The following is a 53,739-nucleotide window of genomic DNA, read 5'->3' as shown; positions in this document are numbered from 1 at the left end:
GCTTTTTTCTGTGTATGCGGAACCAAAGAATAGAACCCTGGTCTTCATGCATGCTAGGTAAGCACTCTACCACTAGGCCATGCTTCTGGCTCAAACCCCTTTAATCGAAGAAGTATTTGCTAGGAATGGGCTAGTTGTGCTGCATGAAGCATGGCCAATATTCAAGAAGAGGAGTCCAAAACCTGTGAGGTCTTTGAAATTTCCAGTCCCAGAGAGACTAGAATAGGTTATATCAAGGCCATTATGAACTTCAGTGGCTCCCTGAACAGAGTACAAGTATAAGCAAATATGGGTCAGAACAATAGAGCTAATTCTACATAGAGTGAAGACCTGAAGATAATGGACATTGGAAGATAGCTGTGTTTCTTGGTGCCATTTCCAAAAGGGCAGTTGGAAATCTGATGGAAACTCTGGTGACCACAGTTACATGGTGGAAGCCTGGAAAGATGACCTGTAAAACCGTATACCTATCCAGCTAGATCAGGTCCACCCTTCCCCCAACCCAACTGGACATGGCTATTGGGGGGGGAGACTGAAGGAGCCCCTTTCATTCTGATTCCACTGACTCTGATTATATCATAAGATTCTGGCCACACCCTCTAGTTTTCATGTTTCTTTCTGACCAATGGGATTCAAGATTTGAGGCCACACCCACACTCCATGCTGCCTAGTAGCACTGGCTTACATCAGCAGTGGAGGGAGGTAGAGGTTCTGAGTGGTGAGTGAGCAAACAGAGATGTAGTAGGAAGTAGACATAGTTGGTGGTGATTATGAGAATAGAAGTGATTTCAGAGAGCCCTCCAATCTTGCCCGTCCCAGCACTGGGATGTGTGAGCAAACAAGACCAGAAAAAAAGCTGCAGGAAAGACTGCAAGAAAGACTGCAAGAATGCCAGCAGAGGAATTGTCCTGATGGATCCACAGAATTCAAGAAAAAGAAGAAAACTGATAAGAGAGGTAATCACAAAACAAACACCGCTGGGGACTGGAGTTCAACTGAGAATGCAGACAAAGATCACACTGACGCTGAGCCTCCCCCATTTTGGGGCACCGTCAGAGACGCCAGGGTCAAAAGTGTCACAGGTCCCTTGACACCAAGGACCCCTGAAAGGCATTACCTACACCTAGTGTTTGCCCTGGCCTCCAGCAGAATACAAAACCAGCAACTGCAGAGTGAGATTGAACAAATGCAGCAGGAAAAGCAAGACCTGCAGGATCAACAGGGAAAAGAGAATAAGAAGATGGCCTGTATGCATGAAGCACTGAAAACAGAACTGGAACCCCACGAGCTTTCAATACAGGTGTTGGTGCCAGAAAAACTCAATTTACAACCTGCCCTGCCCTGGCCCACAGGCAGCAGGTAGCCAATAAAAGAGAACTGGAGGGTGAAGGTCTTATCAGATGACTGAAAGCTTCACAGCAGCATACCACAAATCTAGAGATGACACTGCATTCTCCACTACATAGAATGAGACAGGCAATCTAGAGCACTTTAAGGACCTGAACAATGCGAAGGTGCAGCTCCAGGAAAAGACCAGAAGCTAGATGACCTGGAGGAAGAGAACAACGAGTTGCAGGAGAGGCTGGAAGTGCTCTTGACACACAAGGCCAACACAAAGATCAAAATTCATGAGTTACAACAAACACTAGAAGAGTGAGCAGAGTTGGAAAGACAACTAGACAGCATGAAAGAGTTGATAACAACATTCACGTTGGAGAGGACCTGAGGTGGAGAGGTCCATGGAAGGAGAAGGTCCAGCAGCTCTCAGAGAAGATGAGCCAACTAAGAGTGCAGAAAAAGCAAGGAATGAGGCAGTTGTTGGAGCTGGAGCTCCACCAGCCTGGTGGAACTGAGGAAGTAGCTGGCAGAGCTGCAGCCCCTGCAGTGTCTTGCAGAGTCATCTCAGGCCCTTCAGATGCAGATGAAGCTCAAGAACCTGAAACAATTACTTCATATCCAACTATGGGAATACCAGAGTTTTGGCTTCCAGGATCTAAAAAAGCAGCAGCAGCTGTGGATACTGAAGAGGGCAGAGAAATGGGCTCAGCACACCGAGGGTTGGCATAAGATCCTCCAGACAAACATAGGCTCAATGGTTTTCCCATTTGTCATAATCAGTAGAGACCTTGTGCTCTCCTAGCAGAGATTTACAATAGAACAAAACCTAGATACATAAGGCCATATAGGATGACACTAAATGAAAGGACCTCCAGGATAAGGAAACAAAAGCCATATAATGAGTGATTGTTGTCCTTAATGTACTATGTTATCTCTCATCTCTTTTGCTGTCCCTTGGCTATCTCATATTATTACAGTATTTCACCTTGTTATCTGATATATTGTACATATGCATATTTAGTTATTTGAAATTGGGTAGGGAAGGGGGGAAACAAGATGGGGGGGGTGAGGGGAGGGAAATGGGGACCAAGACATGAGAAAGGATATCAATGTATGTGATGTAATGCACCTTCTATCTGGTGAATGTAACCCTTCTATTAATTACAATAAAAATATATGGAAACAAAAGAAACAAAGCCCCCCCCCCAAAAGATCCTCCAGACAATGGAAAAGGAACACGAGACCATGAGATACACATTGTACATACCCGAGAACTGAAAGGAGCAGCAGGTAAAGAAACATCTGCAGAAGCTGGTGCAACAAGAGGAGAAGCTAGAAGAATGGAACGAGGTGGCTGAGATAAAGAGCCAAGCACCTCAGAATCTACAGGAGCTGCATGCATGACTAGTACTTGGCCCACCTACAGGAGATCAGAGCCACCTGTGACCAATACAGTCTCCAAACAGCAGCTGAATTCAGAGAAGGAGGCCTTGCAGCAGCACCTGCTGAGACACACCCGGGTGCTGGAGGAGCAGGGCCAGACCAAGTTGTGTGTGGGGGGGGCACACTGTGCCTCAAAAGTTAGGCATGGTGGCTCACACCTGCAATCCTAGCTACTCAGGAGTCTGAGATCTGACGATCAAGGTTCAAAGCCAGCCAGGGCACAAAAGGACCTGAGACTTTTATCTCCAATTAACCTCTAAAAAACAGGAAGTGGGGGCTTAGCTCACCCATCCTGCTGATGAGGCCACTTGTTAGGTCCCATGAAGATGGAGGTTATGGAGGACCAGCAAGGTTTTGAGGTGGTGCAACTTGAAGACAGCATGGAGCCTGACAAAGAGAGGCTGGGTGCCTTGCCTGCTGGAGAACCCCACCACAGAACAGATTGTGCCACTGCCCACCACCAAGACATTACAGTCTTGGGCGATCAGCACTCCTTCCCTTTCTTCCATGGACTGACGCAAATGATGAGTTGGAGATATTTACTATCTAAAGACCTGGCGGCCACTGCCTAGAGAAGTGGGGCATGGCAGCCAGGTGGCATTCTCTCCAGCATTGTTCAAATGGGGAATAGAAAGTGGGTAACTGTAGGCCAGAAAGGGCAGAGTCCCCTGGGAAAGTGGCCCAAACACTAGGGACACCTAATAGTTCATAGTTCATTCAGGGAAAGGGCCCACGTGATGTTATTACAAAATACACATTTTACAAAGGAAGATGACATGGTTTTCCTATTAGCACATTGTATTTGTGATATTTTATAGATTAATTCCATATTAGCATACTTATTATTTTCTGACATTTTTATACTGATTTATGGAATTTTTTCTTTTCTTTGTTTTTTTTGACTAGTCCTGGGATTGAGCTCAGGGCCTGAGCACTGTCCTTGGGCTTTCTCAAGGCTAGAGCTCTACCACTTGAGCCTCAGAACCACTTCTGGCTTTTTTTTCCTATGTATGTGGTACCGAGGAATCGAACCCTGGTCTTCATGCATGCTAAGCAAGCACTCTACCATTAGGCAAAACTCCCGGCATTCTTTATATTTTTAAAGACAAATTTGTACATTCTCAAATGGGTTATTTCATTATTGAAGATTATATGTTGGTACATTTGTGCATTTTTAAAAATTGTATTCTGTACCAGCAACACTGAATTTTCTCGCTTGTATTTCAGTATACTATGATGGTAGTACATTGTGGTGAAAAAACAATACAAACCATGAAAAAGAAGAAAAGGTTATTAGGCTGGAGAGTTTGGAGAAAAGAAACAATATTATTAGCAAAATGGAGATGCCCTGTAGTGGAAAAATGTACACCAAAGAAGTGCAGCAATACAAAATAATACAATACAAAATTATAGAACATCAATAATGAAAATGTCAAACATCTCAATTTTTCACTTATGAATTGTTCAAGTGGTAAATGTGACATATTGTCATTAAATCAAATAAAATATTAACCATTAAAAAAAATCCCACAGATCTGAGCTCATCACTTCTTCACTTTCTATTGCCTACAGAATAAACTCAGGACTTCAAAATATGACCACAATCTATATTGCCAACATTCTTCCCTTTTCTATTCCTCACAATGCTCTGAAATCGCAAACCAGTTGTTTCTCACACGCCCATGCTTGCTTGCTCTCTGGTTTTGGTTGTTTTGGATTTTGTGCATGTTCTAAGGCTTGTACTTGGAACCTGGTTCTCTTGCTTGGCTTTTTTGTTCAAGTGGTACTCTAGTGCTTGAGTTACACCTCCACTGTCTGAGCTTTTGGGTGGCTAATTGGAGGTAAGAGTCTCATGGCCTTTCTTTCCTACGCTGGTTTTGAACCCTGATCCTCAGATTTCAGGTAGGATTACAGGTGTGAGCAACGGGCTCATTGCTTCAACTTTTTTTTTTTTAGTTGAGTAACTAGGTAGTCTTCCCTGGTAGATGACATGATTTTTGAGTGAATCTAGGTGTTCCATGTGTTCTGTTCAGTTAAGGCATTTGCATCATTTTCCACACGTAGACACTTCAGAAAGACCAGCTGGGAGAAATGGAGAGGTACGTTCTGAGATGCCTTTCTGGTTTTTTTCTCACGAATAGTGAGGTAATTAAGAGTTTGTTGTAGTGCAAGCCTAATATGCTAACTCAGCAAAGATATTAGGACCCAGATAAGAAAGAGTTTAGACAAGAACCTCTCAAGTGACGATGCATTTAGGGTTTTCTCCATTCTTCAAAATGTACAGAACTACTACTTTTTCCCTCTTGGATCTTTCCTCGGCTTTCCTCATTCTGCTCTTTGCTTGTGCTTGGGTCTCTCTGTTTATACACTCTTCTGTATTAGTTGGGTTTGTTATCAGCCTGGACCAAGCTTAACCACCGTGGGCAGGATCAGCAGGGGCACTCCAGGCTTAGATCCCAATTGTTAGAGATTGATAGAGACGGACTTTGGACCAGCAAAGGCAAAATAAGAAAAGCCACATCGGTTTGTGCTCAATGTAGGAAAGGGTTCCAGTGTTTGCTGCTGCCTAGCCAAGCCAAAAGGGGGCTGGCTCCTCAGAAGAGGTCAAGGCAAGATGGAGACTCCTTTTTAAACGATTTCTCACATCGCAATCCGGGCAAACGGTGGAGAAACCCTACAGACAGGGCGAGGGGGAGGTGGGTTCTAGGCAGAATCATCTCTCCCGAACCTCCACACCCTCTTCCATCACCCCCATTTCTCATACTCACCCAACCCCCACATTTCCTTCCCTTCTCAACTCAGCCCTTCCCTCTTTCTCTTTTTATACTAAATGAACGTTCTTTAGGAGTTTAACAGGATCAGGGCTGGCCGCGAGGTCAGGACCTTGCAAAGACCCCGGGTGAGCAGCGACGGTGGAGAGGCCTCCGGGCCTGAACCCTCGGTGGCAGCGGAGACCCTGGGGGCGGCCGGGCCCACGAGACCGACAGGCGCACAGCCACGCAGGCAGGCGGAGGCTGTGCCGACCGACGCAGCCTCGGGAGGCGCCGGACCCCGGGCCTGCAGCACTGGGATACGGAGGGTGGGACCGAGAAGGCGGGGACTCTCCGACGGCAGAGCTGAGGGACAGCCAATTTGCCCAATCGCACGCTTTACAGGGGGCCGGATTGGCCAATGAGAGGGCGTCTGGGGCCGGGTGGGGCCGGGCCGAGGTTGGGCCCGGGCGAACCGCTGGCTCACAGCCACCGGGGCCTCCAGCGGGGAGCGGTGTTCTGGGGGAGCCGCCGCGCGGGCTGTCGAGACCTGCGAGCCGAGCGCGGTACCGCGGACCCGGGCCCGGCGGCGCGGTGCCGGTGCAGCGAGAGGACGATGGCATCGTCCGCCGGAGTCGGGGAGCTGATGGCAAGCTGGGACCGCAGGCGCTGGCTGTGGTCGGTGCTGGCGGCGGCGCTCGGGCTGTGTGAGTGATGCCGGGGCCGGGGCGGGGGCTCCCGGTGTCTCGCACGCGTCCGTCGCGCGGGGTCCCCCGGCGGGGAGGGGGCGCGGCCTGCGCCGAGCGGTGCGGGGCGGAGAAGCCCGGCTCGGGGGAGCGGGGCGCCCGGCGGGCCGGCGGGAGGGCGGTGGGCGCAGAGCCGCGCTCTCCTGCCGGGGTGCGGGGCGGGGGTCCCGGCCCGGCCGGCCCTCGGGGCGCGTGCGGGGCGCGGGCCCGCGGCGAGGCCGCGGCCGCTCGGCGCGGACGGCGCCGGGAGGTCGGGGATTCCGGCGCTCTCCACCTTTGGGAGGTGGCGGAAGGTTGCAGGATTTTCTTTTGTGAAGCCCTTTGTTGCTGTTTCCTCGTTTCTAGCCCGGGCTGTGTTTTATAAACCTTGTAAGCTCTATTTCAGATGCGCTCACATCCTATTATTATTATTGTTATTATTGTTAACGTATCCCCGATGTGAGAGTTTTGGAATCCTATTTGTCTCAATCTCGGGTCTTCATAAAAGCACCAAGTAGTCGTTCAGGTTCCTGCCGGATTAGAAAGTGAAGAGCTAGAAATACCAGGGAGATGACTTGGCTTACAATAATTTAGGTAAATCCATATAATTCCGACATGATCACCATAATTTGGCAAGATGTAGAACACTTCAAAAGCATAATTTCAATTAAAAAAAAAAAGCTCTCCCTTCCCCCTTTACTTATATCCTCACTGGGTAAATCTTGACTGGAATGGACTCGGTTTATGTGAATACGGTGAATGTTTTCTGGAAGCCTGAAGTTACTACGTCTGCCCCAGGACTTTGTGCATGTATGTTGTTCTAGGTGAAGTACTTGTTGCTGTCTTAGAAGAGGGTTAAGAGTGGTAATAGAGAAGGCCAACTCATAAGAAACCACGGGGATTTTTTTTTTCTTTCAATTGTATTGTTTGGCCAACTGTCGGTTGCATCACAGGATTGGAATATGGCTTTACTCAGTAATTTCCTTCATGGAAAAGTCCTTGGTGTAGTCTTTGGAACCAGGAAAATAGGTGAAGTTTTGTTGGATTACCAACTATTCCATTTAACCAGTGAATCCAAGTCTCAATAAAGTCTCAATGTGAATACCCTCCCACCCCCACCAGAGGACGACAGAGGTATATATTAGACCAGATCTATCCTGTGTTACTATTTCTTTTGGAAAGGTTACTAGTATGCTGTTTTTTTAATTATTTTGTTTTGGTAGAGGAGGTGATGGTTGTTATTTGTGTTAAACAAGTACAAAATAGCTTAAAGTTAAGGTTTATCATAAATATTATGTATTTCAAGCAGAATTATATGTGTGTAAAGTCAGATATGGCTGTGGAGACAGCAGGGTGATTTCATTTTCTCCTGGGGTAGTAAAAGGAGCAGAAGTGGAGAAAGCTGACTTCATTTTATGGAATGAAACGTCTAATTCTGGGATAAATAAAGTAAAACCACTTAAGATCCTTTCTTGGGGCTGGAGTCATAGCTCAGTGATAGGGAGCTAACTTTTTTGAAGCCCTGGATTCCATCCCGAGCACTCCTCCCCTCCCCCCAAAAAGCCAAGCACTTGTAATCCTAGCTACTTAGGACTGTGAGATCTGAGGATCTCAGTTCAAAGCCAGCCTGTACAGGAAAGTCTGTAAGACTCATATCTCCATTAAACTACCAAAAAAGCTAGAAGTGAAGCTTTAGTCATAAAATATTAGCTTTGAGCAAAAGAAGCTTAGGGACAGCACCCAGGCCCAGAGTTCAAGCCCTGAGACTGGCAAAAAAAAAAAAAAAGAAAAAAAGAAAAAGAAAAAACAGGAAGAATAAAAGAGTTTGCTTCTTCACCACTGCCACCACCACCAACAAAAAAGCAGAACTGAAAAGTGTTATTGAAAAGATAATCAAAATAATATCCAGGTACATACTGTACATACCTCTTCAGTTATACCCCTTCAGGTGCTTAGAAGTCAGCAGCTTATGTTGTTGGTTAATTTTAGAAAATGATTAAATGTTTTTTCTTGGCAAATTGATTTTTCCTGACTGTGATACTGTACATGAGACTATGTCTTTACATGGACTGGAGTTGTGGTTCAAGAAGTAGAGCATCTACGGGGACAAAAACATGAGAAGGGGTATCAGTGTGTGAGACGTAATGCACCTACTGATGAATATAACTGTAACCCTTCTATACATTATCACGACAATAAAAAAAAAAGTGGAGCATCTGCCTAGCAAATACTACCAAGAAAGTAAAAGTTCATGTTTACAGAAAAGCTTGATCACCATTTTTTTTAGATGGATTCTCACTGTGTTACCCATGCTAATTGTGAACTCTTAGGCTCAAGCAGTCTTCCTGCCTCAGCTTCCCAGGTAGCTGGGACTTGACTACAGGACACCAGCCATACCCTCCTGCCGAAAGGTATTAAATTCAATCCAGAGAGTTATTCAGCAACTATCTGTCAAACACCCTTAAAAAAAAAGTGTGTGCTGTGTTAAACTCAGGATCTTCTACTCACCTTTGAATTTCTTATTTAATGAGTCACCTCCAGTCTGTCACTTTGCTGGTTGATTAGAGATGAATCTCTCAAACTTCTCTTTTTGGACTGACTTAGATCCGCCAGGTCTCAGCCTGTTGAGAATCTAGGCTTAAAGGCGGGTGCCATCTGAGCCAGACTTTTAAGTGTTCTGCACGTAGCTATTCAAGGAAGTATAGCTTTAGTTCTCAGGTAACTTCAAGTTCAATTAGAGAAACACTATGTGATAAGTCCTGTATTAGTGGTAGAGCTACACCCCAAGCCCAAGACATCTTTTACTACAGGTGCAGCATGAAGAAAGTCACAAACTCAGTTGAAAGTTCCAGCTACCCTGATGAAAGGATGTTTAAATTGAGTAGGCACTGGGGGATGGAACAATATAGTTCTGTGTAGTATAAGAGAGATATGATGGAACATGAGGCAGGAGTTCCAGCTTGAGGTGCCAGCTTGCCAAGGGCCTTATCAACCACTCAGTGAGGGATGGTTACAGTGATATGAAGCTGAGGCCAGAGAAAACAGAGGGTAATCATAAAAACTCACGGGAATGATGATGATGATGATGATGATGATGAGTAGGAGGAGGAGGAAGAAGAGGAGGACTTGCATGAAAGCAGCAGAGAAGGGATATTCGTGAGCTAGTGAGAAAGAAATTTGATAGGGCTTAGAAACTGACTTGACCTTTGGTTGAGGGGGGATGCTGCTGGTACCTCACACCTGCAGTGCTCACTTCTCAGAAGCTGAGGTTGAGATCTAAAGATCATGGTTCCAAGCCAGCCCTAGCAGGAATATCCCTGAGACTCTTATCTCCGGTTAACAACCACCAAAATGCTAAAAGTGGAGAGCTGTGGTCTCAAATGGTAGAGCTCTAACCTTGAGTGAAAAAAGCTAAGGGACAGCACCAGGCCCTGAGTTTAAGCCCCATTACTGGTGAGCGTGCAAACACACACACACACACACACACACACACACACACACGTAGTGGCTAAGATGACCCGTGAGTTTGGGGTGTAGAAAGCTGCATGGTTTTGGAAGGTGGGCTTCTTACAGATAAAGACTGTGGGAGGAGAATAAGAATGTTGGGAGAAGAAGATGGTAGAAGTTCATTGGGATACCTAAGATGCTGGTGATACTTCCAAATAGAGATTTGGAAGACCGTTGAGCAAATGCTTCTAGAAGTGAGGAGGAAGTTCTGATTGGAAATATAACTTATGTGATCAATAGTTAAAGCTTGAAATGCTTGGGTGAAGTCAAGGGAAACAACTGATGAAGAGGTTCTGAGAAAAGAGAAACCAGAAGACTAGGTTCCTTTTTTTTTTTTTTTGGCCAGTCCTGGGCTTGGGCTCAGGGCCTGAGCTTTGTCCTTGGGTTTTCTCAAGTCTACCATTTGAGCCACAGCACCACTTCTGGCATTTTTTCTGTGTATGTGGTACCGAGGAATCGTACCTGGGTCTTTGTGCATGCTAGGCAAGCACTCTACCCAGCTTCCTTGTTTTTTGTTTTTGATCAGCTAGTGCTCTACTACTTGAGCCGATTTCTAGTCCTGTTTTTTTGTTGTTTATTTTGGAGATAGATTTCCTGGGCTGGCTTTAAACCACAATCCTCTAAATCTTAGCTTCCTGAGTACCTAGGATTATAGGCATTAACCACCAGCATCCAGCTTAGGATTTCTGTAATTTTTAGTTGCTTGTTGACCAGATTTGAGCTTGAGATACTTGTCGAGTTTTTCTATCTCATTTGTTGGTTGACTGTGATAGTCTAATAAACGTTTTAAAGGGCTGAGGGATAGCTTAATGGCAGAACAAAAGCTTGAGGCTGGGGCTGTAGTGCAGTGGTAGAGCCCTTGTCTTAGTTACCAGCACTATAAAAACAAAACTTAAGAAATAAAAGAAAAATATTAAATATTTAGGTTATATGTGTCTGTGTGAGATTTTCTACTACTTTTATTTCGGCTTTGATACTGCCACACACAAAAAAAGACAGTTATTAAATCAAAGATATTTTGTGAAAGTTAAATTGTTTGTTAAATTGTTTTCACAGACTCTTTGTTTAACTAAATGAACACATACTGGGTACCAGACGCTGTTTTATGTACAGATACAGCAGGGAGTTTTGATTTTAGTGGGAGGTTTCAGACAGGACGCACTTACTCAAATAAATAATGAATACAAAGGACAGATTGAATTCCTGGCAGTCACCACTTTTTAACAGATTATTTGGGGCCAGGAGTTTGGCCTAGTGGTTGAGTGCTTGCCTGGCATGCACGAAGACCCAGGTTCAATTCCTTGGTACCACATACACAGAAAAAGCCAGACGTGAAGTGGTGCTGTGGCTTAAGTGGTAGAGTGCTAGCCTTGAGGACTGTCTTAAGGACAGTGCTCAGGCCCTGGGTCCAAGCCCCAGGACTGGCAAAAAAAAAAAGATTATTTCATCTAATATGAAGTTTGCAGTAATTTTTTAAAATGAAGATTCATTTGCCATTACAAATGTTTTTTATTTACAAAGAATGCAGTGCAGGGTTCACTAAAGATGGATCTTTCCTATTGGATTTTTAAAATATGAGATATTGCTAGCTCTCTTCGATCTAGTAAATGCTTGTCTGCCTGCTCAATATTTCTTTCCATTCTCACTGAGGCTAATTTAGTTCAGCCACAATCACAGTCTTGAGTGATTAGAACTTCTAACTTGAGTCAAGAGTTCTGGTTTAGTTATTTTTTTGCCCAAGAGTTTGAATTCTCCGTGTAGGACAATACATCTTACAAGGACCTCAACCTTGAACGCATTTCAGTCTTGCTCTATAAAACTACTGTTGTCAAGAGGAAAATAAAATTATTTGCTTTGAAACAGATTTCATACCAAACCTGTTATATATACCCCCTTCCTCATAGAGAATTTAATTCTTAGAAGACCTAGAAGCATCTCCTTGAGAGCTCAGGTGTCATGTGGCTCAGATTCTAGGTCCCTAAGGCTGGCAAGATGAGAAAATCTTCATATATCTTGAGTGATGTGATATTCCTTTCTTCCTTTTCTCTTCTTACCTTTCCAAGTGCTTGACATTTACAGGGCCCTGGAGTCCAGGCGAAAGCCCTTGGAATTTTGACTGCAATAACGAGGCAGGGGTCAGTTGGTTTTGAGATCATTCATTGTGCCTAGGTTGAGAAATTATTATGTTCTCTGGGATTTCTGTGGTTTTACCCTTTCAACCCCTTTACTTATTTCATGGCTATTTTTATTTTATTTTACTTCCAATTTTCCCATGAGATTTTTATCCAAGATGATTTCATTGATAGATTCTCCTTCAGTAAATTTCAAATTTTAACTTACATTTATTCTCCTTTTGAAACTCAGTTTCAGTGATAACTCTGATATATTGTCTAGGCTTGTGGCTTGAGTCTTTTTCTAGCAGTGGTGACGCATTGTGTCCATTCCTTTGATTTTTAGGTTGAGGTATGTTTGTACGCCGTTTGTGTTTGTGTGTGAAATTGCCCTTATGGAATGGAATCCACAGCTTTTTGGCCCTGAGTTCAAGCCTCAGTAACAGCACAAACAAACCCCCTAAAACAAGCACATAGCTGCCATATGGTGGAGTTGGGACTCCAAAGTACATATTTGCATCTATTCAGTTCTGCTTTAATCATTATCCTTCAGAGTTTAACCATTGTTTAGAAAGTTTCTGAAAGGTTTTAAGTGTTTAGAAAGAGGCTCTTTAGATGTCCCGAGACCTTCTCTTTGAGGCCATTTTGTTTGGCCATGATCCCTGATGGATGGTGAAGAGATGGTTATTACCATGCTGGACTCATCATTACACATGGTGCAGAATCTGCCACCCAGTGTTTTGACAGCTTTTTAGCTGTTTTTGACAGGTTTTTTTTTTTTTTTTAGCTTCTTTTCACTCTGACTTCCCCCTCCACCTAGGACACGACATAAATTCATTTGACTGTCAGACATGGCAACCAGTTCTGAATAGTTTTTTTCCTTTCTTCATCTGGAAGAATTACATGTGGACCAAATCATGAATCTGGACTTTTTGTCTCTCAAGATGAGTTCTTCTCAGCAGGCTGTTCAGCTCTTCCTGTAGTTAGGTTCCTGGCATGTTTTGTACTACAGGATGTTCAAACAGGCTTAGTAAATCCAAACCAGAAACTCTCTCATTCATTTTCTTGGTGACTCCACAGCATCGGCAGAGAGACCTGTGAATGAGTGGGAAATTGGAGTCCTGATTATTTCCAGCTATAAGGAATTTAATTTTTTGTGTTTTCAGTAGCTGCAAGTTTTGATGAACCTTGATAAGGCTTGCTTAACTTCTATACTAGAGGAGTTAGTGGCTGTATTAATCAGCAGAGGTGATGCTAGTTTGCAATCAGGTTCCATGATGTGAAGTTCAAGCCAGAAAGTGTTTAGGAGGTAATTTTCTCATTTTCATTTCACACTAAATGTTCCATAATCCCTCATCTGCATAATCTGTAATCTCAAAAGCTCTGAAAATGAAGATTTTGTTGGCTGCCCTGGAGTTTGACCTCTGGGCTTTGTACTTGCAAGTTAGTTGTGCTCCCACTTGTACCATGCCTCTGGCCCTTTTTGTTAGAAGCCTTTAGCCCAGGGGACTTAAAAGGACATTCCAGATCCATGTTGTAGCACTTCTCTCAATGCTGTCTGATTTCTGCCTCCTATTTGACACTTTGTTAGAGGTGCACTGATTGTGCCAAACCAACTAACTAGTTTCAGGCCTTGTCTTTCTGGCCTGTTTTCCTTGACACTGTTGATTCCTTTATTACTCTTGTCTTTGTGACTTTGCTCCTAAGTTTTCTCTCTGATCATCTTCTATCTTCCCTCTGAACGTTTCTCTGCCTGTACTCAAAAACATTGATTTTCCTCAGGCAGATTCTGCCCTCATTCTGCTAGTTTCACCACGCATTCATCTTTGGCAATCCCATCCAGTTTTGTTTCACTACAGTGTACCTCACACAAATGCAAACATTTAGTTAAGTATTCGTTGGATGAAGGATGACTTGCTGATGTATTCCCAGTGATCTGAAAACTGCAAACTGACCATTGCTCACCACAGGTCCTATAGTCATTTGAATGTCCAGAAGCGATTCAAAGTCTTATTTTCAAAACCATTTTCATGTACTTCTCCTTTTTGAACTGTGCCTCTACCTCCAGTCTACCACATGTTTTCTTGTTTTCTGCTGTCCGGTTTGTGTTTTTCAGTCACTTAAACCCAAAAGTTGGTTGTCATCCTAGAATCCTTTCTTTCTTCCTTTCAATTTAATCAGCTGCCAGTACTGTCTGCTTTCTGTTTTTGAATTCACTCCCTCCTTTCCATTGTGCTAGAACAAATACCAAACATCGTGACAACAGATCACTTCAGAAGCCTCCTAAATGGTTTCCTAATGCTACTTGTGTTCCCTTCAGATCTGTCCTACCAGCTGTTTCTAGATTGATCTCTAATGGACTGGCATAGTTGGGTCATGCTTCTGCTGAGATCTTCCATCCTCCCTATTATCTTTAGAATAATATGTTAACCTTTAATCGCTGTGACAGAGATCTGAAAGAAGTAATTTAAAAGGAGGAAAGATTTATTTATTGGTTCATGGTTTCAGAGGTTCTAGTTCATGGTTGTCTTCCTCCATAGCTTTGGACTGAGGTGAGGAGAGGGAGGCCTCTTGGTAGAGAGCATGTAATGGGCTAGAGCTGCTTATCTCTTGGTGGCTAGAAAGCAAAAAGGAAGAAAAAGGAGAAAAGAGAAAAGACCAAAGGTGGGAGTGGGGTGGGGACCTAGTCAGGGACCAGAGACCTTTCAGAGGTATGCCACTCCCCCATAATGCCATCAGATGATGAATCTGTAAAGGATAAAGCCATTGACGAAGTCACAGCTTTCATGAGCCGATCACCTTCCAGAAGCCTCAAGTCTATACATTGCTGCATTGGGAACCCTCTTTTGGGGGATGGGAGGCCACTTAATATCAAAATCATAATAGCTGAACTCAGGTTCTTGGCTTGACTTACGTTCTGCTGTCATCTGCCATTCTCTTTCTAACACACCACTGATTTTGTAGTTTCTCCGCATGATAGGTTGCTTTAGGTCTCCTTTCATGTGCATATCTCTTCTGATTTCTATTCTACTTTTTACCTGGCTAACTGCTGTTAAGCTTTTCCATCTCAGGTAGAATCTTCTCTCAATGCTATCCCTAGGCAAGACTAATACCCTACTGCTGCATTTTATCTAAAGTTAACGTGTTTATATATGATTATCTCCCAAATGCTGGGGAGACATATCTTGTCTCTATTGAGTCTCTCTAATAAGATAACATCAAAGACATAGCATTTTTTTTTTAGACATAGCATTTTGTTGACTCGAATCCCACATTGGAGCAGAATGAATGAAATAGGAAAGCAGTACTCCATGGCCTAGGAATATCAAGCTTCAGAGAGCAGTGGGGTCGTCAGCATTGTGGTTTACACACTGGATTTGCCAGTGCTACTTCTCAGGGAAGAAACCTTCCAACCAGGCTGTCCAGGTTGTTGAGAGTATGATATCCAGTAAGATCATTGCATAGGCTCATTAAATGACAGTGAACTTTACCAATGTAGCAGGCATATCAGTGTGCTTATTATATTAGTTTTTTAAATGTATTTTCTCCCTATGCCGAGACAGATTATCATCACAAGAGTGCCCAGGGAATATCTAATTGATTTGATGAGTGTTTATTGGCAGGGGTCATCAAGCTATGATAGCCCCAAACACTTATCTTTCCTCAGTAGGAACGTATCTGATAGATTCATTGCATTGGCTTAAGTCACTGACCTACAGGACAGTACTTCAGTGTGTTGACGTTAACATTTTAGGTATGAAGATCCAGCTTTGAAACTATAAGTTTTACTGGATTTGAACATTTTCCAGGACAGACAGACAGAGAGTAACAGAGTTAATGACCAGTATGCTGAGTTCAGGTTTCTTATTCCAAAATTCACTATCCCCTTTGTCTTTCTTCTTTCTTTTATCCCTTCCTCATGCTTCTTTTACTTCAGTGAAATAACCCAGTTTACATTAGATTTCAAGGTCTCTAGTATACTAATATTAAATGCTATGAAGATTGGACTTAGGATTCAAAGTACACAAAAATGAACGCACATGAGCACAATCAGCACTTAGACCTGCTAAGCACAGGAGCATGAAGTAGAATGTCACACACCAACCCTGGCACTGCTCACCTCCACTGCTCTAGTTTGTATTCTTTCTATTTATAGCTGAAAGTATATTATTTATTCATACATTTATTTTTTTATGGCGGAAAGCCACTAGAATATAAATCTCCCCTGCAGCCCAGCAGCAGGTAGGAATTCAGTGGGTGTTTGTTGGATGCATTTATTGGTGGTAGTAGAGTTGCCAAAGCTTTATTGAAGCTTCTTACTTGAAAATTTTAAGTAGAGAAACTTGTGAATTTCTGAAATAATAATGAAAGCCTTCTGTAATGGTAGTTTACCTTCTGTAAATGTAGAAATTGAGCTTGAATCCTCCCTGCAGGTATTATCTTCTTATAAACATTAAACATTGCCCGATACCCCCAAGAGACCTTAGGTAGTCAGATAAACAACCAGAGAACACCCAGCATCCTCATGCCTTCCATCGTCATCGCCCTGTTGACCCAATCACCTGCACTATGACAGTGGCTATTTTTTTCTTATTATATACTACATAAAAAGAAAAAAATAATTATCTACTACATAATGTATTTTTTGTTTGTTTGTTGCAGTACTAGGGTTCATTTACTAGGCAGACATACTTTATTCATTCATTCATTTATTTGATGCTGCTCCTGGGACTGGAACTCAGGGCCTTGTGCTGTCCCTGAGCTCTTCTGCTCAAGGCTATCACTCTCTTATTTGAATTACAGTGCCACTTCGACTTTTGCTGTTGTTGGTGGTGGTTGTGGGGCTTCAACTCAGAGTCTGGGCTCTTTCGATCAGTGCTTACACTCTACCACTTTGAGCTACAGTGCCATTTAAGATTTTCTAGTGGTTAATTGAGCCTTGGCTCCAGGGGAAATTGTGACCTCCTACATCCTAGGGGGTGGGACTTGGGCTCGCTTTCTTTCTTTCTTTCTTTCTTTCTTTCTTTCTTTCTTTCTTTCTTTCTTTCTTTCTTTTTTTGCCAGTTGTAGGGCTTGAACTCAGGGCCTGAGCATTCTCCTTGTACTTTTTCTTGAGGCTAGAGTTCTACCACTTGAGCCAGAGCACCACTTCCAGCTTTTTTTCTATATATGTGGTAGCAAGGAATTAAACCTGGGTCTTTGTGCATACTAGACAAGCACTCTACCACTAGACCAAACTCCCAGCCCCATCCTCTATTTTTCATCTCTTGGTTTTCCTTGTCCTGTGACTATACCCTTCCCTGGGGTAAGCAATCAGATCTCCCATCACTCTTTGCCTTTTTGGAGGGTGAGGTGGGGAGGTGGAGAGCAGTCACCTGGGCCAGGCTTGAGTTTGGGAAGGACCAGAATCAGGTGTGTGTCCAGGAATCCTGAGGTTGAATGAGATGATTATTCCTGTGAGTCTGGTGACACCATAACAGGTTGGTAGACAACTTGGCAAAGGTCTCTCATAGTCCCCATCCAGGTACCAAGCACTCCCAGCCTGAGCTCTGATAGGCTACATAACTGTATGGCTATTCAGAAATTCTAGACAAAATTCTTATGGCTCATGCTATGTGGTCTTGAGCTGGGGATGTGATCAGTCTTTTATATTTTATTCTAGAGCAAGAGCTTCTGTTGCTTTTGTGGGATAGCCTTCTGACTGCCTTCTGCTTGTGGATGAGGCTATAAAAACGTGTGAGGGAGGTCTGACTTGATACTTCCATGTTTACAACAGACCGTAAAAACCGCTCTGTGTTAGATCTGTCAAGAATTGAGATCTGCCAGTTTGAGTATTTTGTTTTTGGGTTTTGCCTTTTAAAAATTTAAATGCAGTGCTCCTGCCAAAGCCTCCTTATGCTGCAGCTCTAGGCATGGGCTGCCACACCCATCCATGGATTTACCTTTGATAGTCAACACAGATTGCATTAGCAGAAGGCATTACTGCAACACGTTGAAAAACAGTTTTTCTGAGCTTTGTTAAAGGAAGAAACATTTATAAGGATTGTTGAAGGGATCCGCAGTATAATTCTTTCTGTAGCTGCTTTTCATTTTATCCTTGATTTGGCTTTGCCTTCTTACACAATTGACTTCTGTGATGTTTGCTGCAGTATCATGTCAGCTTTTGGGGGGTACACATACTTTCTCTTGGCTTTTTTTGCTCATGGCTGACACTGCCAGGTAAGCCACACCTCTGGTTCTGCTTTTAAAAGAAAAAACAGGGCCAGGAGTTTGGCCTAGTGGTTAAAGTGCTTGCCTAGCATGCATGAAGACCCGGGTTCGATTCCTTGGTACCACATACATAGAAAAAAGCCGGAAGTGGTGCTGAGGCTCAAGTGGTAGAGCTCTGGCCTTGAGAAAGTCCAAGGACAGTGCTCAGGCCCTGAGCTCAAGCCCACGACTGGCAAAAAAAAAATAAATAAATAAAAAATAAAAGAAAAAACAAAACTGGTTATTTGGAGATAAGGATCATTCAGTATGTGTGCCTGGAATGGTTTGGAGCCAAGATTCTCAGATCTCAGCCTCTTGAATAGCTAAGTTCAAGAATGAGCCACCTGTGCTTGACTCAACATTAGCATTTTTTTGGAGAGATATGAGGAGAAGCTACTTTAAAACTCACTATTGCACTATTTAGGATGTTCTTTGGACATATATCTTAACTACTCTGGGTACCCTGTATAGAATAACAGGAGAAATATCTCCTAGACATGCAGGCAGGAAAGGCTTTGTTACTGTCAGTGTATTTCCTGCATATCTAGGTTCTATTTCTCTGCTTCTAACTTAATTATTGATCTTTTGCTTTAATTTATATTATCCCTGATTTTAGGCAAAGTATAAAAATCAAGATGGCTCTTGCTTCTGGTAGTCACAGTATATCTCATTCTATTTTTCCATTGCTGTAGACCTGGTTAACTTACCTTCTCCTGTGCCTCTTTGTGAACAGTTGTTGCATATTGCATTAGAAACACATCATCAATTTCTAGGAAAGTAGAGCTCACGGGGTGGACAAGGAAGCTTTTCTGTCCTCTGCTTGTGGCACTGTTGATTCCACAGTCTTCAGCATGTCTGAGCACAGCTGAGCAGCTTAACACTGCAGTGTACTATGGGGGCGTACAGGAGAAAGCTAAGAGCAGAGCTAGGTCCTTTAAATACTACAAGTCCATTTGAAGAGATAACTAATGTATGTGAGGTAAATGGAACCAAAAATTTTAGACTCATTTTAATGCAGTACATATTCTGAAGAAGGAAAAGCTAATGTCTATCTTGATCAATACTTTTCTTTGTCTGGAAGTACTATATCATACCAAAATACCTAACTGTTCTTATAGCTGCTTATTTATCCATGTATATAGAGCCTATGGTAGACCAGGTTGTTATTCTAACCCTTTTCAATATTAGCTCATTTCAGCCTTATACTAATTTTATGAGGTTCCCTGGGTAGAAATGCCTTAATCTAAAATCATATATTTTGGGACCAGAAATCATATTTTTGGGACTTTGTAATGCTTGCATATGAATAATGAGCTATCTTGGGTAGCACTCAAGTCTAAACACTGTTCATTTTTGTTTCATATACAACTGTGAAAGTAATTATGTAACAATTTTAGTGTGCCTGTATTTTGACTATGATCAACCACATGAGGTCAGGTATGAAATTTACCATTTGTAGTATCATGTTGCTACTGGAAAAGTTTTAGACTTTTTGGCCTTTTGGATTACAGATGCTCTCCTTGGCTTATAATAAACTTGCAGTAGATGAAAGTGAGGCAACTTCTTTGTTGTCTTAGGTAGTCCTGTGTCTTCCAGTGTTGCAAACCAGAAAGCCACACTGGTACTTTTGTTGTTGGTGGTCATGGGACATGAACTCAGTGCCTGGGCACTGTCGTTGAAGTGCTCAAGGCAAGCACTCTATCACTTTGAGCCACAGCCACTTCTGGTTTTCTGGAGATGAGTCTCACCAACTGGGCTGGGAGTTTGGCCTAGTGGTAGAGTGCTTGCCTAGCATGCACAAAGACCGGGGTTCGATTCTTTGGCACCACATACATAGACAAAAGCTGGAAATGGTGCTGTTGCTCAAGTGGTAGAGCGCTAGCCTTAAGGAAAGCTCAAGGACAGTGCTCAGGGCCTGAGTTCAAGCCCAGGACTAGCAAAAAAAAAAAAAAAAAAAGTCAGAATCTCATGGGTTTTCCTGCTGAGGCTGGCTTTGAACTGCTGTCCTCAGATCTCAGCCTCCTGAGTAAGTAGGATTACTGGGTGTGAGTCACTGGCACCCAGCTCATGCTGGTACTCTTATAGGAAAGGATTTCTAGATATCTTGTAAAAAAACTTGTCTTACAAAAGGGACAACTTTTGATTTGTGAGTCAAACATTGGAAAGCCTATCAAAATGAAGTCTAAAAACCTCCAAACAGATAGGTTACCCACAGAGTTCATATATAGACCTCAATAAAACCTTACTGGAGGTCCTGAATTTAAACCCATGTGTTCCCACCCTGCCTCTACAGAGTTGTTATCACTCATGTAGCCATGAGCAAGTATTTGTATCCAGTTATTATGCTGTATTTACTTTTATTATTTTGACACTAAAATTGAAACACAATAATATTTGTCGCCATAGGTTTCAGAATAAACATTGTGTTTTCTCTACAGCATTTGGAAGTGGAATAGATGCTCTCCTTCACTTCCCTACTATATAACAGATCTGGTTCGGATGGAGGAACTAATTGCAGGAAAGGAGAAATTTGTTGCTCACATATTGAGGTTTTTCTCAAGAGAGGAACAAAACATGGCACGAAGGAAAAGGAACAGATCAGGTGAGGGAGGGACTTGCCCTTTTAGGCCAAGTCTTGGTTTGAACTTTCCAGTGTTTTAGGAACTGCTAGGCTGCTTTCCAAAAAGCTTCCTCAACATCAGTTTATTTGGTTTTGGTCTCAACTGGGCTGGGGTAGGGCCATACCCTGTTTCCCAGACTGGTCTTGCTCTTCCTCTTTCCTGCCTCAGCCTCCAAGTGCCATGGTTACAGGTAAGGGCAGCGTACCTGGCTTGCTAGCCTGGATTTGATGATAACTGTCTTAGTGGGTCAGAAGCCACTATCATTGTGATTTCCATATGTATTCTCCTAGTAATTAGAGATGTTGCAGCATTTTTTTCAAGCACTGATTGGCTAGTTTGTGTATCTTCTTTGGAGAAATATCTATTCAAGTCTTCCCATTTTTAAGTTGGAGTACATGATTTGCAAATGTTTTTTTCCTACTTATGGATTCTCTTGATTTCTTGTTAGTTTAAAGAACAAAAGTTAAAAACTTTTGATCAGGTCCACTTTACTTTTTTTTCATGTTTGTTGCTTTTGTTTTTGGTATCCAAGAAAACATTGCCTAATACAAGGCCACAAAGATTGACTCTCTTATTTTCATCTAAGAATTTTGTAGTTTTAGCTCACTTTTGTAAGTCCAGTCCTTTTGAGTTAAATTTTGTATAAGGTATGTCTATATTTTGTTATTTTTCACTTAAAAATCTATCATCTTGGAACTCATTTCAGACCAGCATTAAAGAACTTCCTTATTCTTATGATGTTATTAAACTACAGGTCCCATTGAAAATTTGGAAATTTGCACAAACGTGTAAGTTTGAAAACTATTTCAAAATGTTAGTGTGGCTAGGTGCTACCCACACTGATGTCTATAATCTTAGCTACTCAGGAGGTTGAGATGTGAGCATCACAGTTCAAAGCCAGCTCGGGCAGTAAAGTCTGTGAGATTCTTCCTGTTTGGTAGTCACCAAAAAAAGCCAGAAATGGAGCTTTGGCTTAAGTGGTAGAGGGATAGCCTTGAGCAAATAAAAAACTCAGAGGAACAGTGGTCTTAAAAAGAAATTCTGGGATTGTTGAATCAGGAATGTACTTTGAAGGTGTAACCAATAAAGGAAAAAGCTACTGTTTTTTTTTTTAAAAACAAAACAGAAAAGCTCAGAGGTAATGTCCAGGCCCAGAATTAACCCCCCAAACAGTAAATAATAAAAGAAAATGTCAGTGAACCTTGCCAGGCACAGTTTCAACATTTGACAGAATTGACTCTTCAAGATAGTTCTTGCCATCCAGAGAGCTTTGGTAAATGCTGATAATCTGCGGAGAATAACCCTGAGGAATTCTAGAGATTTCATTTCATTAAGGACTAAAAATGCAGCTAGACCCCAGTGGCTCATGCATGTTATCCTAGCTGCACAGGAGGATGAGATTTCAGGATCAAGGTTTAAAGTCAGCCTGGGCAGGAAAGTTGGTAAGACACTTCTCTCCAGTTAATTACCAAAAAAATCAGGAAGTAAAGCTGTGATTAAGTGATAAAGCCTCAGCCTTGAGCAAACAGGCTAAGGAATAGTGCCCAGGCCTTGAGTTCAAGCCCCAGTATGGGCACAGTAAACAAACAAACATAAATAGAGCACACTGAAAATAAGTTGAAAGCAGAAGATTCAGTTAGGTGAAATATCTAGACAAATATTTTTGGAGGAATGAGATGCTCTAAAGTGTTGTACAGCTCAGTCTCCCTGACTTAGTGCATGTATACTTTTTATAGCTTGTTGTATTGTCATCTCCCTGCATATGTGTGTGTGTGTGTGTGTGTGTGTGTCACAGTAAATAATAATGTAAACTTGAACCATACAGCTGGCCTCTGTGAAAGATGTTAAATAAAGGAGAAGTTAAAGGGGGAAACTTTGAAACAGCTGCACCTGAATAATCTGCAGAGTTTTATCTATCTGGTCACTTGAAAGAAAAAAAAAAAGGCTAACCAGAAGCTACTATAAATATGACAGAATCTGTTCATTCAGGTTCTTAAAACTTAATATAACAGTTCATCACCTGGAGACTGTTCACATTTCATACAAGCATGACGAATAGAATATGAAAGAACTTTGGAATGTTTAAATCCTTTTCTGTTCTTAGGATCTGGATACCTTTCAATAAGTTACTTTCCCTTCTGGGTCTAGTGGTTTTTCATGTGTGAAATAAACGAGTCAGATAGTTTCCAAACCTGCAATCAGAACACTTACTGAGGAGTTGGTGAAGGAGCTGCTAGAGGCAAGCTACAGTCATCACTGCAGCTGACTGATCTGAATAGAGCCTGCAATTGGAAAGTAAAAACTTTTACAGCCGGGTGTGGTGGTATGTGCCTGTAAATTTAGCACTCTGAGGCTGAGGCAAGAGGATTGACAGTTCAGAGTCAACTACTTAAAGGGGTTTAGGTCTGCCTGCCTAAGATATATAAAGAATACCCTGTCTCAAAAATACCCCCAAATTACAAAAACCTAAACGTCACATTTCTGGGACATATAGTGGCCACAGAGGCATTACTTACTAAATTGTATTATGCTCCTATCAGTAGCCACATCAGTCTTAAGTAGCCAAGGAGAGGTTAAATAAAGCTTATTATTGTCTTCCAGTTTTGTTTTGGCATAGCTTCAAACAGAAAAGTTGCAAAAGAATGGCAGAGAATGCCTTCATTCACCCTTCACACTTCCCAAACATTAACATTTTATTAGCTATCTATTCCTTAGTCTCTGCCTCCCACTTCCTCTCTCTGCTTACTAGTAGAAATGCTGCTGCTTTCCCCCAAATACTTGTATTTCCTACACACTTAGGACTTTGTTTTATGCAGCCACAGAGTAATTATCAGAGTCAAGAAGTGACTATTGAAATAATTCTGTTACCTAATACATACTTCATTCACTTGTTGCCCATATCCTAATGTTTCTTTCATAACTGAAGATCCAAAGCATGTGTCATTCAGTTGTCACATTGCTTTAATCACTTGTAATGTGTAGTCTGTAACACTACCTTTTTTTTTCTTAAACTTTATTTTTTATATTAAGTCAGTCATTGTATACAAGCTTATAATCCCAGTGCTCCAGAGGTGGTGACAAGAGGATTGCAAATTCAAGGGTAGTTAGTCCAGGCTATATGACAAGTCCCTGTCTTTAAATGCTCACCCTCAAATTATATTGCTATCTTTGCATGCAAATGGATAGGCCAGTTATGTAGTAGGTTGTCTGGTGATTTGAGTCACCAACATTGAGCAGGAGTGGGTGTTTATCACAGCTTCAACGTTCAGTTCTCCCTGCAGGACAGGGTATAGGAGGTGGGTGCCACTGATTGTGCTTTTTTTTCACTATAGTAATTAGTAACTATGCTAGGGAGTGTTATGAAATTATGTAAATGTCTTCTGACTTTCACTGACTGTATCATGGTTTAATGCAGACAAAAGAAAATAATGCATTTTAATTTTAGCAAGGGTCTCCTGAAAATGCTTTTGGTGTTCAGAAATAAAACATGGGCGGAACATTCAGTGGTCATTTGATAAATAATGTGTAGAATTCCTTATTACTCTTTCAAAGGAACTAGACATACTCAGCACTTATTTTCTTTTTCTTTCTTTTTTTTTTTTTTTTTTTTTGCCAGTCCTGGGCTTGAGCTCAGGGCCTGAGCACTGTCCTTGGACTTTCTCAAGGCTAGAGCTCTACCACTTGAGCCTCAGCACCACTTCCGGCTTTTTTCTATGTATGTGGTACCAAGGAATCGAACCCGGGTCTTCGTGCATGCTAGGCAAGCACTTTAACCACTAGGCCAAACTCCCGGCCCTCAGCACTTATTTTCTAAGAACATCCGTCACATAGGTAAAGACAATTTGCAGGTTTATATAAAAATATATAAAAATTATATAAAATAAGTTAATTTATTAGTAACAGAACTTTTCTATTTATCCAGGATTGAAAGTAGAATGAAACAAACAACAATACTAACAATACTTTGAGAAATAATTCCTATTTTTTAAATAGTAGGCTTTAGGTTTCAGAGAAATTGTAGGTTTATAGTGAAACTGAGAGTAAGGCAGAGATTTCCCTACACCACTTGTACACACACATGCACATACTGCCCCGCCCCCGTCAACATTTTCTATTAGAGTGATACATTTGATACAGCTGATGGATGTGTAATAACACTTCCTTGTCACTCAAAGACCACAGTGTTTACATTAGGGTTCACTCTTGCTGTTGTACATTTTATGAATTTGGACAGCTAGAGGATGATGTGTTTACTATTATAGAATTTCATACTACCACTTGAACCACAGATCTGTTTCTAGCTTTTTTGGTTGATTTGTTGTTTAAAAATAAGAGTCTTCACAGAGTTTCTTGCCTAGGCTGGCTTCAAACTGCCATCCTCAGATCTCAGCCTCCACAGTAGCTAGGATTACAGGTATGACCCACCAGTGCCTGCTATGAAAAGAAGTCTTAGTATGCCATTTTAGCATATTCCCATTTTAGCATGGAAAGATAAAGTCTGAGAATGTGTTGTCTATAGCTTTCAGCCTGCCATTTACAGTAAGTCTTTTATTAGTCTATTGATGATGTGTCAGAAATCAAATCATCAGGTTTCTTACCAAAAGTTAATTATATCTACTTTCTAGGAAGTAAGAAAATGTTTGGGTCCCTGATGCAGGTGCTGCAGTTCAAGTAGTAGCAGCTATGGCATTTGTATCGAGCCCTTAGTCTTTAGTGGAAGCCCTTCTTGTGTAACAACCATATTAGCACCCTTTGCATCAACACATCCAAGAGCTGGGGATGTTGCCTCTGTGCAGTGCTGTGGATGCTTGTGTGTCTCCACTATAACAGAGACTGAGTTCTAGCATGGGCTTGAGAGAATGAATGGCTGATTGGAAAAAATGAAATCAGTCACAGGAGAAATGAACAGTACATACATAGAGGAAGAGAAAGAAGAAATAGCAGAGCTTTACAAAGTCAAGTGATTGGTTCAGTGACTGGCCTGATTCAGAGTTGTTGGGACATTTCTCATTTCAAAAACAGAAAGGTCTTTGTTGGTACAAAAAAGGTTAAGGACAGAGTTGTGGCCAGCTGGACATCGATCTTGTGTGGAATTGACTTAGGATATTTGGTAATCCTGTATGGTAGTAAAAATGCATGGGGGCTGGGCTCCCTGGTGGCTCAGGCCTATAATCCTAGCTACTCAGGAAGCTGAGATCTGGAGATTGTAGTTTGAAGCCAGATTGGACAGGAACAACCTTGAGAGACTCATCTCCAGTTAACCACTAGAAAGACAGAAGTAGAGCTATGGCTCAAAGTGGTAGAGCGCTGGCCTTGAGTGAAAAAGCTCAGGGACAGTGCCCAGGCCCCAAGTTCAGGCCTCATCACCTACCAAAAAAAAACCAAAAGAAGTACATGGGAATTGTTTTTGTTTTTGACTGGGATTTCAAAAGATAAATTTCTCTTCTCTGTCCCTCCTCTTAACTAGTTTCAGCACACAAATTTGTCTCTGAACAACCTCTGCAGATACCTTTTATGAAGGTAGTAAAAAATGCTGAAACCATTTGGTGTGACACCAGTATGATGCTTAAATCAGAGCTTATCTGCATTTGGCTTTATATTCCTTGTTCTTTTTTCATTCATCTATTCATTCATTCCTCCCCTACACACACAATATTTAAGCAAATATTTGTTGGCCATATGGAAAAGGGTCCAGACCCCTGTCAGGTAATGGGGTGATGTTTGTCACCGAGGTAATGGTGTACCAAATAGACATAGTCCTCTGTTCTGGCTATTATAATTATTCCAGAAAGTGTGAGGAGAGCATGGATGAGGAAAGGACAGGATTCTGGGGAACACAGGATGGGGAGTTTGGAACAGATGCTGGAGAGGGGGAAGTCACTTTGAGACTTAAGGCCTAAAGCATATCTTCAGACAAAGAGTGCAGCAAAGTATGTGCCAGCAAAGTATGTGAATTTATAATGGGGTATATTTTTGTAGGCACTCCCCCTACACACACACACACACACACACACACACGCACGCACGCACGCACGCACGCACTTTAATGTCATTCAGTAGAAGTCCAGAATAGCAGCCTGACTCATGGAAGAAAGGAATCTATGTCAGCTGCAGCATGGCCCCATTTAGAGGAGGAATTTGAGCACGGTGGCCAAGCAGCTCTGTACCTGCGTGGTCCAGTCCACTCACATGCGTCATTAAGCTGGTACTATTTTATCCAGGAGCCCTGGAAGCACAGTGGATGTCATGGTGTGCTTGGACAGAATGCTCTGGAATTTAGAGACAACTCATCACTTTGTCGTGACTTCTTCCTCTGTTTGTTAAAAACAAATTTTTTGTTTTGAAGGCCTGGAGTTTGGCCTAGTGGTAGAGTGCTTGCCTAGCATACACGAAGACCCAGGTTTGATTCCTTGGTACCACATACATAGAAAACGCTAGAAGTGGTGCTGTGGCCCAGGTGGTAATGCTCTAGCCTTGAGAAAGCCCAAGGACAGTGTTCAAGCCCTGAGTTCAAGCCCCAGGACTGGCAAAAAATAAGGAAAAAAATTTATTTTGAAAACTAAAACCTAATACCAAGCATAAGAGAAAGAAGAGATAATATACAAAGTAAATATTAAAATGAGTACCCAGACACTAACTTCTCTTTCCAGTGTTAATTACTCTGTGTGTGTGTGTGAGTTATGTGTGTGTGTACTAATACTAGAGATTGAACTCAGTATCTGTGTACTGTCCCTGAGCTTTTTCTCTTAAGGCTCGAGCTCTACCACTAGAGTCATAGCACCATTCTTTGCCTTTTGGTGGTTAGTTGGAGATAAAGAGTATCAAGGATGGCTTTAAACTATGATTCTCACATTGCAGCCTCTTAAGTAGCTAGGATTACAGGCATGAGCCACAGGCGCCTAGCTTGGCTATTACTTTAATAATTGAAAATAAGTCATTACATAAAATTGCACTTGGCACTTTTTTTTGTCAGTTGTAGCTTTTTTCACTCAAGGCTAGAGCTATACCACTTAAGCTGCAGTTCCACTTCTGGCATTTTGATGGTTAATTGAAAATAAAATTTTTGTTCCTGCCTGTTCTGACTTCCAAGAGCAATCTACACATGTCAGTCTCTGGAGTATCTAGGATTATATGCATGAGCCACTACACCTGGCTGGCAAACCATTCTTGAATTTGCTTTTTTCTTTGTTGTGATGGATCCTGTTTTGTGTTCTGTGTTTTGAAAAAAACGTTCTTGTTTTCTAAAACATTCTGGTTGTCTATCTAACATGTAAAGAATATCAACCTCTGGGAGATGAAATAGATGGGGGGGACAATAATCAAGATGTACATATAAATGTACATGTTAAGTTGAAGACTTGTACAACTGCTTGAAGGTAGTGATGAAGAGAAGGAAAGGACAACTTCTGGGTATCATTTTTTTTTATAGAAATGACTTCTAGTCAGATGATTCCACAGACTTTGATTCCTTGTCAGATGATTTTGTGGGTGTCTTTTTGATTTTGATCAAGCTATTGGCATTCAGAAGTGCCAATTGCTTCACAGCTGAGAGATATCCTTGGATAATGATGCACATTTTAGAAACCATATCCCCCAGAGCACCCTAAAGCAGAGAGGTTGTTTTGGTTTTGTTGGCTTTCTTTATCCTTAAACTCTAGCATTGTTAGAGATTCTACTTCTTGTGGAACCTTGCCCAGGTAGAAGGAATATACAGCTTTATTTCCATATTGAAGTTTTCATGTAAGTTCATATATAACTCAGAATCCAAAAATGTCAGAATTTTGGAAACATTTGCTTATCCATCGTTTTACTTCATTTCTAGGTTAATTTCCAAGATGATTGGTTACCCTCTCAAAAATCAGCAGGACATCTATGAATTTTGGTGCCAAAGCTATAAGACATTTTACAACTGTACCAAAATTGTAAATCCTAGGCCTGAAAAGAATGTATTTAATAACTTACTGAGATTGGGATTCCATTCTTTAGTGACATGGAATGTCGATTGGAACAATACTTTCTGTTCTTTTCATTTGCATTTTTAGCCATACTAACCAGCCCCTGAAAACTCCCTTGTATGACTGAAGAGGAGCTGTCTGAATCCACAATAATTTTACTATGTATTTCATAATGCTTCTAGTCATTTAAAAAGGTAGGGAAGAGGAGAAGGCAGGACAAAGCAAACCATTCCCAGTTGTTTAAGAAGCCAGTGAACTCACTCTTTGTTTGAGCTGCCTGGAATGTAGTGAGAGGGAAACCTGTGTTTTAGTTTCTCTCTTTACACATTGGAGAATGTTTCTTAGAAGATGCCATTCATGCTTGTTTTGGTTGGTTAGAAACTTGGGAGTGGGTTTGGTAGAAGCACATCATATTCTAGGTGCTGCTAAATACATGGGAATGATGTGCAGTTCTGAGCAGGAGTTTCCCTAGATGAGGTAAACATAGCAGTCAACACATTGGCCATTCTTGCCTTGTCTCTCATGACACCATGATTTCCTGGGACACTTCCGGTTTCATTGCGTGCAGCATTCATTATTCTTAGCTACACTCATCACTTCAGTAGAGGCGCAAGGTAGCCAAATGGGCTCCTCTGTATATTTGGAGGGAGGTTAGGATATGAGGTCTATAAAACAGCCAAAGCTTGCTCAAAGCATCTTGGCTGATGTGGGAGTTCTAACATGGTTTGTTGTGGTTTTATTTTTGTTTTTGTTTGTTGCCAGTACTGGGTCTTTAAATCAGGGCCTCGTGTTCTCACTTAGCATTTTTCAGCATTAAGGCTGACATGCCACTACTTCTGGCTATTTGCAGGTTCATTGGAGGTTAGAGTCGCTTGGATTTTTCTGCCCCAGCTGGCTTCAAACCACAATCCTCAGATTTCACCTCCTGGGTAACTTGGATTGCTGGTGTGATCCACAGGTTGAGAATATGTTAAGAACCTTTCTGACCTTGCTATAAACGACTTGAAGTTAACATATGCAAGGCTGGGAAGTAAAGAGTTTAGAAACCATCTAAGTAATCCAAGTGAAAGGTAGCAGTGGCTTGGACCAGAGAGTCAGGAAGACAATCAATCTCTAGATGTTTCTAAGTAAAGACAGATGTTTTATTGACACCTTTGGAGGTACAGAGCCAGCCAAGCAGCCTGGCAAAGAGGCTATGGTGAGGATGCAGATTCTGATGGTAGAGTCTTTGGGCAGGGTACTCACCCAAGAGTGGTTTCCTCCTGAGATTACAGTTATGAGCAGTTAGTGGCTCTAAGAGCTACACATTCAATTAGCCAGAGATGAATGGAATGTTTGAAATAAAAACCACTTATAGCCAGCTGTGGCATACAGATTGCATAAAAGCCATAGCCTTTTCCTCCTATTCTTAACTTTAAACTTGGACATTTGGCTTAATTCCATCTTTAAATAGCATTCCTGTACCCAAGCCTTGAGGCAAGCATCTGGTTTAAGAAAAATCCTTGAGAAACTTTGTGGGCTTCCAAAGCTGGCTTTGCTTGCTGTTGTCAGCACATGGAGAAAACTAGTCAAAAATCACTCAGACAGACAGAGTCAGACTTGCAGACCAGTGCTGCTTCCTGGAAGAAGCTGGTTAACTGGTCTGCCCAGTGCTTTGTCCTTCACTCTGAACTCCAGTGCCCGGGGCTGCTTTTCTGCCTACCCACAATAGCAAGGAACACCTTTTGTTTGCTTCCAGCCTCAAAGAAGGTCTTGTTTTGAGGTTTGGACCACAAATAATAATCCATTGTTCCCTATAATAATAATCCTCCCTCTTTTAGCAGAAAAAAAATCTGCTTGATGCAGTGTGGCTATCAGTTTATTTAAAAGAATAGCCAAAGTGCTCACTGTGTTCTGAGAATAAACATTTGTAAGGTGGTGGGGAGGAGTGGGGGAGGGCTCTTGTTCCCTTTGGTCCTCATAGTTAAGCCCTCAAGAAGAAAAGTTTCTGAAAATGACCTTCCATCTCAAGTGATAATACATTCTTGTTCTGCCTATCTGTTATATTCTAAGACTATCTGGAACACTACAACTATTTGTTCCAGACTATTTCTTTTTCTTTTTCTTTTTTGTCAGTCCTGGGCTTGAGCTCAGTGCCTGAGCACTGTCCTTGGACCTTCTCAAGGCTAGAGCTCTACCACTTGAGCCTCAGCACCACTCCTGGCTTTTTTTTGATGTATGTGGTACCAAGGAATCAAACCCAGGTCTTCGTGCATGGTAGGCAAACACTCTGCCACTAGGCCAAACTCCCCACCCCAGACTACTTCTTTAACAATAATCTGGTTTGGGGTTGGAGGTGTGCACTTGGTAGTGGAGCGCTTGTGTAGAGGATACATGTCCCCCAATTCAAACCGTAGTACTATCACAGTATCGCTTACATTCTTTATAGGAAAAGGGTCAATTAAATAATAGACATGGCCTTTATATAAATATAAAAGGTGAGGTAAAGTTTAACGTGATAACAATTGAAGTATAGCAGGTGACTCCTATTGAAAGAAGTACACATAGCTGAGCTTGTGGCTCATACCTGTAATCAATCTTAGCTACCCAGGAGGCTGAGACCTGAATAGTTCAAAGCAGAAAAGTCCATTCAACTTTATCTCCACCCAATCAGCAAAAAGCAGGGCTGGAGTTAGGGCTCAAGTGGTAGAGGCTACGTGCTATTAAGATTCTGTCATGTTCTGGGAATACTACAAGTTGTAGTGATAGTAAAGATTTGTCAGTGGTTGCACTCGGCATGATGGTACCATGATTCCAGCTACTCAGCAGGCGTAGATAAGGTAGAGGTTTAAGGTTAGGTGTGTAAATGTTAGTGAAACTCATTGCTGTGGTACAGCTGGCCTGGGCAAAAGTGGGAGACTGAAAAGCAAACCAAAAGTAAAAGGACTGGGACATGGCTCAAGAGGTGAAGCCTTGATTTCAACTCCCAGTCCAACCAAGGGGGGTGGGGAGGGAATTAAACAAAACAAGGTCAGTGGTTGCCAGGAGTTTTGGGGGAGGAACCTGTGGCACAGAAGGACTTCTTGGTTTGTTTGTTTTGCTTTTGTTTTTAGATAGTGAAGTATTTTGTATGGTATATTGTGAGGGTGATTATCTCCTCTTATACCCACATCCAAAGGAGGTATAAGACAAACCTTGATTAACAATAATGTAACAGTGTTATTTAGCTCATCAATTGATGCAAATGTGGCATGCATTACAAATAATGGAACTGGATGGGAGGGGGGAGGAATTCATAGGAACTCTTCACTTTCCACTTGTTTCTGCATACCTAAAACTGCTTTTATAAATGTCTATTCATTAAAAGAAGCTATTAGGTATAGCTCCAAATAAAAACCCCAAACCACCAAGTTAAAGAAGCCCTTCAGCATACAATATCCTGTGAGAAGTGGAGTGTAATACAGCAGATTGCTTTTACCTTTTTCTTTGATAAATAACGTGCAAACCCCACGTTTAAACTGCCCTTCTTTCTGCAGTGACAGCCAGAGGGTCAGCCTTGGAAGTGTATACACCAAAAGAACTCTATGTGGCAAATGGGACACAAGGGAAGCTCCCATGCAAGTTCAAGTCCACCAACAAGACTGGCCGGTTGACCTCGGTCTCCTGGAGCTTCCAGCCAGAGGGGACTGACACCACTGTATCGGTAGGAATGTTTGAGTGTTATTATTTCTCACAGGCTTCTTTACTGCTCTCTTGTATCTTGTGATTGATGACCTGTGCGCATCCCGTCCCCAAATGAGCAAAATCTATTAATTTACAAGATCTTTTTTTGACTGAAATTCTTCAAGAAAAAAAGCTAAGCATCTCTTAGATGAAGCTTGTTTTCTTGGTCTTTCTGATTTTTTTGGATATGTATTTGTCTATACATCCTTCTGATTTGATTGTACTTTTCTTGATTGAGCCTGTGTGTAACTCAGTAGTGTTTATTGGGAACTCACAATGTATAGGCTTTTGGAGGGAAGAGGGAATTTCAAACACCCGAGGCTTTAACCTGGGGGTGTAGAAAAGTGAGACTGGTGCATAGGTGATTCGAGTAAAAGTAGGGGCCTCACAGAGGTCAATTAGTAATTTACTGGGAGCTGGCTAAACAATTTTAAGGGAAAAGCTTGGTGCTCCAGGACTCCCAACAGGTCTAGGCTTGTCCACCAATTAAAGAAAATCATTTAGGCCCAGTATCATCAGCTCACATCTGTAATCTTGGCTAATCTGGAGGCTGAAATTTGAGGATTGAAGTCACCCTGAGTAGGAAAGTCCATGAGACGCTTCTCCCCAACTAACCACCAAAATGCCAAAGGGGAGTTGAATCTCAGATGATATAGCCTTAAGGAAAAAAACAAAAAGCCCAAGGTGCCTGGATACTGGTGACTTATGCCTGTAATCCTAGCTGCTCACAGGCTGAGCTCTGAGGATTGCAGTTCAAAGCCATCCTGGGCAGGAAAGTCTGTGGGACTTTTATTTACACTAGCCTACTGAAAAAACTAGAAGTTGAACTGTGGCTCAAGTAGTAAGAATGCTAGCCTGAGCAAAGAAAAAAAAATGCTCAGGGACAGCAGCACTCAGGTTCAAGCGCCATTATGGGTGCGCGCGCACACGCGCGCACGCGCGCACACACACACACACACGCACACACACACACACACACACACACACACACACACACACACACACACACACACACACCCATAAAGTAGAAAAACACCGAGGTGGGGGGGTGGGGGTGAAGTGCAGAGGAAATTCAATACTGTCCAGCCTGGGAAGAGACAAGTAGAAGCTTTTCAAGCCCATCTTCCAGGTTCTGACTTGAGCTGCAGATTTCAGTAAAGGACAGTGGGCCAGATAGAAGTGAAATTTCTTAGCCAAAGGTATGGTTTGGCTGATCATTATCTGAGAATTGGTCTGAGTAAGAATGTCATTGTTCCCTGGGGAGTAGATAGTACTTTTGACATCAGGTCCTCAGTCCTGTTTGTTATGGAATACTTTGTAAGGATAAGGAGAGAATGGCTCAGAGCTGAACAGACATGAAAGACTTGAGAGACAGGTACACTGAGTTTTTTCCAGCTTTTCATTACCTGTGGGCTCAAGTGAGGAGTCAGTACTTTTAAGCAAAAGCAGTTTTTAAGTACCTACTATATGATGTAGTGGGTGCTTATTAACCATGACCATCAGGTCTGTCCTGAGTTTCAGTCCTGGGCTTGGGCTCAGGGCCTGAGCACTGTCCTTGGACTTTCTCAAGGCTTAGCACTCTACCACTTGAGCCTCAGCACCACTTCCAGCTTTTTTCTATGTATGTGGTACCGAGGAATCGAACCCAGGTCCTCGTGCATGCTAGGCAAGCACTCTACCACTAGGCCAAACTTCCGGCCCCCTGTCCTGATTTTTTGTCTGTGAAGTGGAGATAGTAAACCTTCCTCCTAGGAGGAAAGGAAGACTGTACAAGTTTTGTGCCAGGGTGGTGGTGAGATCTTGCAGTGCTATAATAGTTTATTGTGCTACTTTGGCCTTGTTAGCGCATTGTGAGTCTTTTGAGTACTGACTCCTACTTTAGCAGTGTTGTACATGTTAGATGGTCAATGTTGTCATCAGTCTTTAGAACACCCCTTCATAGTGAGTGCTGCGATGTGAATGTGCTCTTCAAATGATTTGGTGTTGGAAACTTAATTATCAAATTTAACTGTTTTGAAATGGTATTAAGAAGGAGAGTGGCTTCAGATGCAGTCAAGACCAGCTTAAGTGAAGTCAGTTGCAAGTAGGGTCCTGTGATAGCACGGGTGACTGAGAGCAAGGAGAGAAATCTGAGCTCACTTACTTGATCCAGCTTCCCCTCCCCCATATTAGAGTTCACAGTAGTGCCAAGCAAGGGCAGCATACCATGCTCTGAGACTTCCTGGCCTTTAGACCATGAGTCAAAAAGCTTCTATTTTTTAAAAAATAAAGTACTCAGCCAGACTTTTGTTCTCCTAACAGCAGACTAGGATGGCAAATTGTATTTGTCAGTTCATGGGTGGAAACTATTTTTCTGTCAGAGTCCAAGGTTTATTAATAGGAAGGAGCTCTATGTCATGTCTAGTGAAGACAGAAGTGGGAGGCACCATCAGGAACTTCAAATTTGTGTTAAGTTCCTTACAGTCCAGTTGGGTATTATTTGAGGTAAGACACAGTGCAGAACACAAAGTTTAGAACTTTCTTGAAGTTCTGTCCTGGAATAGCCATACAAGTGAGAAAAGGAACATACACTTGTTTGGAGGAAAGAGATACAAAAGCATTCTGCCTCACAAATCGAGTGTCAGTGTGGAACATATACCAGCATTCTCAATGAACAAAATTAAGTGTGCAAGTTGGCTCAAGAGAGTCCAAAACACTAAAGTTGGGAGGGTCTCCTTATGAAGTCTTCTGCAAGAGCAGATGTGAAGAACACCGTTCAGCCTATGGAAAATAAAGCTATCACCAGCGGGACATTCAGAGTTAATAACTCTTTTGAAGAGCAGTTAGGCCGGGAGTTTGGCCTAGTGGTTAAAGTGCTTGCCTAGCATGCATGAAGACCCGGGTTCGATTCCTCGGTACCACATATAGAAAAAAGCCGGAAGTGGTGCTGAGGCTCAAGTGGTAGAGCTCTAGCCTTGAGAAAGTCCAAAGACAGTGCTCAGGCCCTGAGCTCAAGCCCAGGACTGGCAAAAAAAAAAAAAAAAAAAAAAAAAAAAAGAGCAGTTAGCTCTACTTATGCACAAATATTCATATGTGAATTGAGGAAGGTTTAGTAATCCAAGGTTACATTCCCTCCCCTTTTTTTTGGTGCCAGTTCTGGGCCTTTAACTTAGTCTGGGTGCTATTTATCCCTTAGGGTTTTTTTTTTTTTTTTTTTTTTTTTTTTTTTTTGTGCAAGGTTGTCAGGCTACCACTTGAGGCACAGCTCCATTTCTGGCTCTGCTGATGAAATAGAGGTATGAATTTCATAGACTTTTTTGCCTGGGTTTGCTTTACATCATAACTAGGATTACAGGCATGAATATGTGCCTGACACAGGCTGCATTTCTGATTAGAGTTGTTAATTAATACCTACACACTAGTCTGACTGCGGTTAACTCTAGAATATAGGCTCTTTTCTCTTTGAAGTCTTAGAACAGAATTGGAAAGAAAAGTGTGCTCAAAGCTAGCATACCATAAATGTTTGTGTTGTTTAGGGACCAATTTGGTGAAGAGGCTTTTCTTGTGCTTCTCCTTTCCCTCTCTGAACCACTTTCCTTCTGCCATCTGCAGCAAACTTTTAAGAATCTTTGCTGATTTATTTTTTGCTTATAGCGTATAGATTTTGTCATTCTTCCTGCTGTATCTCTGCTGTTTCTTAAACAATGTTGATTTTGTGCCTAGATTGGTTCAGTAACACTTGGCTTGTTTTACTTGTTTGGGTTTAACCATCACATGCCTCTAGTTATACCAGTCTTACAGTAGTTCTTTTTTGCTTTGGTACTGCCTTTGTTAGAAACCTCTTGGTTTCACATTTGTAACAATTATACTTGTTGAAAAGTCAAAGCTTATTAGAGTTTGTCCTAGCCTACCATTTCAACTTTGCTTCTATTCTTATGAGGTTATTTCCAGTCTAGTAAAAACGCTTTGTGTTCTGCCTCTTTCTTCTGAATTCTTGCCATATTTACCTCCTAATCCTTCCAGAACACTCTACTCTCAAGTTCTTAGAACTTAAAACTCACTATACACTCTATAATACATATCCTCTGATAGGACAGTTTTTCTCTTCGTCCTGATTATTGTTGTTTTGAAAGGAGGCACTTACCTTCTTTAGTATCCCTGTGATAGTTTCAGCACACTGCCATATACTTCATAAGTACTGGCTGGTAATGAGATCCAGTAAAGTTTGTGAGCTTTGGGTACATTACTGTTTCCTCTCACTGGTTTGATAAATACATGTAGTTCTTGCTAAGTGTTGAGGAAGTAAATGTAGTTCATCACTTTCCTTCAGAAAGTACCCAGTCTGTGTAAGCAGACTCCCGGGGGAATGGTGTGCACTTAAGTTGGAAGAGGAAGTAGGTATTGTAGCTGCTTCAGAAATGCAAGGAAGAAGACTTTTAAGGATGTGGCTTAAAGAGAAGGCAGAGACTAAATGATGAAAGGACCTGTTTGTTACATTAAGAGTTTCTTCTATTTCTGGTAGAAAGGAGAGTGAAATTCTTTTTTTTTTTTTTTTTTTTGTGAGTCCTGGGCCTTGAACTCAGGGTCTGAGCACTGTCCTTGGGGCTTTTCCCTCAAGGCTAGCATTCTACCACTTGAGCCACATCACCTCTTCTGGCTTTTTTCTATGTATGTGGTACTGAGGAATCAAACCCTGGTCTTTGTGCATGCTAGGCAAGCACTCTACCACTAGGCCAAACTCCCATCCCACGAGAGTAAAATTCTTTGAGCAGGTAGGATATGAGCAGACATAAGACATATGAAATGATGGGGAAAAATTAGCACCAGCCTTGAGAGGAAAGATGGAGTTGAATTCTTTCTAAAAGACCTGTGTTGGGCAGGGAGTTTGGCCTAGTGGTAGAGTGCTTGCCTAGCATACACAAAGACCCAGGAACTGTGGCTCAAGTGGTAGAGCACAAGCCTTGAGGAAAAAGCCCAAGAACAATGCTCAGGCCCTGAGATCAAGGCCTAGGACTGGCAAAAACAAAACAAAACAAAAAAAACCTGTGTCCTTAGGCAGATCACTGAAGTTTTCTGAGACTTCCCACTGGACCTTACCTTATTGAAGATTTACTTTGAGAAATAAGTTTGTTTAAAGTAGGTTTGAGCCAGGTACGGTGGCTCATGTCTATAATCCTAACTACCCAGGAGACTGAGCTCTGAGGATCGAGTTCAAAGCCAGCCTGGGCAGACTTATCTCCAATGAATCACTAGAAAAGGGGAAATGGGGCTGTGGCTCAAGGGGTAGGGCGGTAGCCTTGAGCTGGAGAGATCAGGGACAGCGCCCAGGCCCAGAGTTCAAGCCGCATGGCCCACCAAAAAAAAAGTAGGCCTAAGAAGGAAGAGTACACAGAGACAGGCTAATACTTCCTTCAGAGGCCCGGAAGAACATTTTGTATACTCCAGGTTTGTTCCTTTTACATGCTAATAACTTTTCCATCAAAGTTTGCAGATTCATAGATACATGCCATTTAGGCTTCTTTTCTGTGTCTTTATGTATCTTTATGATTTTAGTATCTTAGATGAGTTTCTGAAGCCTTTGAATTTACTGGGCTCAATGTAGTCTTGTAGGAAGGCATTAGCTTTTTAAGAATAAGATGGGCCTGATTTTAACTCTGGGCCCACCACTTTTTATTAATTAAGACCTGGAGAAATGACTTCATTTGAGTTCTATTTCATTATTTAAAAAATGAATAGTAATAATTATCTTAATGGGATGTTGAGAGGATTCTAGATGATATAAATATATAGAGATATAGATATATATTTTTTAGCTGAAACTTGGCAAAGTTGAACCTCATTATCCTCAAAACTCTGCCTGGCTTATATTCTATAGCTTGAGACTTGTAATATGATTTGCATTTCTTTTATGTGAAGTATTTTCTAAAGGAAGCTTTACCAGCATTTCTTCTTAGTCTTTAGAATTCAATCTTTGAGAGTAGCTCATATGTTCTCATTTTCTAATTGCAGTTTTTCCACTACTCCCAAGGGCAAGTATACCTTGGGAATTATCCACCATTTAAGGACAGAATCAGCTGGGCTGGAGACCTCGACAAGAAGGATGCATCAATCAACATAGAAAATATGCAGTTTATACACAATGGCACCTACATCTGTGATGTCAAAAACCCTCCTGACATTGTTGTCCAGCCTGGACACATTAGACTCTATGTCGTGGAAAAAGGTACTTCCTTCAAGACTTCTGCAGAAATGACAGTCCTCTTTCTCTCATTTAGTTGCAGAACAAGAGCTAATACGACAAGATGTTTGAAGTGAGGATTTTTTCTTTTTCATTTTTTGCCATAGACTTGTTCTCTCTGTCTCTGAGAACCAGACGTAACCTAGGAATTGGAGAACTAAGCCTACAGATTGGCTGATTTCTTCTAGTATGTATTTTCTGTCTGGAGCCTATGGATCTGTTTTCAGATATAGTAAATTGTTTTAGTATTAATTGCAAATAAGAGGAAATTCATAATGAAGTGGGCCATGGGAAAGAAGGAAATTGATACCATGTTGATATTCTCCAACTGAAAGTTGTTGTGTTTTTGTTTTTGTTTTGCCAGTGTTGGGGCTTGAGGTCAGGGCCTAGGCACTGTTCTTGGACTTTCTCAAGGCTAGTGCTCTACCACTTGAGCCACAGTACCACTTCTAGCTTTTTCTGTGTATGTGGTACCAAGGAATTGAATCCAGGGCTTTGTGCATGCTAGGCAAGCACTCTACCACTAAGCCACATTACCAGCCTACAATTATTTCTTCCCCTTTTCAAGAATAAGCAGAACATGTCAGTTATAGTGTCTCCATTCTGGGACAAAGTCTGTTCTGTTGGAGAGGAGACTGTTATAAATTCAGATCTCCAATTTTGACTTTAGCACATGGAGAGGGATAGTGGGTACAGAAATGTTTTATTTTGTTTAGTTCATTCTTTTTCAGCTAGTACATCACCAATATGTTGCTGTTTATCATTACTTAGGTACTTCTGCTTATGATTTGGATAATAGAAGAGGTTAAATAGTAACCACAAGGAGTAGACTTTTGCTTATTAAATTAATGAGTTACCCGTCCTTCTCTCTGTAGCAATGTATCTTATCCCTGTCTTGTTCTTTCCCTCTAGAGAGTTTGCCAATTTGGGTGGTGGTGGGTATAGTTACTGCTGTGGTCCTAGGGCTCACTCTGCTCATCAGCATGATTCTGGCCGTCCTCTATAGAAGGAAAAACTCGAAACCGGAATACACTGGGTAAGAAACATTATCTTTCGGGGGGGGGGGAAGCAAGAAGAAACTGAGGTTTATAAAAACTTGCATATGTTTTCATGGAAATGTCATTGTATAGAATGAACTACCGTTTGCGTTCCTGTTGGAATCGAGCAATCGTCTTAGGACATATTTTCTGACATGGGCACGCAGAAACCAGTGCCTGCTGTTTCACTGATACTAATCCCTGTTCTCTAGCTTCCTTCTGAGGTCTGTAGACATGAACTGCCCAGCAGCCCGTGCTCTGGGTTTCAGTATCATCCACTCTGCAATTAGTGTTCTTAAGCCACAGTCATCACTTAACATTTCAGTTTTAATTTATTGGCAATAATTTAGTAAGAGTCTTCTTTTTAGTTAAGTATTAAACTTTCATCAGGAACTTGTAGAAATAAACTGCCTTCCAGTGTCAAGATCGGAGGGGGTTTTCCTTTTGGAACTTCCTATTTCAGCTTTAGCAGCTTTGTTACTTTGGTTATACGTTGCCTTGGGTTGACAACAAAAAATACTAGCAATAAAGAAAAGTTGACCTTTCTTCTCAAAAGGGACATCTTTGAGTGTAGGATATGTCTAATTGAAGGACCTCCTCTTTTCCTCACTCCACCTGGAAAGTTAAACTATAATAATATATGTAGAGCTGAACACCGTGGCTCACATCTATAATCCTAGCCACTCAGGAGACTGAGATCTGAGGATCATGGTTCAAAGCCAGACTGGCCACACAAAGTCCATGAGACTTTTTTTTTTTTTTGCCAGTCCTAGGGCTTGAATTCAGGGACTGAGTTCCTGGGCTTTCTCAAGGCTAGATAGAGCTATACCACTTGAGCCACAGCACCACTTCTGGCTTTTTCTTTGTATGTGGTACTGAGGAGTCAAACCAAGGTCATCATGCATACTCTCTACCACTAGGCAAGCATTCTACCACTCTATCACTAGGCCAAACTCCTGGACCATTTTTTTTTTTTTGCCAGTTCTGGGCCTTGAACTCAGGGCCTGAGCATCATCCTTGGGCTTTCTCAAGGCTAGAGCTCTAGCTCTTGAGCCACAGCACCACTTCCCGCTTTTTTCTACGTATATGGTACCAAGGAATCCAACCTGGGTCTTCATGTATGCTAGGCGAGCACTCTACCACTAGTCCAAACTCCTGGCCCACATGAGACTCTTATCTCCAATTAACCACCAGAAAACCAGAAGTGTCACTCTGGCTCAAGGGATAGGGCAGTAGCCTGGATCTGAAGAGCTCAGGGACAACACCCAGGCCCAGAGTTCAAGTCCCACACTGACAAAAACAAAAACAAAACAAAACAAAAGGATATGTAGAACTCATATGGTAAAACTGATGAACTCTGGATTCAACTTGACATAGCCCAAGCTGTGTCACACATGCACTATCTACTTTTCTCCATCCCAGAGGCCCTGTAACTCAAGAGGATTGCATGCTCTGAGCTGGCTTGATAGTGGATGGTGAGAACCTATGCCTGTGTCTGTGGCCTCTGCTGATGTAGTTTTTAGGAGTGCTGTGTTTAAACAAGTCTGAACATTTAAATTCAGATTCTACTTGCTTGGAATGCTTCTATTCTGCTGAGTGTTGTACATTGCATGGTGTTTTATGATGAAGTAGAGCTGGATTGTTGGTTTTCTACAGGAGACTAATCCTAAGGTAGTGACCCTCCAGTCTGTAGTTCTTGCTGGGGATTAGTAAAGGGTTAGGCAAGTATTCCTTAGAATCCTGCATGGCATTGTGAGTGCTGCTATTCTTCTTACTCTGGGTTTTTTTTTTTTTTTCCTTTCTCTTGCTTTTCTACCGTAGTATGCTAGGATCAGGTCCTGCTTGTCTTAAGAAAAGCTGACATAGAAGACACTTTGGGACTATAAACTGGGCTGGGTCTTCTCTTCCTCTCCAGTAGACATGGTAACTAGTCATATTGCCCGTTGCTGTTTATGTTCATGTTTTTGCATTCAACCCATTTCTTTTGCTGACAACTAACCACCTAGCTCTGAGTCAATCCAACATCTAATATAATTTGTCCACAAATATGTCATGTGATTATACTAGAAACCTATTGAGCAGTAATAGTAACATTCAGATGAAATTAGGCTCATCTGAATATATGTGTTCTTTATGTAAAATGGCTGTGTATTTCTTTTTCTTACTTAAACCTTACTGTCAGTGGTTTAAGATCCTCTATATTAGAATAATCAAACAGTTTGGTTCAGAGCATGTCAGGTTTCATTCCAGAAAAAGCAGTTTTCACAATGCGTAGTATGCTTTCATCATATTACTTTAAACTGATCCATCCTCTCCAAACTCCTGTGTGTGTGTGTATGTGCACATAACATATATGTAACATATATGTACATATATACATATATATGTGTGTGTGTATATATTGTAAATGATGTACTGTGCTGATGACATCTCTCGTTAGGAAATCCCCAGCTGAGTTCCTCCTCATTCCTCCTTGGTGTTCACTTTCCTCATTTGTTTATGAGATGCCACATGTTAAAGAAAATCCCTTCATGGCCCTGAGAGAGTTCATTCATCTTGAATGATTTTGCCTTCTATAATTTGTCGTCACTCCTGATTTCTGCAGCTGTTTGTTTTATTGGGTGGGGGTTCTCTTTTTGGTTGGTTGTGGTTTAGTAGGGAATGTGAGGAGATAGAGAATGGAAGAAAGAAGAAGCATCATGAAGCTGGACACGGGTAACTCACATCTGTCATCCTATCTACCAAGTCTGAGAGATTCTTACCTCCGAGTAGACAGCAAAATGCTGGAAGTGAAGGCGTGGCTCAAGTGATAGAGCTCCATCCTTGAGTGAAAGTTAGACTTCAGTGTACACACACACACACACACACACACACACACACACACACACACACAGAGCCATAAACATAAGTCTGGATGTATATCTATCTGCAACTTAAAAAGAAATACATTCAAAAGAGGCTTGCTTTAATAGGAGCAAAAATGAACTTCCTTTAAGGTTTCATTTGCTCCTTTTAAAACTTTGCTCTGGATTGATGGCAAGGACAAAAGACAAAGCAGCAAAAACATAATTTGTCACCAGAATTACAAAATCAGTATTTGAAACTGGGGTGAAAATGTTGTACCACATTAATTTTTGTGCCTCCATTGGCAGCAAGTTCACCAGCTTAGAGGGGTGAAGGAGTTTCTGATCTAGAAAGTACTTTTAAAAGACCACATTTTTTTGTTTTTGTTTTGTTTTGTTTTTGGTACTCATTGTTTTGTTGTTTTGTTTTTCTACATCTGCTGCTTTGTCTTGTCATCACTTACATTTCTGTTTTTGTTCCATTTACTGTATGTATTTTTTTCCTTCAAATTGCCAATCCATCAGCTGTAGCACATCAGAGAGTTTGTCATCAGTTAAGCAGACTCCACGGAAGTCCCCCTCGGACACAGAGCGTCTAGTAAAGAGTCTGCCTTCAGGATCTCACCAGGTAATGGCTGGTGGCAGTTCTGCTTGCTCAGTGTGCTTTAACTTTGGATGCCACTTCCTGGGTGTGGGAATGAATACTGAGCTGTGTCAGCGAAGCACAGAGAAGGGAAGGAAGCAGAAGGACATAAAAGGGCTGGTGTAGAAAGACCACAAGAAAATGTGCAGATCAGGATCTGACCTGAGTAATGTTTTCTATCAAACCACCACTGACATACTGCTTACTAAAAATGTGGTTTCTGTAGCCCAAATAAAGTTAGAATAGCTATGTCAGCTGTAAAAGATTCTTCTTTAATTGCTCAAGGAAATAAAATCTGGTGAACTATATTCTGAACTAAAATGTTCTGTAAGAAATTATCAGGAAGAGAGCCAAGAATTTGGCCTAGTGGTAGAGTGCTTCCTAGCATGCACGAAGACCTAGGTTCTATTCCTCGATACCACATAAACAGAAAAAGCTGGAAGTGGTGCTGTGGCTCAAGTGGTAGAGCCCAAGGAGAGTGCTCAGACCCTTAGTTCAAGACCCAAGACTGGCAAAATATAGATATATAGATCTAGATATAATGTGTGTGTGTGTGTGTGTGTGTGTGTGTGTGTGTGTGTGTGTGTGTGTGTGTGTGTGTATGTATGTATTAGGAAGCAAGTATAGCAGTGCATACCTGAATTCCTGTCTATTTCAGATGTGGAAGCAAAAGGATCACAAGATTGAGAAATGTCCAAATAAAGGGTGGTAGCAAGACCCTGTCTCAAAAACACAAGTAAAGCCAGACCTCAGTAGCTCATGCCTATAATCCTAGCCACTCAAGAGATTGAGTCTTGAAGGCTCAGTCCAGACAGAAAACTGCAAAACTTCATTTCCAGATTAACCAGCAAAAAGCCAGATTGGAGCCATGGCTATAATAGAGTAGTGCCTCCCAAGCAAGTCTTTTTTGCCAGTTGTGGGGCTTGAACACTGTCCTTGGGCTTTTCTCAAGGCCAGCACTCTTTTGCCACAGCACCATTTCCAGCTTTTTCTGTGCATATGGTACCGAGGAATCACACCTGGGTCTTTGTGCATTGCTGGGCAAGCACTCTACCACTAGGCCAAACTCCTAGCCCCCTCCCAAGCAAATTTGAAACCCTGAGTTTAAACCCTAATACCAACATAAAGGGGGGCAGGATTAAGTCAGCTGGTAAAGAAATTGCCTAGCATATGCAAGATCCTGGTAAAATTCCCAGTAATGTCCGAAAATTAAAAGAAAGAAAAGAGGAATGAGGAAAGGGAAGGGGAGGGAAGAAGAGAAGAGAAAGGAGGGAAAAGGGAGAGTTCCAGAAAGAAGAAAGGAAGGAAAAGTAGGGGGGAGCTGGGAGGGGAGATTAGAAGGAAAATGTTCTTAGTATTGCTAATAAAATAGAAAAATTATTTTATAGAACATTCAGAAAAGAAATAAGTTCTATTCCAAATTTAGCACAGGATCTAGCATTGTGCTAACACTGAGTTTTTGTCTGTGCTCCTTTATAATTGTGGCTTGGCAATAGCTTTGTAGCTTAGTATCGCTGTGATTTTTCTGGGATAGAGACTATTCATTCTAAGGAATTCAGCCCAATTTCGCCTGTTGTATTCCCCCTCTCCCCCATGTGATAACTGGAGAGAATAGGTTTATGAAGAAAGTAACAATATTTTTCCTTCCCTCCCTCAAAAGTAACAATATTTATGAAGTTGTCTGAATAAGATTTGTAGTCCTTAACTTTCTTATTGGGTGAGCAAACTAATGTGTCTGGGAGGGAGACTGAGGCATTCATTATCTTACTAATTACTAAATGTGCATGAGGTAATGACAGAATGGGGACCAAAATCTAGGTTTCTAGATTACTCTATTTCTATTGCAGCATCAGGGTCTTAACTCCTATTCCCTCCCTCCCTCCCTCCCTCCCTCCCTTCCTCCCTCTCTCTCTCTCTCTCTCCCCCTCCCTCTCTCTCTCCCTCTCCCCCTCCCTCCTCCCTTCCTCTCCCTCTCCCTCCCCTCCTCTTATAATTTACTTAATTAGCATTGCAAATGGGCATTGATTGTGATGAGACATGAGAGTTGTATACAGATAGATATAACCATCAAAAGAAGTTTTGGCGTTTTAGTTTGCCCTTTGCTCTCCTTTTGAAAACAAAATCCAAAAAAAAATGAAGAGTTTTGAGTAGGATTTGTTTTAACTCTTCTTTGTGTAAATATGTGATGAATAATTGTTTATATCATTTCTTCTAAAGGCAAGTATTGGAGAACGCTGATGTAAGGGAATAGTTAGGACTTTGTCAACTGTAGAGTGTAGACAATATTTCAAGAGGAGTACATTGTGCATTTTATCAGTCTCATGGCAGACATGCAAGGTGCATTCTTTTATTGTCCTTGTTTTACATGAGACACTAAAGCTTAGGTAGGTAGGTTGAATCACTTGCTCATGGCCACTGGTTAGTGGCAACGCTAGTATTAGACCCAGATCTGTTCAATAGTAACACATATCCATATTCTCTCCTTGTCCAATTCTTTTCATCTCTGTTTTGGTAATTAGTATTCATCTCATTTATCTCAAAGAGAGTCATAATAACATAGGAGTGTTAGACTTTATCATGAATAAATACTAGGGGAAAAGTATTCTATCAGCAACTGTGCTTATGGAAAAGGCAAATGTTTTTGGAGTGCTGGGGTGTTAGGAATGATCCCTTTAGTTCCTGAAGGACTAGAATTAAATCACCAAAGGCTATAGAGACAACAGAACACGAACTACAGGAGTTTTGTAAGGACTGCTAGCTGGGCGCTGAAGGCTCGTGTCTGGAAGCTACTCTGGAGCTGTCCAGCCTGGACAGGAAAGTTTGTGACTCTTATATGTAGTTAAGCACCAAAAAAGCTAGACATGGAGCTGTGGCTCAAGTAGTCGAGTGCCAGTCTTGAGGCTCAAGACTCAGGGAGAGTGAGTCCACCCTTAGGACTGGCACCAAAAAAAAAAAAAAATAGGGGAGACTGCTAGGCAGGCCAGTCTACCATCTGAGCCAAGCTCCCAGCCTTATAAGGACTCATTAGTAGGTATTTAGAGCAGGTCTCTTCACTCTTCTACAATATTCTTCCTGGACCTTCTTTCCTTATCCTTACAAGTATGCTTTTCTATGAGGGTAAATTTGATACAAATGGAATTCAGTGGTAATTCAATTTGTAGTGATATATAAAAGAATAGATCTATGTCAGACAATGCTTATTTGTTTGCTTGTTCACATTTCTGGTCCTGGGGCTTCAACTCTGGGCCTGGGCACTGTCCCTAAGCTCTTTTTTTTTTTTTTGCTCAAGATGTATACCACTTGAGCCACAGTGCCACTTCCAGCTTTTTTGAGTAGTTTCTTAGAGGTTCTTACAGTTTCCTTCCTGAGCAGGCTTTGAACCATGATCCTCAGATCTCAGTCTCCTGAATAGCTAGGATTACTGGCATGAGCTTCTGGCATCTGGCCCAGAAAATACTTTTTATAAGCTTTTTCGTATTTATGTCTACTTTTGAAAAAAATTGTTGAGGATAACTATCCAAATAAAAATTTTCACTTATTACAATTCTTTATTGAAAAAAGAAGGAATGAAGATGGGAAAGATGGATGCCAAGATACCCAGTAAAAATAGCTAGGCTCCTATGGATCTTACTGTTTGCTTTCTGCATGTTGTATACTCATATGGAGTATTTTTGCAATGGCATGTGTATTTCCAAGTTGATCTTATTTCATTGGATTCTCCAGAATTCCCCAGCAATCTCACTAGACCTCAAAATTGTCATCCTGGAATATGTTCTACCATGATACCAAAGTACCTACAGAGCAACAGAACCACCCTTCAGATACCTGTTCTAATGGGGTTGGATTTATTAGCAGATCCCTGATCTCAGCCCACACGTCACAGTTCCTCTGGATCAAAGATGGATGTCGTGGTGTACACCTACACTCCTTAACTACTTAGGTGATAGAGGTAGGGGCATTGTAGTCTGAAGCCTGCCTGGGCAAAATTAGCATAAGGTCTTATCTGAAAAACCAACTATAATCCTAGTTACTCAGGAGGCTGAGATCTGAACATCTCAGTTCAAACCCAGCCAAGGTAGGAAAGTCTGAGAGACTCTTACTTCCACAATTAATCACCAAAACGGCAGAAGTGGAGCTGTGACTCAAGTGGTGGTAGATTGTTACCTTGGAGCAAAAAGCTCAGGGATAGCACCCAGGCCCTGAGTTCAAACCCCAGTACTGTCACTAAAAAATAACTAATATTATTAATTAAGGAAAAGCAACAAGTATTAATTAAGGGAAAACAACAACAAAAACAAAAGTAAAAGCAAAATGAACTGGGGGCATAGTTTAAGTGTTAGAGCTTTTCCCTAGCTAATGTGAAGTCCTTAGTTCAATCCTTAGTACCTAAAAAATTATTCTAGATTCTTTCACCTCTTCATCTGGCCCTAACAATCTACCAAGTTCTAGACTTAAGTAATGAAGTCACTGAGGTAAGACCATATTATAGTTCAAGAGGGAAAAAGTCAGCATAACATGTAAGTAGTCATAACAGTAAGCAGCCTGAAGAAAACCAAATCCCTAACCGAAAGTTATTCCTTCTTTGGTTTTCTACCGAAAGACAGTACTCTCATTTGAAAGAATTTAATGGTATTTTGGCGGTTGCTGACTGATTCAGATAAATTGTTTTTGTTTTTGAGGGTTTTTTTTTTGCCTCTTGTCTCTTTTCTATTCAGTATACAGTATTGGTTATTTATTGCTGTTAATAACAGATTAACATCACCCCAGTGTAGTGTAACCACCCCAAAATATAGTTCTGTTTGGCTATCAAATCTTCAGATTGATGGGGCAGGTCTTCTGCGCTAGTCAGTTCAGCAATGCTGGCTGGCTGAGAGTTGGCTGGAGAATTGGTTATGGCTGAATAGTCTATAGTGGTCTCACTCATAGTCTCAGAACAGGCAGGCAGTTGGCCAACCAGAGAAAAGCAGCCCTGTCTCTCTCATAGGCCAATAGGCTAGCTTTTTTATATTGTGCTGGCAGATTCAGGAATCCCAAGATCAGTGAGAGAGTGGAAGCAGCAAAGCCTCCAGGGGGTCTGGGTGTGACAACTACCCTATATCACTTCTGCCTCATTCTATCGATCCTAGAAGGTCACAGAGTAGCCCAGATTCAAGGAGTGGAGAAACAGGTTTCTTCTCTTGATGGACAGATAGGTGCCTTTACATTGCAAAGGGTATAGTTGTGGTAAAGGACCCTATTTACAATCCATCACCTGTAAACTCCTTTCCCCATGTACACACCCTAAAATTCCTAATGAGTCTCTGGAATTAGAGGTACAGAGTTTTCTCATCTAAAAAGTTATGTAAGCAAGTATGGAGAGCCTGTTCTATTAACCTTTTTTTCTTTTTGGACTAGCATTTCTCAAAGTTTATTGAAGTGAAGATAGAGCCTCTCTGTATGACTTAGTATTGACTATGTAAAGTATCCTGAAGGAGTTTGACTTCTTCCTTGCTTGATTAACCTTTGTGTTTTAAAGGATGTTTGTATAATGAGATGCTTTTGGTAAAAATAACTAGATTGTACTGAGAATTGGCTATTAGACATTGCCTATGTATAAGTATCGTTTATTTAAGTCTCATAACACCATACATTATTAATGCCATCTTAGAAATGTTGAAATTGTTGTTCAGAGGTCAGAATATGCTTGGGGCCATGTGGTCATTGCTGTTCTCTTCCAATTTCGACGAAGAATGTCTCATGAACTCCAGCTGTGGACTTGCCCACGTTCAGAAGAGTCTTGTTGTCTTGCTTTATATAAATCCACTTCAGATGTACTGTTGCACAGCCCTTGCCACTGGGCCTGGGCCATCTGTGGAAGTCAGTGCTGAACTCCATGAGATCACAGTTTACATGCTAAAGGATGCAGGTTGTTGCTGGTGGGTTGTTACCGCTGCTGGGTGGAGCACATTCTATTTGCTACTTATCATTTTAAAGTTGAAGGTTTAACTATTTATTGAATCTCTCATTGAAAGATCACTGGGTTGGCAGAAAAATTGGCTGTGTTGTATTCAATTTTTCTTTTAAAATCAAGACTATTTCGTTGTTGTTGATATTTTTAGGTAGGAATGATCTCTAGGTAGGAGGGGTCTGAAATGTGTGTGATGTTTGAATTCTTCGATTTCTGCAGAGATTGATTCCCCCAAGAGCTGGACATCGCTCTGCCAGTATAGCCCAAATTTCCCCTGCACCCCTGGACTGGATGCTGGCACTAATCTTGGATTTTAACCTTCTCATTACTGGGGCTAAAAGAAGCCTGTCTACTTCTTTTCACCTGAAGGTTTTCTAGATACTAGATTAGCATGGAGTAGTACCATCATATGTACATTCCTATAGACTTTTACCATTAAAAAAAAACAACAATTTAAAACAGAAAGAACAGTTACTAAAACAAGTAGACCTGAGGTGTGGTTTATTTGCTTAGCATATGCTCAGCATGCACAGAGCTAAGGTTTGACACTTACACCCAAAAGAGAAAAAAAACAAAAGCAAGTAATAGTGTGATTAGTTATAAGATCAGACCATAAGAATTGTGTTACAAGTAGAATTGAATATTTGAATAGGTCATATTGAATATTTGAGGTATTTTAGAATATTTCTTTAATACAAAGTGACCAGTTTACAGTGATAGCATCACATGGTGGGTAGCACCCAGTATGTTGTTTGTTTGTTTGTTTCTATTTTTACCATGAATTACTCGGAAGCTTATGATTACAGTGGGTCTGGGATCAGTAGAATGCTCCCTACCTTAGCTGCTAGGACTCTGATCCCAGTTGCAAAGCAGATGAGGGACAGTCCCCTGAAGAAATACGTTTGTACAGCAGATCTGAGAGATGTTTAGAAAAGTACACAGTATAAATAGATCTGAAACATATCACGAAAAATTATCAATAGATGCCTAGCCTTGTTCTCAAGTTAATCCTGAGCATATATCGTGTGTAAGAAGATTTTTAGAAGATACTTGGGAGAGGAAAGTCTTGGATTTTGAACCAGAGTGTAATTATTTTAATGCTTGCTTCTATGCTTGTATCTTAAGGACTGTCAGTTTCTCAAAAACTTTCATTTTACTTCTCTTCTACAGGGGCCAGTTATATACGCGCAGTTAGACCACTCTGGCGGACATCACAGTGACAAGATTAACAAGTCAGAGTCTGTGGTGTATGCGGACATCCGGAAAAACTAAGAAAAGACCCAGAACATATCCTAAGCAAGAAACAAATCCAAACTGTACTCTTCCAGAAAGTTTAACCCATAGCCACAAGTGGCCTTGAGGACCCAGCAAGGACAAGCATGTGTATACTCAGAGGGAGAAAACAAATGTGTATAAAGAATATGTATAAATATTCTATTTAATCTTCCTGATGTGAGAAGCCAGTGTTGCATGATGAAAAGATGGTATGATACTGTTCATATATAAATGTCTTGCTGTTTTTGTGCATTCTTTTGGGACCATTTACAGTTCTGAAATTTTGAAAACATCCTATTACCATCATGTAGATGTGACTTGCCTTCAATGGAGACAGCAGACCTTATAGTATTTCCTAGACATGGCCTTTTTGTCTAAGGGCTCAACCAGTCTTAGCATTTATTGTAGTTGAAGGATGTGCTACTTCTGATGGAAGCAGATCCAGGGGAACCTTTGGTCACTGTATCAGAAAATAAACATTTGATGGTAGCTTTTAGACACCGTTCCTTCACTATGCCACTTGAAGACAGTTTGGGAAGTTTTGGCTAATGTTTTTCTAAAATATGGGCAATTTTTACCTTTTAATGTTGCATAAGCTTACGTTGACCTCATACCCTTTAAGAATACTTTCAATATGTGGATTATAATGGAAAGAATAGCAAAGGATAAAGGTTAGAGATCACTCTCTTTTAGGTACTTTAGTCCAAGAATATCTAATTAAAGTAGAAAAATCCAGGCTTTGTTTGACCCTTCCTTGTGATCCCTCAAAGGTGTCAGTTACCTTTTTTTGCTGATGGTTTGTTCCTACTTAAAGCCAGAGTCCTTACTCTGAAGAATCTGAAAAAGAGTTCCTCCTGATTGTGTAGAGATGGGGATTGCTAGATTGCGGACCCCTAGCCTTCACTAGAGAAATGGTCTTCATAATGCTTCCTTTGTGCCTTTAGCAAGAAAAAGCTTCAGGCAGTCAGGCATATGGCTTTTCTAGTCGCATCACAATATCTCAGAGAAAGGCCTTTGGGCTAAAAGGGGTCAAGAATTCTAAAACTCAAGCAGGCTAGTTCTGCTTCTTAGCAATCTTTTTTTGTTCCTGTGGTGGGTTTGTTTTGATTTTCTATTTTTCTCCCATTACTTGGAATTGACTAACAACAAGAGAAAACATAACTTGTTTTCTCTCCCAAACTCATTTTCTCTCCTGGACTACTCCCTCCCCTACCTCAGATGAAAGAGATTTTATGTTTAATTGGGAGTTACGGGCATGGTCAGGGTCATTAGGCAGTTTATATTATTCATCCTCCCATTTATTTTAAAGGAAACTTTCCCCCTTAAAAACTGGAACCCCATAGTTATGGGAAGAATGTTGTCTAGAAGGTCCATGTGGCATATTAGGATATGTGGGAGTGAAGGGAAGCGAGCTTCCTCTTCTTTAGTTTAAGGTCACCACAAACTGTCTTTTCCTGCCTGTCTTCTGTCATGTTTTTTGATACATTTGGAGGCTGAGACAATAAAAGAAACAGCATGATTTAAGTTTCAATATGTGTCTGAGGTGATAGAGGCCACAGGAGCTCCAGAATTGTCTTGTGAAGGAGGTCTTTGATTTTCGGAGTAACTATTTGTTGTTAGTCCCATTGTACTCCTGTATAGACAATATACACAATTCATATGTCTGTAAGCAAGAAGAGGGGAGAGTTTGTCATCACTCATGTTGATGGGCAGCATCTGTCCCCTGTCCTGTGTGCCTGATCTGCAGTCTCCAGTTTCTCCCCCATGACCACAGGTCTCACTCAGGAGTAAGACAGAATAACACCAAGTACCTGCCTGGAACCATTTCCACCTAGAACCTCTCTGTACCCATTTGGAAAACATTAGGTGCTATTGGAAGACCTCTTATATATGTTTCAAGTGGTTAGAATTGTCACCATTCTAACACATGCCAAGATAATGAGATCCTCAGGGAGCCTTTGCCACTGTGTGAATGGCACAGCAAACACTTAAGGTGTGTTTAAGATAAAAAGAACAGAAACTGCCAGAGCCCAAGTGTGTACATTGTCACGTACAATGCTTCCTGATATATATTTTTTTCACAGAGAAAGTGGGCCTCCCCTCTTTCTCCTTTCTCAACAGTTCCTGTGAGTAAACTACATTCTTGATATTTCCTGCCTAGAAGAGCCCGATTTCTCCTCCTGATATGAAGCTGGTGGCTGGCAGGGCTCTTTTCTCCTTGCTCCATTCCATACAGCCTCCATCTTCCTTGATTTGGACCTCTTGCCCAACCAAATGCCTGGTCCTGGTGTCATAGCAGAAAATTTCCTCCCCTACCGTCTGTGAGCCACTCCTCCAGGCAAAGGCAGTCAGCTGCTGACGGGGCTGTTGGAAGGGGGCCTGAAGGCCATTTTTTACATTTATACATGGGGTCTTAAGAGTGGGGCCTCTGAGCCCAGGGCCTTCTGACTTTCACACACCACTTCCTTCAATGTTTTTGACCATTCCCCCTAGGGCTTCAGTATTTCTGGGCTTGGTTGCAGATAGCCATTGGGGTTATATCCTGATGGCAGATCTGCTCCTCCTGTGTCTTAGGCTGGCAGAACAAGACTTCTTAAAATGTTGTGGGACTTTTGTAAGAGATTGTTCAGAGACTGAAATTCCTAACTGTCTGTAATTTCTCAGTTGAAATGTATCCAGTTGGGGAAAAACCATCAAGTTCATATTATCTTTTGATCTTTTCTTTCACAATTGTACTTCTGTGAATACTTTTAATACATCCTTTTATCAATTTCTGAATGGTGTTGTGTGCTCTTTTTTAATCGAATAGAAAAGAATTTCATGAAAGCCTTTTCATTCAGACCACTCTAGCCACACCAGCCCCTCTATCCTTCAAACATACCACCCATTGGTTAGCTTGCTTTGGGGCCTTCCTGCTACTGTCTTTCAACACGCCTTCCACAGCATTTGTTTGGTTCATATTATCACTTCCATGAAGTCTTTGCTGATGTCATTTTCTTTCCTTTTCCTCCTCCTCTTTCTTCTCCTTTTCCTTCTCTTCCTCCTTTTTTTTTATGCTAGTACTGGGGCTAGAACTCAAGCCTGGACATCATCACCTAGCTTTTTTATTTTTAATTAAAGAATTTATTAACGTTGATTTTTACATCATATTTTAAATGACAAGTTTAACAAACAAGTGTTCAAGGAGGGAATCTATTTACAATCACTGGGACTTAGTATTTAGAACTTAAAATTAGGCTAAGGGTTTGTATGTCATAGAAACATTAATTTATGAAATAAAACATTATGTCTATAGAGTCATAGGTTTTTATGTCTATATAGTTATGTTTATATTTCCATTACCCTGTCCATAGCTTTGGGTATGCAGATATTGAGT

The 53,739-nt window shown here is 41.4% G+C and overlaps 1 protein-coding gene across 1 annotated transcript; it reads left to right on the top strand.

The window, feature by feature from the left end:
• Positions 1-6,025: 6,025 nt before the first annotated feature.
• Positions 6,026-53,133, top strand: Mpzl1 (myelin protein zero like 1). Its single transcript, XM_090340524.1, has 6 exons — positions 6,026-6,238; positions 32,215-32,381; positions 38,390-38,603; positions 39,531-39,654; positions 43,024-43,126; positions 50,259-53,133. The coding sequence occupies exons 1-6, from the start codon at positions 6,148-6,150 to the stop codon at positions 50,358-50,360; spliced, it is 801 nt and encodes a 266-aa protein (XP_090196650.1). The 5' UTR covers positions 6,026-6,147; the 3' UTR covers positions 50,361-53,133.
• The last annotated feature ends 606 nt before the right edge of the window (positions 53,134-53,739 follow it).

The sequence above is a fragment of the Megascapheus bottae genome, chromosome 10 (genome assembly GCF_031878675.1).
Source record: "Megascapheus bottae isolate mThoBot1 chromosome 10, mThoBot2.hap1, whole genome shotgun sequence".
Taxonomy (NCBI): domain Eukaryota; kingdom Metazoa; phylum Chordata; class Mammalia; order Rodentia; family Geomyidae; genus Megascapheus; species Megascapheus bottae.
Note: the sequence above shows the minus strand (reverse complement) of the source record. Positions and strands in the feature narration are given on the sequence as shown.

What these genes read in the sequence shown, in the direction of transcription:
- Mpzl1 (XM_090340524.1), top strand. Translation starts at nt 6,148, where the DNA reads ATGGCATCGTCCGCCGGAGTCGGGGAGCTGATGGCAAGCTGGGACCGC. An exon ending in GGCGGCGGCGCTCGGGCTGT is followed by an intron (nt 6,239 to 32,214) that starts GTGAGTGATGCC and finishes TTCTTTCTGCAG; the next exon opens with TGACAGCCAGAGGGTCAGCC. An exon ending in TCGAAACCGGAATACACTGG is followed by an intron (nt 39,655 to 43,023) that starts GTAAGAAACATT and finishes CCAATCCATCAG; the next exon opens with CTGTAGCACATCAGAGAGTT.